Source organism: Leucopleurus acutus (assembly GCF_964270905.1).
Source record: "Leucopleurus acutus genome assembly, chromosome: 16".
Taxonomy (NCBI): Eukaryota; Metazoa; Chordata; class Mammalia; order Artiodactyla; family Delphinidae; genus Leucopleurus; species Leucopleurus acutus.
The window spans coordinates 72,997,260-73,068,445 of NC_139158.1; the positions used below are offsets into that span (position 1 = coordinate 72,997,260).

Below are 71,186 nucleotides of genomic sequence, written 5' to 3' on the forward strand. Positions count from 1 at the left end.
GGTGTGGGGATGTAGTGGGCATGCATTCACTCTTCCTGCTTGTACCCTTAAGTGAGATCCTGTTGGAGTCTTTTGCTTGTAACCAATAGCGCTGATTTAGTTTATCTCTTGGAACTGAAGGGAGTGCCGAAAAGAACCCAGCTTGGAAAGAATGGTAAAGGCAGAACCAAGGTCTTCTCGGGCCAGCTCTGAATGAGCTCCATGCATTTTCAGGTTTCGTCATTCCCTGCTCCAGATTAAAATTCCAAGGAGAGCATCTGATTGGCCACTCCTGGTCTGGGAGTAAGTCAAGAATTCTGATTGATGAGCCCTTCAACCCCCCCTTGTTCTGGGTGGAGAAAGAGTCATCCCCCAAATCAAAAATCAGGCTACTGTTATCAGTAAAAGGACAAACGGATGCTAGGTGACAAAGCAGCAGAATAGCCCGTACACGCAGAGAGAGAGAGAGAGAGAGAGAGAGAGGGGTTTCCATGGAGAGAAGGGAGTTTGAATGGGTCAAAATTCCAAGTGAACAAAGCCCTATTGTATGGTAAAAGACACTGTGTTTTTCCTAAGGCTTTCTCAGATCTTCAATGTTCCCTTGATTACGATCACCTTAGAGTGGGCATGTCTGCAGCTGACTCATATCACCTCCCATTACAAAACTTTCCTTCTTTCCTTTCTCTCTCCTTTCCTCCTTTTCTTCATGATAAACATGATTTTACACTTAGGAAATCATGTTCAAGATTTTTGACGCATCACCTATGCTAATCTCAGATAGATGTGTGTGTGTAGCATTTAAATAACCGGGACCACATGACTTGCTTTGGCAAGGTCTTCAGTCTGCTTTTCTGCCTTGTTTCCTCCAGTGAGTCACTTTGCCTAGATGTACTTCAGTTTCTTCATCTGTAAAAATGGGAAAAATAACACCTAATGCATAAGATCGTTAAATAATAACAAGTTACCTTTTATTGAACACTTACTGTGAGCCCACGCCAGAGGTCACAATTTTAAACACCTTCCGAGTCAGATGAGCAATGAGGATGGAAGTACTTGGAGTGGGCGTGGGGACAGGGGAGACAATAGGTTATGGTGGGGATTATGGAAACTGGAGAGATCGCTCCCCTTTATAACAAGAGAGCAGCTCTACTTAGCGTAGTTCATGGTTTTCAAAGTGTGGTCCCTTGAGCGGCCATTAGCATCCCTGGAAAGCTATAAATGCAGATTCTCACGTTTCGCCCCAGTCCCACTGAATAAAAGCTCTGGGGGTGGGATTCTCGAAATCTGTGTTTTAGCAAGCCCTCTAAGTGATTTGATGCTGTCTGAGATATGAGACTCACTTCTCTAGTTGAACTTTGCCATGGGAGTTTGCATGACTGTGTTACCAAATTATTTACTTTCTCCAACAGACGCTAGAAATTTACTTTTATGTGAAATCCCCCAATCTTAAATCTTGGCAAGTATTTCAAAATTTTTAAATGTACTATGTGGGCTAACATTACAATATTTTAGCCTGATTTCCAACCTCTGGTTTATGCTCTTCCTTTTAATCCTTAAAATAAGCTTACAAAACAGTTATCATGGTACCACTTTTAAGGAAGAAGACGTAGGTCTGAAAAGTGAGGTGTTGCTCCAGGTCCCAGAGATAGGAAGTAGCCAACCCCTGACCCGGATCTGAATGTATTTGGTTTTAAGGGTTCTGTTCTTTTTATTTTTTATGCAGAAGCAAAAATATATGAATGTACCTAGCACAGAGCCTAGCATCACACAAAGCTAACAGGCTTTTTGCTTGCCTCTGGCCACTGACCTAATAAACTTTCTTCTCCAACCTTCAGCCCTACCCTATCCTTCTGACTCAGACTAATTCACATTCCTGTAAGATAGAGTCAGCCTGCAGGGGGGCCCAAGATTGCTGGGGAGGGGCAAGGCCAAGCAGTTTCCTGGCCTGGGGAGCTGGCTAGGTGCCAGGAGAAGGCTGTGGAGAGCAGTGCCTGAGGCTGAAGGTCCAGTAGGCAGCTGGGTCCACAGGCTAAGACCACTTGCTCATCAAAGTGTCCTCTGCTGCCCTAGACTGAGTTCCAGGAGCCGCCCTGGGCTGTGCCCCTACCTGGCTCCTGCGTCATGGCTGTGGACTGTTCCCTGTGCTCAGAGTAAACAGCCCTGGCCCCTCCCAGCCAGCACCTGTCTCCAGTCCCCAGGCTGAACATGGGAATTGGGGAGGCATTCTCCCCTCTTTCCCCTGGGACCCATCTGTGGGGACAGTGGCTGGATGTGCTTCTGTCACCAGCTCCGACTCACCTGTCATCCCAATGGTCACTGCCCCCGCCCCCTTGTGCCCTCCAGCAGCAAAGACCTCCTGGGGCTTAAGGACCTCAGAGTTTGGGTCAGGAAGGATGTTTGAAGACTCTTCTTGTTGGGTAACTGTGTTTTGGCCTTTAGCAGCCTGCACGTTAAAGCTTGGTGTGTACCCAGCAGTCTCCTTACTAGCAGGAGACACCAGTTTTGAAGTACTCACAGCCATTGAGCTACGACCTGTTATGCGCCAGAGCTGGGGTTCCAGTGTCAGTCAGTGTGTATCTAGCCCTGAAGGAGGGCACAGCTGTTCCATTCACGAACATGCCATTTGTGTTCTCATGGGATTTTTATATTATCAGCATCTTTGGAGGTGGCAACGTGGCAGCTCAGAACAGGGAAGTGATTCACTCAAGGTCCCTCAGCTGGCAGGTGCTGGAGGTGGGTGGGAGTCAAACCCAGACCCCGTCACCCAAAGCCAGTGCCGAAGGCTCCTTTAATTCCTTTCTCTACACCAGCTGTGTGCCCTAGGTGTGTCACGAAGAACGTACATTTATGACGGAACGGAAGAAATAAGGGCTTGGACGGATGGGGACTTGGGATCAAACCTTGTCTCTACAGCTTCTCACGGGACCTTGGGTGGGAGCGTACCCCCTCTGCACATCCAGTCCATCTGTCAGGCACAGCTGATGGCAACAATATCTGTCTGTTCACAGGTGTCTGGGAAGATCCATGACTCCATGAGACATTGGACACAGGGCTGCACACAGGGAGCCCTGAGAGAGTGTTGGTGTGGAAAAGAGAGGGGGGAAGAAACACGCATGAAATGGCTCTAGATGTTAATAGGTGTTTCACCTTCCTTGGCCTCAGTTTCTTGTGTCCAGTCGGTTCATTCATGAATAGTTTTTCCTGCAGCTCCTACTATGTGCTGTGTATCCCTACACAACAGCTCCACCACGAATCTCTAAAGAGCAATTTTCACTCTGATCTGCTGACCCCAAATCCACCCACTTCATCCGCAGGCTCCTCCCTGTGGGTCCTGCCCTTTCCCCCTCCTTTACCGACAGCGGGCATTACCAGGAGACCCCTGAGTCTCAGAATCGGAACCCCTGAGTCTAGCCCTTGGCCTCCTGCTGCCCTGCCCACGGGCCCCAGGAGGGAGGTGGGGAAGCAGGAGCGGACAAGCGTCCAGCTGCAGCTGGTCGAGCTGCACCCGGTTCCTGGTTCCCACTGGGACCAGAGTGATACCTGATCCTGGGGATTGTGAAATGACAGGAGGTGGCAGCCTGCCCCAGGTGCCTGTTGAGTCCTCCACTCAAGCCAGCTGGGCCCCGCCAACACCTCACGCCTCCAGGCACACGGTTAAACCTCCCCATCCGGAGGTGCCTCACTCCTGCACCATGCCTGCCTGCCGCTACCTCGGTCACCTAGTTGCCACCCTCCTCCTTGGCCTGCTGCTGCCCCTCCCCCTCCTCTGGCCCCAGGTGAGTGGGGCGGGGAGAGGCCTGTTCCAAGAAGGGGCCGAACCAGGAGCGCCAGGAGGGAGCCAGCAGAGGCTTAGCCTCTCTGGGGACAGAGAAATGAAGATTCCTGGCGTGGAAATGGGGAGACCAATGAAGACTAAAATGTGGTGCCTAAAGGGGGTGACCCTTGGACTGTCAGGTGTGAGGTCCAATGTGCTGGAGGTGGGGAGACCACTGAAAGCTGAAATTTGGGGAGAGACTCTGTGCTGAGGCTGGAGACACAGTGGTAGGAGAGGAACTCTGCCCAAGCTCCAAAGCTCAGCTGTGCGGTGTGGGTATCCATGCAGCGGTCCCCTAGGGACTGAGGGCTCTGAAGCCAAGGGTTAGTTCACTCCAGCCCTCCCAAGTGTTGGGGACCCCTGCCTAGAGGTGGGGCTCTCTGAAGGCCGTAGGGGGTGCCAGGGCCAGAGACTGAGATTTCTGGGGAGAAATTGAGATTTCTCAATTCCTCCCGGGAGATTGAGATTTGGGGCCGTCAGACAGGAGGCGGGCATCCTCTGAGAGCGGGACTGAGTCCCCCACTGCGCGTCTGCCTCCCAGGCACAGGAGCAGAGAAATCAGGTGTGTGCCCCGCGCTAGAGGTGGACCTGAACTGCACGCAGGAGTGCCTCTCGAATGGGGAATGCGCGGACAATCTCAAGTGCTGCTGGGCCGGCTGCGCCACCGTCTGCCAGATGCCCAATGGTAACCCCGGGGGACCCACGCGGGACGGGGGCTGGAGTGACTGCAGCTCCCGGTTCAGTAGCAGGGGTGCTCCCGACGCAGGAGCCCCTGGCCAGGTCAAGGCGGATGGAACCAGGTCCAGCCAGGGCTCTCCCTCCCACAGCCCCGAGACAAAGGCATCGCTGAAGCTCAGCAGGGGTAAAGAGAGGCATCCCCACTCCAGGCTGGATTCAATGATCTCGAGAAGGACCCACTTCCAGGACACACTGCGGGGACATTGTTCTCGGAGGTCAGGGGACCTCCCCAGCCAGCTGGAGCTGCAGGGCCGCCCTAGTGAGAGAGCTGGATCCCAAATCCTGGGGAGCACATCCTTATCAGCATTCTTCCTCTGGGGTCTCCCCCAGCCCTGGGGGTAAGACTTGGGGTGCCTGGCCTGGCAAGACTCCCTGGACTCCTCTGTCCAGATGGAAATAGACTTTATAGATTTAAGAGAGCATCTTAAAGATGTGGAGTGAACATCTGAGAGAGAAACGTTGCCCAAAGTCACGCCGCCATCCCTGGCTGCACAGGAGTCCAAGCCAGGAGGCGCAGCTTTTGCCTGAGTGGTTGAAGAAATCAGGATCCCTCCCTGAGCACCCCTTCCACTTCTCCATCTTTAAAACACTCTCTTCCACTCTAAGGATTGAGTGAGAGAAAGTATGTGAAGCTTGGGTGTCATGAAAAGTACCTGCTAGAGCTCAAGACTGCCCAGCAGGCCATGGGAGCTCCCATCGGAGCAGGAAGGGGCCTTAGACAGCGTGGAATTCAAGCTTCTCATTTTTCAGAGGGAAAAACTGAGGACTAGAAGCTGGCATATGACTGGGGGTCCCAAGGTATTATGATCACTGTTCTTTATCCAATACAGCCCCCGTGATGTTCCCGCCTTGTGATTTCTCTGAAGATGCCCCCAGGGGCCTGAAAGGTTTGAAACTAGAGACTCAGTCACTTGAGCAGGGAGGTGGAAGGTGGAGGAACGACAGGCCCCTCGGGGGCTCCTGGGTCTGGGGGCTCTAACCTGGACCAGAGGGAGGAGGACACTGGGAGAGAAAGACAGACACATGAGAGGGGAGGATGGAAGAAAGTGGAATCTCTGCTGTTAGGCGGGGGGTCTCTGCTGTCCCCTGGTCTCAGATGGACAGACTGAGGCAGGAAGAGGGGCGGGACCAGAGGGCCTCCTGAGCTAGAATCCTCGTTGTGCCGTCTGCTGGCTGTGGGTCCTGAGCTAGTCGCTTCACCTCTCCGAGCCTCTGCTTTCTCGCTGGCAAAATGGGATGAGAATCCCAGATGTGGTAGGGTCGACAGGAGGCTAAATGAAATCATACATGTGAAATGTCTCAGGAGAGAGCAGACCCTCCACACACAGCGGCTTGTTTTGTGGGTACCCCGCCCCTGAAGCCCTTCTGTCCGGGGGCAGCTCGGTATTGAGAGCTCCTGCCCGTCTCACGGGAAAGGGCGACTTTGTGCGAGGAAGACAGCCCCTCCCGCCCTCTGCAGCGCATCACCCAGCTGTGCGCCCGCTTGACACTAGGCTGGGCTTGCTCCTGGGGCTTCTGGGCACTGAGCCAGCGCCCTTCCCCTTGACGCTGGAAGTGGAGCGCAGGGGGTGTGTGTGTGTGTGTGTGTTAGTGGAAGAATGCGTGTCTGTGGATGAGTGATTGGGGTGGGGGGGCTTGGTGCTGCATGGCTGTCACTGGGAGTGAATATATGGGAGTGAGTGAAGAGACTGGGTGTGTAAGCCCTCACATGTGCACTATAGTTTCAGCTTACAAAGCAGTAGAGTGCATGGTGCACAGACTCTGAAGCCGGATCCCTGGGTTCAAATCCTGTCTCTACCTTGTGTGACTTTAGGCAAATTACTTACTCTCTTAATGCCTTGGTTTCCTCATCTGTTACATAGGAAATATTAACAATTCCTCTCCTTTTCTTTTAGGATTACTGTGAGAATTAGATGAGCTAATGTACATCAAATGCTATATGCCTGGCACATAGAAGAGGCTAAGTAAGTATTAACTGTTGTAATTATTACAACAAAGGACTTTGACTGTGCAGGGAGAAGGAATATATGTCTGTTGCCTCCACTGCTTCCACAGCAACCCCACGACATGGGCAGCGTGGATCTCATGTGGCATCTGAAGACACGGGGCTCTGGGACATTTCTGGCCCCAGGTCACAAATTAGGAAAAGGCAGAGCTGGGACTCAAACTGGGGTCCAATAATCTCAAAACTGTTGGTGGAGAGAGCAGAGGGGAGAGATTTGCAGGCAATCTTCTTTAAGGCAATCTTCTTACTCCCCTGCAATCCACTCAAGTAGGCAGCCCTTCTGTTTGTGAAACCAGGTGAAGGGTGGTGGGAGGTCATCCTCTGAAGCGTTCATCTCCCTGCTTCCCCTCTGCCCGTGCCCCTTACTCCTTTTTCTACCCAGAAAAGCAGGTTTCTTGCTCCAAGCTGGACATCGCCTGCCCCCAGCTCAGCCTCTGCCTGAACCATTGCCAGGTAAACAGCACGTGTCTGGCCAGTTGAGATGCTGCCACAATGTTTGTGGGAAGGTGTCCTGTGTCACACCCGTCTTCTGAGGTTGCTGGGGGTGGGGGGAAGCACACTGATACCCAGATGTGATGACACCTGCAGGGGGTCGAAAAGGAGAACCTGAGCTAACACACTGCTGTTTATGTATCTGCCCATTGATTTACTTTCATCCACTCAACGACTATTCACTGAGTCTCTATCACTTGCCATGCACTGCTCTAGGTGTTAAGATGCTCTGTGAGTGAACAAATCAGACAGAAAGTTCTCTCTAGGCAGTTTATGCACTACTGGACAATAAACAAAATAAATAAGCAAGTATATTCTGTGGATGTTAGAGGGAGATCAGGGTCCTGGACAAAAAAGAAAACAGAAAGGGCATAAGGAGTACTAGGGTGGAGGAAGGGGGCAGGGAATGGTGTTACAGTTTCTACCTGGGACCATGAGTGAGGGCACCACCAAGAAGGCAGCTTGTGAACAGAGTTGTGCAAATGCCAGGGGGAGACAAGAGGCCATCAGGGGAGAGTGTTACAGCCAGAGGGGGCAGCAGGTGCAAAGTGGGAGCATCTCTGGTAAGTTTCAGGAAAAGCCAGAAGGCTGGCTTTCTTTTGCTAGAATAATTGTGGACATGTCCACTGAATTCTGCCTGTCTTCTGAGGTTGCTATGAAATGGCCTAAATATTTTTCTCCCTTCGAGGTTACTTCTTTGTACCGGAATGCCTAAAACCTCCTTGCTTATCCTTGAGTTTCAGTAACTGAACAAGGATATTTTGGTATCATTCTGCATCATTGTTTCTTTTTTTTTTTCCCGGAACATGGAATGTTTATTCAATCTACAGATTTTTTAAAGGAAGTTTTCTTGTATTACGTCTTGAAATAAATTTTCTGTTCCAGTTGTTGAGTTTTCTATTTGCAACATCAATTATGTTAGATTATCTTCACTTGTCATCCAGTAGTTGTTAAAAGCGTGTCTACAGGAGAGATTTAATTTCCAGCTTTGCCTTTTGCTATCTGTGTGATCTCAGACAAGTTATTTAACTTCTGTGGATATAGTTTCTATTTGGAGATAACAATGGAAACTACCTGTGTTTGGAATCCCCAAGACCACACTCAGGTTTAATTTATAAAAAGACTCACAGGACACTAAGTTGTAATACTTAGGTTTACAGGAAATTGACACAGAGTCAAATCAACAAAGGGGAAAAATGCACGGGGTGAAGCTGGAAGGACACAGACACAAGCTTCCACATGTCTCTTCCCTGTCCAGTCGCAAAGAATCTGCTTGCTTCCCTCAGCCCAATGCGTCCGAGCAGTTGCCAACCAGGGAAGCTCGCTCCTGCCTGGGAGTCAGGTTTTGACTGTGGTCAGTCACATGGGCGTATACTGCCTGCACGGCTGACCTCAGTTAGGGAAGCCCCAGACCCCAGAGGGAAAGCAGGCATTTCCCTTGTTTAAAATGATTAAAGAAGACAATTTAGGTGATACTGACTTTATTTCACACTTCATGAAGTGGGAAGTCTCCATCCCCGAGGGTCCAAAGAACTGTAGGTCATTTACAAGAACACAGAATTAAGTTTCAACGTGCTGACATGGCACCCCAGACATCTCGGGTCTAGATATTTATTTCAACACAGGCCTGAGATCAGATCCAGATGTTCCTACTGGGAGTTGGGTGTCATGTTGATGATCACAAGAGGAGCCCTGAGTCTTTGAGTATTTACCACCCAGGGGCACAGAGCTGAGCATTCTCTATTCATCAGTCTCAAATGCGTTCACAGCATCCCAAAGAAATGGGGTTGATTTTATAAACAATCCCGTTTTACAGGTGAGGGCGCCAAGGCCCAGGAACACTAAGTAATTTGCCAAACCCAGGTCCTCCTACTGTTGTTGGGGAGGAAACCTGTCTTTGCTTCCCTTCTAGGTTCCTTGGCTTGTTTGGTAAGACAAACTAGACATAAGACAGATGAACAGGAGAAAACCAAATTTCATAGGTAGAGCATCCCCAAAGACATGGGACCCAGAGACAGGCAGTTGAGGCTTATATGCCATCCTGAGTGAAGGAGAAGGAAGTGAGGATTGGGGCTCCAAGGGGAGGAAGATAAATTCCAGGAAGATGAGAAAAGCAGATATCTGCTTAACAAATGTTTGCCATGCTGGGCAGGTAGATAAGTGTTACTGATATTAAAAGTTATCTGGGATTAGCTCTCTTCCTGATACAGGCCCTCTATCTAAATCCTTTAGGCAGTTAAGGGAATAGTAATCGTCTCTTCCTGAGTCTTTTGGGCCTTGCATGTCTTCAGCTCAAAATAACCAACACGCCATGTGGTATATTTTGAAGGGGAGCACGTAATCCGTTCCTCCTCATGGTGAAACATGCAGTTATAATGCCATAGGGTCTGACAACCCAGGTAAGTTTTTCTCCAGCATAAGATAGGAATCGAGGTTTTCCTCTCCCAAGGGTGTTTGCCACTGGTTTGAGGGTCCTGGCAATTCACTCACATCCAGACCCTAGGGTCTCGGTAGTAACTGGGCAGGGGCAACATGGTCATTCCGAGCCTACAAACTTGTGCACATGGTGTGGTGTGCTGCCAGCATGTGGAAATCTAATCTATCACTTCATCAGCGGATGGGGAGAGACTCACGTTTGTTTCTGCAAAAGAAGTCCAGTGACTTGTACTTGTCACAGGCCACCAGTGTGTGATCATTGCAAAGAATTAAGGTGAAGGCAGAGAATTAGGAAGAGGCGCAGGTTAGTGGGAGAGAACGCGGGGCTTCCTGAGATTCAGCTCTTCCCGACCTTGGCTTCCCTGCTCTACTTCCCAAGGTGCGTGGGAAAGGCAGCTTTTCTCTGCGCCTGCTACCCTTCTCCTCCACCCCGGTGAGTCTCCTCCAGGCTTGCTATCAAATTGTGGTCCCGTGGACCATCTTATAGGAGGGGAAACTGGGGCTGGGGACACACCTGTAATGGTGAGCCTGTTAGGAATGCAGCTTCTCAGGCGTCACCCAGACCTGGGGGATCAGAATGTGTATTTACTTCCACAAGACCCACAGGCAGAGTCAAGTCTGAGAAGCGCTGTTACTGGGCATTTGGCCCCAGCAGGCAGAAGCAGGACCAGGGGAGGTGGGGAGATTGCACAATAAACAGGACCCAGCCCAGCTCCACCCCTTCCTCACTCCCCTCCTCAATGCCTGTCCCACCCCTCAACTGGGATATGAAAAGCTCTGTCAGCCCCCAGCTTTCCTCAGAAGACCTCCTGCAAGGCCACGAACATGAGCCGGCTCTGCCTCTCCATCGCCCTCCTCGTCCTCCTGGGCACCCTGGTGGCCGGCACGCCAGGGGGTGAAACCAGCAACCAGGTCCAAGGTAAGTCCCGACCCACCTCTCCTCTACAGGCTGGGGGGAGGGGGGAGTGAGGGGAGTCCGTGGAAGGGGCTGGGGAGCAGGGGTGGGCTTGGTGCCGCCAGTCTTCTCTGGATTTCTCCTGGGAAGTTGGGCAGCTTAAACTCCAGGGACATTTCATGACTGTAAAAAAGAAATCATTACACTTTCAGCTTTAAAACAAATTATCCTGCCTAACTCTACAAGACCGGGGACCCCATCTCTGAGACTCTCTATTCCTGATCTCTGCTGTGTCCCTGAACCTCACTGTAGTGTAATAAAAAGGTCAATATTTGATCTTTCTCCTGGTTCCAACCCCAGGCCTCCTGAAACCCTTGGAATTTACTGTCTTTTGTATGGTAATGAAAGTGACCTCAGATAGCTTCAGGATGGGGCTGGACTCCAGAAAAATCCCATTTGGTGATTAGAGAGTTAGAACCCTCAACCCCCAGCAACTCTGGGGAAAGGGGAGGGTACTGAGGGAGAGTTCAGCCACCAGTGGCCAATGATTCAATCAAATTGCTTACCTATTGAAACCTCAATAAAAAAAAACCCTACACTTTGGGAATCGGAGAGCTTCCAGGGTGGTGAACATTCGAGGTGATGTGAGGGGGGACTGTCCTGAGAGGGCATGGAGGCTCTGCACCCCTCAATCCCCCTTTGCCCTATGTATCTCCTCCATTCAACTGTCCCTGAGTTTTATCCTTTCTATCAATAATAACCCAGAAGTGTCAGTAAAGGACTTTCCTGAGTTCTGTGAGTCATTCTAGTACGTTATTGAAAGTTGAAAGTGGGGTCCCAGAGCCCCCAGATTTATAGCCAATTGGTCAGAAGTATGTGTGACCCAGGGACATGTAGCTGTCATTTGAAGCGGTGGCTATCTGATGGCATTGAGCCTTCAACCGCTGGGGTCGCCGTTAACTCCGCGGATTTAGTGTCTGAAGTGAGTTGACTTGGGGGCCACCCAGTTGGCTTTGGAGAATTAGTAGGTGTTGGTAGAGACACTACATATTTGGTGTCAGGGAAGAAATCCAGACTCATACATCCCTGGGCTTTGGTGGCTGGGATGAGGCTCAGGTACAGGGGAGTAAAAGTGGGGGGCAGTGCTCCCAGAAATTCTTACCTGTTATCTATATTTTAAGAGTTCCCTGCAGATGTCAGGTGCTTCATCAAATGGGTTGTAACAGGATCATATACTGCCCTGACCTTACTACTCACCTGCTCTGGGACCTGAGGTCAGTCACTTTTCTGCAATTTCCCCACCTGTACAAGAGATAACTACCAAACAAGTTCTTACAAGGGATTATCCATCATGAATATAGAGTCTTTTCACATTTCATGCCCAATAATGTCCTTTTTCCACCAAGATGTCTTAGTCTGAAAAGATTTGTCTACCTATCTCCTTCCTTCAAGAAAAAATATTTAGGGGTCAATAATGACATTATTTCTCCATTATTATTGCAAGAAATGCAACACTTCTGTGACTTTGCTCTTGGGGTCAAGGCTGTGCTTCTCCCAGGCTGTTAGAATATTAGTAAAAACTCAAGGCCCTTCCCCTTATGTCTGACTATTATTTTATTATCCTCTCAGGATACAGAACATTAGAGCTAGATTCATAATTATCCAGGCGTGCTGCTATCGAATGCACATTTGTGTGCCCGACGCACAGTGAGGCCAAACAAACCGAAACGTGTGAGTTTGAAGCAGAGAAAGGTTTATTGCAGGGCCATGCAAGGAGACTAGGCTGGCTCATGCCTTAAAAACCCCAAACTCCCCCATGGTTTTCAGGGAGGGAGAAGTTTTTATAGGCAAAATTTGGGATGAGAGCTGCAGGGTGTGTGACTTCCTTCTGATTGGTTGGTGGTGAGGTAACAGGGCAGTGTTCCAGGAATCTTGTGCTCAGCCAGAAGTTACCATCCTCCACCTGGGTGGGGGACTTAGTTCCTGCAGAAGAACTCAAAGATATTGATAAGTATATTCCTTCTGGAGGAACCTGGACACTATTGTTTCTTGACTGCTTCTCCTTGGTTTCTGCATTCCCTCACATCCCTGATTAGCAACTGTTTGAATCTGCTGTTTGGTATTCTGGAAGGTCCAGGAGGCTGACGCCTTTTTCCTGCAAATAAGAAATGGAGGTGGAGGGCAACACAGAAAGGCTTTTGTGCCCAGAACCCCACAGGGTCCTGCTCAGTTTCAGTGCCCCCTCATCAAATAGACATTTAACTAACAAGAATCTAATTATATTCATTCTACTCAGTGTCGGTGCGCTTGGCATGAGCATGAAATGGGAGATTCATTCATCTGACAAATATTTATCAAGCCCCTACAAGCCACTGTTCTTGGTATGGGGACGCAGCTGTGAATAAAACATAGCACAAGAACCAGTGCCCTCTAGAAGGAAGACAGACAATTGAGCAGGTGGAAATAGTATACCAGGTCATGGCAAGTGTCTTGAAGGTAGAGAGTGATGGGGATACAGGAGGCTGTGCTCTTTCTGTAGAGGGTCAGTGAAACCCTCTGTGATAAGGAGGCGCTGAGCAGAGGCTGCAGAAAAACGTGCCTGGTGTGTTTGAGCCACAGTCCGGACCAGGGTGGCTGGAGATAAGTGGGTGAAGGGGAGGGGAGTGGAAGGGGATGAGGCAGAGAGGCCATGGGGGCAGGTCCTGGGCAGCTTTGTAGGACTTTATAAGAATCAGAATTTGACTCTGAGAGAGATGGGGCGCCACTGAGGGACTGGTCACGGGAGCAATGGGTTAGGACTCAAATTTTAACAGGATCCGTGGGGCTGCAGTGCGGAGAGTGGCCTCTAGGGGGCGAAGGGCAGAGACAGAGGCCCATGGGCAGGCTGCTGCTGTGGTCCAGGTGAGCCATGATGGAGTGTGTACCTATGTTGTTCCCTGGGTTGATCTCAGTTCTCTTGAATAACATGAATGAGTTGCTCTGTAGAGGATAATTCTGTTCCTTGATTAAACAATTAATTATCTTTCCTTTGCTGTTTCCTGATACATAAATGCAGTAGTATGTGTTCATTATCTAAAACTTAGACAATAAAGAAAAACATAAAAAAGGAAATCAAGATTTCCAAATCCTGCAACCCAAAGGTTACGGATACATCCTTCTACTCTGAGGTCCTCATGTACAGGAACGAATTGACTTGCTCATCCAGAGATGAGGAGGGAACAGTGCAGCCCCGTGTCCTCTGGAAGCACAGCCTTCCCTTTCCTCACCTCCTCAGCCTCCAGAGAGGACGTGCTCCACCTCCGTGGCAGGGCTGGGACTAGGGCAAGGTGAGAGGCACTCACCTCCAGCGCAGAATTTAAAGGGAGGCTAAAAAACTTATAATGCAGATAAATCATAATTGATTGCAATAGTGTAAAATATCAAAAGTTAATGCAAAAATCCACCGTGCACTCAATGTGAATGTTTTAAATAAAGACAGGATGTGACCCTGCACTTGCCTGACCTGCCTGTTTGCTTCACTCTAATCCTGGCCCTGCTCGGCTGAGACCAAGAGCTTTACATTGAGACCTGAATACGCCTCATTCCTGATTGCAAGTTCAAGTGAAAATATTATCTTCTATCAGATGTAATTTTCTGCTTCAAAGAGGAAACTCTTCTTTTAAATAGAGACTTGCCATTCCTTATGTTTAAGAAAGCAACTTTCTAATCGATGCCAAGGTTTTTCTCATAAATGAGAGCTTTCCCTCTGCTCTCTGGACATTTATGTGATTAGCCTGTGTTCCGCAGGATTTTCTTTTTGGTTAATTGAGGGATAGAGAAGTCTGTGGCTGAATAGACACATTGAATGATGCAGAGAACTTGAGTTCCTATCTTAAATGTTTCATCAAGATATTTTACAAAAAAAAAAAAAAAAAAAAGGGCTTCCCTGGTGGCGCAGTGGTTGAGAGTCCGCCTGCCGATTCAGGGGACACGGGTTCGTGCCCCGGTCCGGGAAGATCCCACGTGCCGCGGAGCGGCCGGGCCCGTGAGCCATGGCCGCTGAGCCTGCACGTCCGGAGCCTGTGCTCCGCAACGGGAGAGGCCACAGCAGTGAGAGGCCCGCGTACCGCAAGAAAAAAAAAAAAAAAAAAAAGATATTTTACATGTTGACAACTTATGTCTAAAATATATAATTATTTTTCCAGTTTCTGACCAATACACATTTTAAAACATTACACAGAATAAATGTGTTCTTGATATACTACAGGTCTAAAAGGAAGCCATTTGCTTAATCTGAGGCTCCAGAAAGAAGCATCGTATGTCCCAATGTTGGAAAACCTGACTGTGTGGATGTCCAGGGTGGTCCCTGGGGACTCGTCTGTTGTGCATTGGTGTGGGTGGGTTGAAGGGCTCTAATGGGCAATTGTGTCCAGAGGTGATTTTTAGCTTGGACACTGCCCTGGAACATTAAATTAAAATTGAATGAGTGCATCTAACAATTACTCTAATAACTAATATTAATTGAGTATTGATCGATTGCCAGTTACTTGACGGACATCATCTGTAATCCTCTCAACAAGTCCCTAAGGTTGAGATTATTATGCTCATTTCTATGATTAGGATGCTGTGGCTCAGAGTGGTTACTTGTCTTCCCTAAGGTCACACAGCCAAAGAGTGGATCCTCTAAGACCTTAAAGAATATAGTCCAGGGATTTGCACTAGATGTTCCTTGAGACTTGGGGGTACTGGGGTAGGAAGGGGTGAGAGAATGGCTGGGGGCAGGTAGTGAGAGCGCTGAGGATGGGGCTCCAACCCAACACCCAGGTTTCTTTCAGTAAGTTTTTCTTTGAAAAAAGGGATCTGTTGCTAAAAGAGGGATTGACACTCATATCTTCGCGGCGGGAGTTTTAAGCTTTGCAAAACTAATATGTCACTGGATGGAGGGCTTCTTTTACTCCACAATAGGCTGCAACCATTTTCTGATGTCAATACATATTCTTCTACACTATAAATGTACTCATTATAAAAATTGTGGTAGGGCTTCCCTGGTGGCACAGTGGTTGAGAGTCCGCCTGCCGATGCAGGGGACACGGGTTCGTGCCCCGGTCCGGGAAGATCCCACATGCCGCGGAGTGGCTGGGCCCGTGAGCCATGGCCGCTGAGCCTGTGCGTCCGGAGCCTGTGCTCCGCAACGGGAGAGGCCACAACAGTGAGAGGCCCGCGTACCACAAAAAAAAAAAAAAAAAAAATTGTGGTATATTTTATTTTAAATATTTCTTCTTTCGTAATTGCAAAAGGAATATATGCTCATAAGAACTTGAGAGGAGGGCTTCCCTGGTGGCGCAGTGGTTGAGAGTCCGCCTGCCGATGCAGGGGACGCGGGTTCGTGCCCCGGTCTGGGAGGATCCCACATGCCGCGGAGCGGCTGGGCCCGTGAGCCATGGCCGCTGAGCCTGTGCGTCCGGAGCCTCTGCTCCACAACGGGAGAGGCCACAACAGTGAGAGGCCCGCGTACAGCGCAAAAAAAAAAAAAAAAAAGAACTTGAGAGGATATAAAGATGTGTAAGGAAAGTTTTAAGCCTCCTCTTCTTGCTATCTGTTTGTTTTTCCAAACCACCAAGCAATTCTCGAATTCTCAGGAAACACTGACTGTCTTTCCTACCATCATACCAGTTCTAAGGCCAGGAACCTGGAAATAGTGTCAGATTCCACAGGTTAAGGACTGTGTCCCACAGGTCTCCTTCCATCTTCAGATGCCAGTTACAAGTCCAGCTTGTCACTCATGCTTCTGACCAACAACTACATATCAGAGGTTCCCACAAACGCCGTGGAGTTAAATTAATTTGCTTGAGCAACACAGACTCAGGGAAACGTTTTACTTACAAGATTAACAGTTTAACATAAAAGGATGTAGCTCAGGACAACCATATGGAAAGGCTGCATAAGGCAAGGTAAGGGGAAAGGGCACGGAGCTTCCATGCTGTCTCTCATCAGTACACACTCCCCAAATCTCCTCCTGTTCGCCAACCAGGAAACTCTCCAAATTCAACGCTTTTGCGTTTTATGGGAGGCTTCATTACATAGTCATGACTGATTAAATCATTAACCATTGGTGACTGAATAACTTCCACCCACTCTCTTCTCCCTGGAGGTAGGAGCTTTGGGATGTCGGTTAAAGTTCAACCATCTGATCAGGCACTTGTTTCCCCTGGCAACCAGTCGCCATCCTTGGGTTACCTAGGGGCTTTCCAAAAGTCACCCTCTTCACATAACTGAATACACCTTTATTACTCTCCTCACTTAGGAAATTCCAAGTGTTTTAGAAGTTCTGTGCCAGGATGGAACAAAGACCAAATATATATTTCTAATTATAAATCACCATATCACACCCCTCAAAATTCTAGTATTCCCGCCCCCATGAGATAGCCAAAGTAAATACACTGTATATTTTTCTATGCCTTTCTCCATTACAGCATGATTCTTTTTTTTTTTTTTTTTTTTTTTTTTTTTTTTTTTTTTGGTGGTACGCGGACCTCTCACTGCTGTGGCCTCTCCCGTTGCGGAGCACAGGCTCCGGACGCGCATGCTCAGCGGCCATGACTCACAGACCCAGCCGCACCACGGCATGTGGGATTTTCCCGGACCGGGGCACGAACCCGTGTCCCCTGCATCGGCAGGCGGACTCTCAACCACTGCGCCACCAGGGAAGCCCTACAGCATGATTCTTTCACACTTTTTTTAATAGTGGAAAATTTCAACCATACTCAAAAGTACAGAAGGTTATATAGTAAACCCGACGTACACATTGTTCACTTTCAGCAATTACCAACATATGGAGAATATTGTTTAGGTATGTCCTTTTTTTCCCCAGAGTTTTTTAAAGCTAATCTAAGGCATCATGCCAGTCATTCCATAAATACTTCATGAAGGGTGTATGGTTTTCTACGTCATCACCATGTCATCCTCACACCTAACAACAGTAATAATAATGCCTCAGAAGGCAGACCATTAAATGGAAGCTTCACATTTCAAGCTCTGCTAATGCCCCAACCCCAGCCCCATCATTCTATTTCAAGACACTGTTGGTTTCAGTTGCCGACCCTGTAGACCGAGCTGTGATCACCATTCTCATAACTGACCCAGAGCCCGTCCCAGTCCCTGCAGCCCTGTGCCCTGCCTTCTGCCTGGAGCCTCCCTACACGGGTCCCTGCAGGGCCCTGTTCATCAGATACTTCTACAACGCCAAGTCTGGGCTCTGCGAGACCTTTGCTTACGGTGGGTGCAGAAGGAAGCAGAACAACTTCCTGGATAAGGAGGACTGCATCAGCACCTGTGGTGGCCGCAACAGGGCCCGGGGTAAGACAGGGGGCAGGGCAGGATGGGAGGGGAAGGTCTGGGGAAAGAGGTGGAGCTCAGGGGGCCACACGCCATTCACAGCTGCACAGTGTCTTTTCCCCCTCACTGCTGCCCAAGAGAAGTGGCTGCAGTGTCCTGTGAAACCACAGACTGAGCACATCCTCCACGGGCCAGCTTGGCGGACGGTCACAACTGGAATCGCCCTCTAGATAATCGAAGCCACTCATCTCCTCTCCTTTTTCAAATGGGAACACTGAGGCAGCCACCCTCCACAGTGGGTCTGCAGTGCTCCTGAGTGCCCCACCTAGGCTTGGCAAACTGGTTTTGTTCTCGTTGGTCATCCTAGTGTCAGGAGTACTGTGCTTTCTCATTTCTGCGATGGTCAAGGCTCTGTCAGGGTGTAGACTATCAAGGTCAGGGGCTTCAGTGATGGCAATCAACAAGTTCCTTTCTTCTTGCAGAGAGCCGGGCAGCTGGGCTCCGCTGAGACGGTGAAGTCCTAGGAGGCCCCACACAGCGCTGGGCTCTGCCTTCTGAAAGAACTGAGCCTCTTCCTCTGCTTCCTTCTCAGACCTACCCTCCTCAGCAGAACCCTGCCTCTTTCCTCACCTTCATCCCACTCTCCACCATCACTGCACTCCTTGGAGGGGGCAGCGATGGAAGTTCTGACATCCAGTTCCGAGCGTCAGTGGTGGTAGAGGACTTTTCAATAAAGAAACCCCTTTTCCCCACAGTGATGTTGAATATTTATCTGTCTGTGGCTTAAATCTTATATTTAATAAATTCTTTTCCTAATTAAACTAACTGGAGTGGATTCTGTTGTTTGCAAGTAAGGACCTTCACCACTAGGGTCCATGGAAATGGTGGTCCTTCTCATTATTCTGCAGAGCAGCCAGCACCTCCCCTTTTCCTGTCCTCAGACTGGGCCCTACCAGGTATAGGAAGCAAACCCATTACAGCACCATCTACCTCTTAATAGTCACCCCAAGCTACACAAAAACCTGGGTGACAGACACCTCAACATGAAAGCTTTCGTTCTTCACTTCTTGGACCAGGTCAAATTTGGGGACAGGTTGTTCTCCTGGACTCTCAGAAGGAGAAAGGAAGGAGCATGAGACTCAACTGTCTACTTGCCCAAGGAACCTCCTTCCCTGAGGTCCTGTGGTAGGGTGGGGATTGCTACTTCAGTTAAAGAAAAGCATCTACCCATTTAGTGAGTGCTTGCCATGTGCCAGGCTCTGTGCTTAGCGTATTTCTGGCATTATTTCATTTAATCTTCTGAGAATCCTTTGAAGATGAAATGGAGGTATGGAGATGTGAGTTGGTTTCCTGGAGTTACTGTAACAAAACACCATGAACTGAGTGGTTTATTTATTTACTTTTATTCTCTTCCACTTCTGGAGGCTAGAAGTCTGAGATCAGGGTGTCAGCAGGAACATGCTCCCTCTGAACGGTCTGGAGAATGATCTATTCCAGGCCATTCCCCCAGCTCCTGGAAGGCCTGGCTTGTGGCAGCATAAGTCCAGGCTTCACATGGCATTCTCCATGTCTGTGACCTACTTTGCCCTTTTTATCAGGACACCAGTCATATTGGATGGGGGCCCGCCCTAATGAACTCCCTAATGAACTCTTAACTTATCACCACACTAAAGATCCTATTTCCAAGTAAGCTCACAGCCTGAGTTCCTGGGGCTAGGACGACAACATTTCTTTTTTGGGTGGGGGACACAGCTGAACCCATCACAGTGAATAAATGGCAGGACCCTAACCATGACAGCCTAGCAGACTGCCCCAAAGCTTTTGTCCTTTGCAGGGAGGAAGATAGTTAAGAGCCCAATTCCCCAGCCAGTCTGTAAGATCCAGAGCCTGGATCTGCCTTAGTTTGCAGTTCCTAAGAAGCAGAGGGAAAGTAGTTTGTTGGGTAAGATGGGGGCGGGTAAGAGAGGCAGGAAAGGCAGGCAACTAAAATGGAGTGAGCAAGCCGATTGGCACTGTCAGTGATGAGCTCCCGTGGGGGATGGGCCAGATGGGGTCAACACCTTCCTTGTGGTTGCCTCCCCCAAGAGATACAAGAGCACCAACGTACCAACTCCCTGTCACTCATTGGCTGGGGACTTCTGGCTTCCTCTGTGCACAGGCTTCTCATGTGCCTCCAAGAAATCCCTCAGGCAAAGAGCTGCAGATACTGGCAGCTGGAAGTCAGCAGCAACACTGAGAGTGGCAGTGGACGGTGGTCGGGTGGGCGCACATCTGCCACACTCTGTGGCTTTGAACAAGTTACTTAACCTCTCTGCGCCTGTCTTCTTCCTACGTGGGGTTGTTGTGAGGATAAATGAATTAGGACATGCTGAGCCCTTAGACCAGAGAGCCTGGCATGTAATTAGTGCAATTTAAACACTTGCTAGGATAATTACTGACTGAATTATGCTGTCCTCCACTGGAGGAGTGACTCCAACCTCACCTAGAAGAATTAATGCTGGAAGGCATGTGGGACAGAAACTGATCCAAAGGGCTTATTTCATAGGTGAGGAATTTAGGGCCTAAGAAAGGGAAGTATCTTGCCCAGTGTCACCCAGCTAACAGCTATGAGACATTACAAGAGACTAAACCGCGGCAACATCACTCATTCCTTCGTTCATTCGTCACTCTAACATGTACTGATATTTACTGTCTGTTTTGTGATAGGAACCAGGGAAACAGTAATGACCAAATCTCTGTGAGTAGCTTCCGAATCTATGTGATTACTCACACCCACATCAGTAAATATTCTGAGTGTTCAAATCCCATCTCTATATTATAATTATATGCACCCTGTTGCACTAGTATGTACACTTGAAGTTTTCAACAATATAGATTTTTTTTTTTTTTTTTGGCCACACCACATGGTACGTGGAATCTTAGTTCCCTAACCCGGGATCGAACCAATGCCCCCGGAAGTGGAAGTGCGGAGCGCTAACCACTGGACCATCAGGGAAGTCCCAATAATATAAATTTTAATAAAGGGTAGGCTAGAGAGAAATAAGCAGAAATTTGTAGATGTTTTCTCCTGTCCCCCAGTGCACCCCACTTAGAGTATCTCTGGACCAGGACAGTCTTGACCTGCAAAGAGCTCCCTGCCCAGCCTAGAAGGCAGACATAGAGTTTCAGAAACATGCATGCTGTGGAGGCCAAGGTGGAGGCCCTGGCTGTCACCTGTGAGGTCAAGATCAGCCTCCCAGAAGAGGCAAGGTTTGAGCTGAGTTTGGAAGTGTGAATTGGATTCTATCAGGTAGAGAGAAGAGGAGAAACATGAACTTTGGGGTAAGACAAAGAGGCAGAGATGAGAACAAAGATTCTACTTTCATCCATTTCCCAGACTGGAGTCTGTACTGGTTTCCAAGTTGCTGTTGAGCATCACGAGGAGACCCCAAAGTGTTCGTCAAAGTCCACTCAACACTGAACATAGATGGACCTGGGAGTCCCCTCGCTAGAGAGCAGAGGAAGAGGAGACACCCAGGAGACATGAGGGAAGCACCTCATTTGCATGAGAGCCCTTGTCCTAAAGCTCGAGTTTCCTGGTCCCGTCTGAGAGTCCCAGCTCCTGAGGGGAGTGAGACAGCTGCCTTTATCGTCCCTAAGAAACAGACCCATCAGAGGTGAGTGACATAGTGAGTGGATGTTGGAATGAAGGAGGGATTGGTGGTGGAAGCAAAATTGGGGAAGGCTGGCTTCCCTGGTGGCGCAGTGGTTGAGAGTCCGCCTGCCGATGCAGGGGACACGGGTTCGTGCCCCGGTCCGGGAAGATCCCACATGCCGTGAGCCATGGCAGCTGAGCCTGCGCGTCCAGAGCCTGTGCTCCGCAACGGGAGAGGCCACAGCAGTGAGAGGCCCACGTACCGCAAAAAAAAAAAAAATGGGGAAGGCCTCTGAGTAATTAAATGCTAGAACATTTAGCTGGTAAATACTCAGCCAGCCTCAGCTTTTATACCTCCTCCTACGGAGCGCTCACCTCCTGGGGCAGCACATGCCAGCTGGCAGCGTTCATCAATAGAAACTCTTTTGTCCCATTGAACGAATGACTCCCCCTCCCATCTGGCCCTGACATCCACACTGGTCCTGACTCTGCTCCCAAGAAACCTACTGACCTATTCTGCTGTCTTTGTCCCGAGACAGTCCTGCAGATATTGGGAGATGGCTGTCAGGGAAGTAACCCCCCCCCCACCTCTCCCACAAAGTGTCTTTTAGCTTCTTTTGCAACATTTGCCAAGTCCCCTCTAGCAGCTTTCAGATTCTCAGGCCTCAAAGTTGTGGAAATCCTTTTGGTTCAGCTCCCTACAGTTGATGCAGAGGCTGATAGGATGGTACCCACCCTCAGGAGGTGCCCCTTTACTGGGTTGGAGGAGAGAAGTTGGTGTAAGAATAAGAGGATGGTCAGTAGGGTTAAGTCACCCTCCTCTCTTGCTTCCCCCAGTAAGTCAAGAGCAGTGATAATCAGATAATATGAAAATATGAACAAGTGAATGAGGGTGGCTGAGAGGAGGGGGTAGGATGTATGTGGGACAGGAATCCAAGGCTTATGGAGGTATTTCCCAGGATGCACCCCACTTCAAGTTCATTATTAGACCTTCTCAGCTGCAAGGCATTGTGGGAATGACTTGTTCAGAATCCACTGGGTCCCCAGTCAAAAGGAGGTCCCAGCTGTCCCAGGTAGAGCCACTTTGACAACGTTTTCATGCCCCTGCCTCTAGGAAGATGTGGGCTGGATGGGCCTTTGAAGAGCAGAGCCTAACTGCCTCACTACAGATGAGGAAATGGAGGCATAGAGACCCTAAACAGCAGAGGTAGTTAAAATAAGAAGGCAGAACTGATTCTGTTACTTACTACCTGATGGTCTTGGGACAATTTCTCAACATCTCTGAGTTTTACTTTCTTTAAATAAATAAATAAATATATATATATATATATATATTTTTTTTTTTTTAAGAAGATGTTGGGGGTAGGAGTTTATTAATTAATTAATTTATTTTTGCTGTGTTGCGTCTTCGTTTCTGTGCGAGGGCTTTCTTTAGTTGTGGCAAGCGGGGGCCACTCTTCATCGCGGTGCACGGGCCTCTCACTATCACGGGCTCTCTTTTTGCGGAGCACAGGCTCCAGACGCGCAGGCTCAGTAGTTGTGGCTCACGGGCCTAGTTGCTCTGCGGCATGTGGGATCCTCCCAGACCAGGGCTCGAACCCGTGTCCCCTGCATTGGCAGGCAGATTCTCAACCACTGCGCCACCAGGGAAGCCCAACTTTCTTTAAATATAAGATAAGGATAATGCTTATACTTGTTAATGCTTCCAACCACAGACCACTGGAAACACTTCCGTTCCTAGCTAAACCAGTTGGGTTTATTACTCACTGCAGCAAGGGAGAACTCCCCCACCTTGGGAGCTCTGATAAGGGTAATAGAAATACTATTAAAAGATAAGTTGTTTAATTATAATTAATAAATATTAATTAATTGCAGTGTAATGGAAAAGTACTTGGTTCTAAATAGAAGTGATTGGCTTCAGTAACTCTGAATGTTGCTGTGTGACCTTGGGCAAATCCCTTCAGCTCTCTGAACCACAGTTTCCTTCTTTGCAAAATAGGGTGATGGTATCTGCCTTAAGAAATTCACTCCTCTGGGTATTTTTAAGAGCTACGTTGATTATGATGCTGAACTGCTTTGAATACCACAGACCAAAGTGAATTGTATAGAAATATATAGAGTTTTAGTTGTCTTGGCTCCTGACTGCTTTTTAAATATGCTGTCAGCTGCATTAAAGAAAGGAAGAAAAAACATTTTTTTTGGTAGTGTCAATCCCTTGAAGTCCTCCCTCAGGAATCTCCCCCATTGTCCAAGGAACATCAAAGACCTCTTCCAAATTCGTCCCATTCTTTCTCCCACTGAATCTAAATCCCTCTTGCTTCAGGGACAGGCCTCACCCAGATCCAGGCTCATGCCCACCCCACCCAGCCCTTTAAATGACCCTCTGGTCTCTCAGAAATGTAGGGGGAACTTGGGGGCTTCTGCTGGTTGTCCTTGGGATTAAAGCCCCGAGGAACCAGACATTAGGGACCACTCTTTAAGGAAGGCACCGTCTGCCCCCAGTGGCCTCTTCCTGAACCCCAACAAACCCTCCCCGCTCTTTTGGTACCTGGTTTTTTGTTTGTTTTTTTTGTTTTGTTTTGTTTTTTTTGCGGTACGTGGGCCTCTCACTGTTGTGGCCTCTCCCGGTGCGGAGCACAGGCTCCGGACGCGCAGGCTCAGCGGCCATGGCTCACGGGCCCAGCCGCTCCGCGGCATGTGGGATCTTCCCGGACCGGGGCACGAACCCGTGTACCCTGCATCGGCAGGTGGACTCTCAACCACTGCGCCACCAGGGAAGCCCTGGTACCTGTTTTTTTTTAATTTATTTATTTAGTGGTTTATTTAGGCCATGCAGGGCGGCATGTGGGATCTTAGTTCCCCGACCAGGGATCGAATCCACATCCCCTGCACTGGAAGCACGGGATGTTAACCTCTGGACCACCCCGGAAGTCCCAGTAGCTGGTTTTTAAAAGACTCAGTGTGTGTATGCATGTTTGTGTGTGTGTGTGTACACAAAGTGGGTTAATAAATCATCAGTTAATATGAATAATTACTAGAAAATATTTACTGAGCTACTAGAGTACACAGGACAGACACAGTCTCTGCTCTCTTATAGTCTATTTTCTAGCAGGAAATTATGTGAGATATTGAACAAGTGATTACTAAGGAATGTGATGCACAGGGCGTGAAGGGAGGGTTAGCAGGGGGCTGGACAAGTGTGGAGGTGGTGGGAGTTGCATGGAGGGATGCCCTGAGGAAGTGAACTTTCAGCTGAGGCCTGAGGGATGAGCAAGAGGCCTGAGAGGAAGGTGGGGAAAGTTATCAGCACATGGAAAACAAGAGAGGAACGAGGAGGAGAAGGTGTGTGAGAATGTGTGGGAGGACGGGACGACATGGCACTGGGTGTAGACTTGAAGGACCAGGCCTGAGGAGCCCTGTGAGACAAGCTAAGAGTTTGGGGCTTTACCCGAGGCCACAGGAAGGACCTGGACATCTTAGGAAACCCTGGTAGAGGATGGAGAGGAGGGGCGGGGCCGAGGCAGTGGGGTCGTGACAAGTGTCCAGAGGGCACACGGGAGGGGCCTGGACTCAGCAGACAGCAGAGGCTGCAGAGGAGGCAGTGAGGAGGAACGACCAACAGGCTTTGCTACGAGATTGCTCCCGGGGGCGAGGAAAGGGAAGAAGCACGGACAGCAGGCAGCTTCCTGGGAGAAGGGAGGCGAAGCAAGTCCTTGCGGGAAGGGCAAAGAGTTGCGTTTGGTCATCACTGAGTCCATGGTGCCTGCAGAACATTTATGAGAAGATGTTGAGTAGACATTGACTTATCCAGGCACAGGTTAAGGAAACGCTGATTAGGGATAGAATATGTGGTGATCGAAAGCTCACACCAGACTCCATGGCTTCAAACTCTGGCTCTGCCAACTTCCTAGCCATGTGGCCAAGTCATCTCACTTCTGTCATGGTCTGAGTTCTCTGTACAATGGGAGTCGTAGTAACGGCACCTACCTCTTCGGTCAGTAGTAAGGACCAAGGGGGTGACTCCATGTAAAGACTTTAGAATAGTGCCTGCACCCAGGAAGGACTGAATAACCATGTCCTATGTGAGTGCCTGCCGTGTGTGTGTGCCAGGCACTGTCCTAGGCTTTGGGTCACAGCGGTGAACACACAGCTCCCCGCTCTGTGGAAACTGACATTGTAGATGGTGGATACACACTCAGTGATGATGAACAAGACACGTTTCACATAGAAATCACTGCTGGGCAGAAAATCATGCAGAGTCCAGGGCGAAGCAAAGCAGGGCTACTTAAGGCAGGTGGTTGTGAATGGAAGGAGGGAAGGAGCCATGTGAGTGGCCAGGGGATGCAGAAAGAAGAGTGAGTGCAAAGGCACCAGGGTAGGAACAAGCTCGATGAGGTGGGGAACAGAAAGGCCTGTGCGGTAGGAGAAAGTATGAGGGAAGTAGGCAGGGATATGCTCACAGGCCATTGTAGAGCATCTAGATTGTGATTCCATGTGCAGTGGGAATCCTCTAGAGGACTTGGAGCAGGGGAATATCATGATCTGATTTAATTTTTTTTTTTTTTTTTTTTTTGCTGTATGCGGGCCCCTCACTGCTGTGGCCTCTCCCGTTGCGGAGCACAGGCTCCGGACGCGCAGGCTCAGCTGCCATGGCTCACGGGCCCAGCCGCTCCGCAGCACGTGGGATCCTCCCGGACCGGGGCACGAACCCGCGTCCCCTGCATCGGCAGGCGGACTCTCAACCACTGCGCCACCAGGGAAGCCCCCTGATTTAATTTTTAAAAGGCCACTGGCCAACAGGAGAGAATGCAACACACTAAGAATGGAGAGAGGTCCATGCTGGAGATGGATATCTGAGATTATGCACCTAATGGAAAATGGTATAAGAAGAGTGGATGATGTAACCAGGGAGCGTGCAGAATAACAAAAATAGGGAGAATACAGCTCTGTTCTTGCCTCCCCATGTGACCCTGGAGGTGGGTCGACCCTGGAGGTGGGTCGACTCTGGAGGTGGGTCCATTTACAAGGGAGGCTGGTGCCTGGTCCTGTGTAATAATGCAGATGAATAACAACCACTGTAAAAATCTGGTTTACAAGGATGCTCCTTCCTTACACAATTCTACGAAGCATTCCACACTAGCTCTTGGAGTACATACTGGCTGTGCGTGCACTCTGCCCCTGCCTGTCCTGTGCTGTGCTCCCTGGACTCGGGATGCCAATTCAGCCTCCGTTTTCTGCTCTATAAAGTGGGCATGATGAAATCTACCCTGCCCACCTCTCATGACTATATGGAGGATGAGATTAGATAAACCCTGCGAAGGGATGTTGAAGGGAGAAAGAGGGAGGTTCTTTCTTTCCTTCATTTCTCTTTTTTTTCTTCCTTTCAACTACTTCACATCACAGATTATATGTTTCTTTTAACTCTGTGTTTGGCATGTGCTCTTTATTTACTCATTATCAGATTTCATTGGAATCATTTGTCAGAGCCTGTGCCCCGCAACGGGAGAGGCCACAGCTGTGAGAGGTCCGCGTACCGCAAAAAAAATTATCTTAGTTCATGTTTGACCTTATGAGGCTAGAAGTACTATTTCATGTTATAAATGAAGAAACTGAAGCTTGGAAGGGTTAAATGACTTTGCCAAGGTCACAGAGCTGGGAAATGATATATCTGGGATTAACCTCTTCTCCAAGGTCACATAACCAATACTGGCAGGAGTGGGATTTGAACCCAAGACTCTCTGACTTCAAAGACTGTCCTCTAAAAGAGGTTTGAAAGTTGTGTCCTCTAAGGCCCTGGTGATTCAAGAGGTGGGACTCAAAGTACTCAAATAGGAAAGCTCTGCTATTCATAGTTTTTATAGTTAGATGATGCAGAAGAAAATTTTTTGTATAGAGAATTTGATTTGCATTTATGCCATGAGGACCTTACCTGTGAGTTAGAGGAGGATGAGGGCTGAGAAAAGGCCATTGGATTTGGAAATGGGGAATTTGATGGTGACCCTGGTAAAGGCATCAGATCTCTCTGGTTGTGAGCAACAGAAACTGAGTCTGGCTATTGGAGGCAGAGAAGGAATTTGTGACAACAGTGTGGGCATGTAGTGGTCACCCATTCTCCCTTCCTTTGTTTGTTTGTTTCTGGTTTATTTTTATTTCTTCCTTAGAGATAACGGAGACTTCCATCCCATGGGGAGGGAACACATGAAGATGAAGGGGAATGAGAAGACAGGGAGTATGGGAAGGAATGGAACCCCTGGTGGAAGAGTCCACCTCTGAAAAGAAGGGATTCTCCTCTTCACAGGGTTCCCTCAGAAATATACTCACTGACAAGGATGGAATTTGGAAGAAATTTCCATGGAAGGGACTGAAGGAGATCAGGTCATTGGCTAAGGTAGAAGCCAAGCGTGGTTCTGGAGATTTCCATAGAATGGAAACGATTCTGAAAAACCACGGGGGAAAGATGGGCTAAAGTTGAGAATGAAAAAACAAAGAGATATGCAAGAGCTTTGAGGCTTATCTTATTTAATGAGAGGAGCACATATGCCAATTTTGAACCAGACTTAAAATTAGATCAATATGCTATATAAATGCTTTAGTTATATAAACCTAATACTAGTTGTTGAAGGCATCTTCTTTCATTGGTAGCAGCAAGGGAAGCTATAAATCTTCATTAAAGTGATGTGTTGGGCTTCCCTGGTGGTGCAGTGGTTGAGAGTCCGCCTGCTGATGCAGGGGACACGGGTTCGTGCCCCAGTCCGGGAAGATCCCACATGCCACAGAGCGGCTGGGCCCGTGAGCCATGGCCGCTGAGCCTGCGCGTCCGGAGCCTGTGCTCCACAACGGGAGAGGCCACAACAGTGAGAGGCCTGCGTACCACAAAATAAATAAATAAATAAATAAAAAGTGATGTGTTAATTAAGTTCTCCTTAAAATTCTTGCTTGGATGAGGGATGCAGAAAGAAGAGTGTCTGTCTCAGCAAGTGATCATAAAGGGTCCTTCTGGGACTTCCCTGGTGGTCCAATGGCTAAGAATCCACCTTCCAATGCAGGGGACGTGGGTTCAATCCCTGGTTGGGGAACTAAGATCCCACATGCCGTGGGGCAACTAAGCCCATGTGCCGCAACTACTGAGCACGTGGGCCACAACTAGAGAGCCCATGCACCACAACTACAGAGCCCATGCGCTCTGGGGCCCGCACGCCACAACTAGAGAGAAGCCCGTGTGCCTCAACGAGGAGCCCGCATGCCACAACTAAGGCCTGACACAGCCAAAAATAAAATAAAATAAAGGGTCCTTCCATTTGTCTAGTGCTTTTCAGTTTAGAAAATGTATTCACTCATATAACCTCACATGCTAAAAGGATAGGAAGGGATAACAAATCTTGAATATAAATCACACTGGAAAAATATTTCCAAAGAAGGAGAAGAATCTCTTCATACTGAGACTGAAAATGAGCCGCCATTTCCAGAAAAGGTGTGTAGGAAAGCATTCTCCCTTCCTAACTGTACCCTTCAGTTACATCCCACTGGAATCTTTTGTTGGCAACCTATAGCGCTGATTTAGTTTAGCTCACGAAACTGAAGGTAATGCTAAAAGAACCATGCTTGGAAAGGATGGTAAACAAGACAGAACCAAGGTCTTCTCAGGCCACTTTTGAATGAGTGCCATACATTTTCAGAACTTTTGTCATTCATTGGTCAAGATTAAAATTCCAGGGAGAGCATCTGATTGGCCAATCCTGGTCTGGGGGTAGGGCAGGAACTCTGACTGGCAGTCCCCTCCAACCCCACCTGTCATGGGTGGAGGAAGAGTCATTTCCCAAATCAAAATCAGGCTACTGTTATCAGAAAAAGGACAAAAGAATGCTAGCTGACAAAACAACAAAATAGCCAATACACGCAGAGAGAGAGGTTTCCTTGGAGTGAAGGAAGTTTGAATGGGTCCAACAGTCCAAGAGGACAAAGCCCCATTGTACGGTTAGAGACACCCTGTTCGTTCCTGGGAATTTCTAAAATCTTCAATGTTCACTTGCTTACAGTCATCTAAGAGCGGGCAGCTGCAGTCAGCTGCAGCTGACTCATATCACTTCCTGTTTCAACCTTTTCTTCTTTCCTTTCTTCCTTGATAAATATGATTTTACACTCATGAAGTCACGTTCAAATTTCTGATGCATCATCTATGCTAACCTCAGATACAGTTCTGTGTGTATGTGTGTGTATGTGTGTAACACTGAAATAACTGCAGCCACACAACTAAAAGGCTTTGCAAGCGTCTTCCTTCTGATTTACTGCTGTTTCTGTCAGCAAGTCACTTTCCCTTAGCTGCGCTTCAGTTTCCTCATCTGTAAAATGAGAATAATACCTAATTATTAAGTTTGTTATAAGATCGTTAAATAAAAACAAGTTACCTTTTACTGAACACCTACTGTGAGCCCACCCGAGAGGTCACAATTTTAAATTCCTTCCCGGCCAGGCAAGTGATGTGGATGAAGGTATTTGGAGTGGGAGTGGGGACAGGGGAGACAATGGTGGGGACGGTGGGGATTATGGAAACTGGAGAGATCGCTCCTCTCATAACAAGAGAGCAGCTCTACTTAGCTTATTCATGGTTTTCAAAGTGTGGTCCCTCGAGCACCACCATCAGCGGCCCCAGAAACCTGTTAGCTGCCGATTCTCACGTTCCTCCCCTCTCCTACTGAATCAAAACTCTGGAGCTAGAGCTCTCAAAACTGCTTGAACGAGTCGTCTAAGTGATTCAATGCTTGCTCAGGTTTGAGGCCCACTGTTCTCGTAGACGGTTGCCATGGAATGTTGCAAGACTGTGTTCCCAGATCGTTTCCTTTCTCTGAAAGATGCTAGAATTTTACTTGCATGTGAAATCCCCCACTCTTAAATTTAGCAACTAATTCAAACTTTTAAAATGTACTGTGTGGGCTAACAATACAATATTCTAGCCAGGTTTGCAACCTCTGGTTTATGCTTTTCCCTTTAAACCTTAAACTAACCCTACAAAACACTTTTCATGATACTCCTCTCGCCCCTTTTCCTGGCCTCGCCGCGCAGCTTGTAGGATCATAGTTCCCTGACCAGGGATTGAACCTGGGCCCTCAGCAGTGAAAGCATGGAGTCCTAACAACTGGACCGCCAGGGAATTGCCTCATGATACCCCTTTTAAGGAAGAAGAAGATGTAGGTCCAAAAAGGGAGGTGCTGTTATAAGTCACATAGCCAGGAAGTAGCCAACCCCTGATGTGGGTCTGAATGCATTTGGTTTTAAAGCCTCTGCCCTTTTTACATTTTATGTAGAAGCAAACTATATGAATATACCTAGCACACAGGTTAGCATCGCAAAAGCTAAACATCATTGGCCTATGAAACTTTATCCTCCATCCGTGCGCCCCGCCCCATCCTCGTGTCCTCAGACTAATCCCCATTTCTGTCAGAGAGAGTCAATCCCCAGGAGAGCCCAAGAGGGCTGGGGAGGGGTAAGGCCGAGTAGCTTCCTGGCCTGGGGAGCTGGCTAGGTGCCAGGAGAAAGCTGTCAGCAGCAGTGCCTGAGGCTGAAGGTCCAGTAGGCAGCTGGGTCCACAGGCTAAGACCATTTGCTCTTCTGCTGCCCTAGACTGAGTTCCAGGAGCCGCCCTGGGCTGTGCCCCTACCTGGCTCCTGCGTCATGGCTGTGGACTGTTCCCTGTGCTCAGAGTAAACAGCCCTGGCCCCTCCCAGCCAGCACCTGTCTCCAGTCCCCAGGCTGAACATGGGAATTGGGGAGGCATTCTCCCCTCTTTCCCCTGGGACCCATCTGTGGGGACAGTGACTGGATGTGCTTCTGTCACCAGCTCCGACTCACCTGTCATCCCAATGGTCACTGCCCCCGCCCCCTTGTGCCCTCCAGCGGCAAAGACCTCCTGGGGCTTAAGGACCTCAGAGTTTGGGTCAGGAAGGATGTTTGAAGGCACCTCTTGCTGGGTAAGTGTGTTTTGGCCTTTAGCAGCCTGCACGTTAAAGCTTGGTGTGTACCCAGCAGTCTCCTTACTAGCAGGAGACACCATCTTTGGAGGGGACAACGCGGCAGCTCAGAACAGGGAAGTGATTCACTCAAGGTCCCTCAGCTGGCAGGTGCTGGAGGTGGGTGGGAGTCAAACCCAGACCCCGTCACCCAAAGCCAGTGCCGAAGGCTCCTTTAATTCCTTTCTCTACACCAGCTGTGTGCCCTAGGTGTGTCACGAAGAACGTACATTTATGACGGAACGGAAGAAATAAGGGCTTGGAGGGATGGGGACTTGGGATCAAACCTTGTCTCTACAGCTTCTCACGGGACCTTGGGTGGGAGCGTACCCCCTCTGCACATCCAGTCCATCTGTCAGGCACAGCTGATGGCAACAATATCTGTCTGTTCACAGGTGTCTGGGAAGATCCATGACTCCGTGAGACATTGGACACAGAGCTGCACACAGGGAGCCCTGAGAGAGTGTTGGTGTGGAAAAGAGAGGGGGGGAGAAACACGCATGAAATGGCTCTAGATGTTAATAGGTGTTTCACCTTCCTTGGCCTCAGTTTCTTGTGTCCAGTCGGTTCATTCATGAATAATTTTTCCTGCAGCTCCTACTATGTGCTGTGTATCCCTACACAACAGCTCCACCACGAATCTCTAAAGAGCAATTTTCACTCTGATCTGCTGACCCCAAATCCACCCACTTCATCCGCAGGCTCCTCCCTGTGGGTACTGCCCTTTCCCCCTCCTTTACCGACAGCGGGCATTACCAGGAGACCCCTGAGTCTCAGAATGGGAACCCCTGAATCTAGCCCTTGGCCTCCTGCTGCCCTGCCCACGGGCCCCAGGAGGGAGGTGGGGAAGCAGGAGCGGACAAGCGTCCAGCTGCAGCTGGTCGAGCTGCACCCGGTTCCCGGTTCCCACTGGGACCAGAGTGACACCTGATCCTGGGGGATTGTGAAACGGCAAGAGGTTGCAGCCGGCCCGCCTGCCTTGTCCGCTGAGCCCTCTACCCGCACGGCTTCGGCCCCGCCCCTACCCCACGCCCCCCAGGAAAGCGGTTAAATCCCCCCTTCCGGGCAGCGCCTCACTCCCGCCCCGGCGAGCACCATGCCTACCTGCCGCCTCGGTCTGCTCGTCGCCGCCCTCCTCCTTGGCCTGCTGCTGGGCCTCCCCCCGGTCACAGGTGAGTGGGGCGGGGAGAGGCCTGGCGCCCAAAGGGGCCGAACCAGGAGAGCCGGGAAGGAGCCCGGCAGAAGCTTAGCCTCTCTGGGGACAGAGAAATGAGGATTCCCGGGGTGGAAGTGGGGAGTCCCATGAAGACCAAAATGCGGGGATCCCTGGTGCCTAAAAGTGGTGACCCTTGGAGCTTTAGATGTGGGGTCCAATGTGCTGGAGGTGGGGAGACACTGAAGGCTGACATATGCGCGGGGGGAGACGGGGAGACTCTTTGCTGACAATGGAGACTCATTGGCCAGAGGCGGGGACCCTCTGCCTGGACGTGGGAAGCTCCTAGACGCTTAGTTGTGCGGGGGTCCCCTAAGAATTGAGGGCTCAGAAGCCAAGAGTTTGGTCACTCCTGTCGTCCCAGGTATCAGGGACCCCGGCCCTGGAGGTGGGGCTCTCTCAAGGCTGTAGTGGGGTGTGGGGAGCAGGGACTGAGACTCAGAATTCCCGGGAGATTGAGATTTGGGGCCGTCAGACAGGAGGCGGGCATCCTCTGAGAGCGGGACTGAGTCCCCCACTGCGCGTCCGCCTCCCAGGCACAGGAGCAGAGAAATCAGGCGTGTGCCCCGCGCTAGAGGTGGACCTGAACTGCACGCAGGAGTGCCTCTCGGATGGGGAATGCGCGGACAATCTCAAGTGCTGCCGGGCCGGCTGCGCCACCGTCTGCCAGATGCCCAATGGTAACCCCGGGGGACCCACGCGGGACGGGGCGGGGCAGCGGGGGTTGGGAGGGGGAGGGAGTGCCCAGTTCTGTTCCGGGATCCGGGGCGCGACCGACCCAGTGGTCCCCGACCAGGTCGAGGCGGATGGAGCCAGATCAGCCCGTGCTCTCCTTCCCATGGCTCCGGTGAAACCTAGGCGTCGCTGAAGTGCAGCCAGGGGGAAGGGAGGTCCCCCACTCCTGGCCGGATTCATTGCTCTGGGGCATGACGGACTTCCGGGACGCACCGCGGGGACGTTGTTCCGGAACATTGTTCTCTGAGATCAGGGGACGTGGTTCGGATTTTCCTCCTGTCTGGGTTCAGCCGCGGGGCAGCCTACGGCTGCCCAATGGGCTGGACCCCAAGGTCTGGGGCGCTCCTCCCCATTAGCGCCCCTACCCTGGGGCCTCCCCAACCCAGGAGGAAGGACTTGGGACGCCTGCTGGCAGGACTCCCCGAATCCCTCTGTCCAGATGGAGACTTTCCAGGTTTAGGAGAGCACCCAGCCCATCTTAAAGATGTGGATGTGAGCTACAAAAGAGAGCAAGGTTCTTGTCCAAGGTCACATTGCCATCTCTGGCTGGGCAGGAGTCATAACGCAGGGGGTTCCTTTCTGCCTGAGTGGTTTGAAGAATGTCAGGACCCCTCCCAGAGCACCCCTCCCACTTCTTCATCTTTAAAACTCTCTTCCACTCTAAGGGTTGAGTGAGAGAGAGAAAGTGTGTGAAGCTGGCCTGTCATAAAAAGCACTTGCTGGAGCTGAAGACTGTCCAGTAGGCCATGGGGGCTCCTATCAGAGCAGGAAGCTGTGGAATCCAAGCTTCTCATTTTTCAGAGGGAAAGACTGAGGACTAGACCAGGGATATGACTTGGATCCCAGGGTGCTGGGATCACTTGTCTTTATCCAGAAAAAAAACCTCTGTGATGCCCCCACCTTGTGATTTCTCTGAAGATGCCCACAGGGGCTGGGAAGGTTTGTAATTGGAGATTCAGTCACTCATGAGCAGGGAGGTTGGAGGTGGAGGGAGGACAGGCCCATCAGGGGGCTTCTGGGTCTGGGGACCTCTAACCTGGACCAGAGGGAGGGGGACCGGAGGAGAGGAGGACACTGGGAGAGAAAGACAGACACATGAGAGGGGAGGATGGAAGAAAGTGGAATCTCTGCTGTTAGGCGGGGGGTCTCTGCTGTTCCCTGGTCTCAGATGGACAGACTGAGGCAGGAAGAGGGGCGGGACCAGAGGGCCTCCTGAGCTAGAATCCTCGTTGTGCCGTCTGCTGGCTGTGGGTCCTGAGCTAGTCGCTTCACCTCTCCGAGCCTCTGCTTTCTCGCTGGCAAAATGGGATGAGAATCCCAGATGTGGTAGGGTCGACAGGAGGCTAAATGAAATCATACATGTGAAATGTCTCAGGAGAGAGCAGACCCTCCACACACAGCGGCTTGTTTTGTGGGTACCCCGCCCCTGAAGCCCTTCTGTCCGGGGGCAGCTCGGTATTGAGAGCTCCTGCCCGTCTCACGGGAAAGGGCGACTTTGTGCGAGGAAGACAGCCCCTCCCGCCCTCTGCAGCGCATCACCCAGCTGTGCGCCCGCTTGACACTAGGCTGGGCTTGCTCCTGGGGCTTCTGGGCACTGAGCCAGCGCCCTTCCCCTTGACGCTGGAAGTGGAGCGCAGGGTGTGTGTGTGTGCGCGCGCGCGCGCGCGTGTGTGTGTGCGCGCGTGGACATTGGAAGGTTAGGCTCAGGTCTTGGTTTTACTTCTGATCAGCAGTGTGCTGTTGGGTGATGCCTTCACATCTCTGGGTCTAATTTTCCTCCTTTGTAGTAGGAGCAGGGTAGAAATATCCCCTACAGAAGAGAGAGTTGATGTGGAGGTTTAAAGGACAAATTGAATTTACACTAAGGGCTTTGTAATCAGCACGTATCTGTGGTGTTATCTGTTTGTGTGTGTGTTAGTGGAAGAATGCTTTTCTGGGTGTGGATGAGTGAGGTATGGGGGCCTTGGTGCTAGATGGTGGTAACTGGGAGTGAATAGATGGGAGTGAGTGAAGAGATTGTGGGAGTGTAACCCCTCACACGTGCACTGCACTTTACAGCTGACAAAGCAGCAGAGTGCATGGTGCACAGACCTGAAGCCAGATTCCCGGGTTCAGATCCTGTCTCTACCCTGCATGACCTTAGGCAAATTACTTAACTTCTTGGTACCTCAGTTTCCTCATCTGCAACGTAAGGAAATAGTAACAGTTCCTCGCACCCTGTTTTAGGATTATCGTGAGGATTAGCTGAGTTAATATACGTCAAATGCTTAGGATAATGCCTGGCACATAGAAGCAGCTAAGTGTTAACTGCTGTCCTTACTCATTATTATTCTTATTACAAGGACTTTGTGCAGGGAGAAGGAATACATGTCTATTGCCTCCACTGCTTCCACAACGGCCCCGCGACATGGGCAGCACGGATCTCATGTGACACCTGAAGACACGGGGCTCTGGGAGATTTCTGGCCCCAGGTCACAGAGTTAGGAAAAGGCAGATCTGGGACTCAAACTAGGGCCCTATGATCCCAAAACACTCAGGGAGAGAGGAGAAGGCAGGGAGGTTGCAGGTGCTCTCCCAAGGTCCCCTGAGATCCACTCCAGCCCCTAAGATCCACTTAGGCAGGCAGCTCTCTTGTTTGTGAATCCAGGTGGGTGGTTGTGCTGTGGAGACGTGTTCAGCTCCCTGCTTCCTCTCTGCCCACCCCCCACCCCTTTTTCCACCCAGAAAAGAAGGGTTCCTGCCCTCAGGTGGACATCGCCTTCCCCCAGCTCGGCCTCTGCATGGACCAGTGCCAGGTGGACAGCCAGTGTCCTGGTCTGTTGAAATGCTGCCACAATGGTTGCGGGAAGGTGTCCTGTGTCACACCTGTCTTCTGAGGTAGGTGGCCTGGGGGGAGGGGTGCACTGATGCCCAGATGTGATGACACCTGCAGGAGGCTGAAAAGGAGAACATGAGCTAACACACTGCTGTTCCCTTCTCTGTCCTTTGATTTACTTTCATTCACTCAACAGATTCACTGAGCGTCTTTCACGTGCCAAGCACTGCTCTAGGTGCTGGGGATGCTCCGTGTGTGAACAAATCGGACACAAATTTCTTTCTGATGGTTTTATATGCTAGTGAATGATAAACAAAATAAATATGCAAGTATACTCTGTGAAATGTTAGCGGGAAATAAGTGGCCTGGAGAAAAAGAAAAAAGAGTGGGGATAAGGAGTGGGGATGGGGGGCGGCAGGGAGCAGTACTGCAATTTTTTCATGGGACCTCCCGGAAGGCAGCATATGAACAGACTTGATGGAAATGATGGAGGGGGCCGCGAGCATATCAGGGAGGATGTTACAGGCCGAGGGGGCAGCAGGTGTAACGCAGTAGCCTCCCTGGTGAGTTTCAGAAAAAGCCAGAAGGCTGGAGTCTGCTGATCAAGGAGAGAGCAATAGAGGAGAGGGTCCGAGAGGTAGGTGGTAAGCGGAGGGACCTGACAGACCATGTAAGGACTTTGGTCTTGACCCATGGTCTTGACCCAGAGATGTCGGGTCCTTGGGAATGGACACGCTCTGACTTAGATTTGCAAAGATTGCTGAGGGTGTTGTGTGGAGGCCCTAGGGGACAGTGGCAGAAGCAGGGAGACCAGCGAGGAGGCTCCTGCAAGAGGCCAGGTGTGAGATGATGGACCAGGTGACGTAAGTGTCTGCATTTGGGACCTATGTGAAGGTAGATGGGACAATATTTGCTGATGAATTGGGCTGTGAGAAGATTTACTCCTTTTCCCCTTAACACCCACGTAAATAAGTCAGTGGCTGGAGGAGCAGCTGTGTCCTGGGAGGCGGGCGGTGGCTGGATGGGTTGGGGAAGTAGGAAGCTCTTTGCATAGGCCAGTGCGAGGCAGAAGAATTGATCTTTACTCTTGCCAAAAAGCTTGGCTTTTCAGGACAGAGCTGGTAGAGATCAGTTAATTTCAGTTCAGTTTCTCAAATGCCCCTTTCAGGTGTGTTGAGCACTTACTCTGTGGCAGGCAGGGCTACATTCAGCCACCTCGAGGGGCTCTGACGCTGGAAGGAAAAGATTGTGCAGCCTCTCTTTCCCCACATATAATTAAAAATAAAACAATATTAAGTCATAAAGCAAGTGTAAGAAAAAAAAGAGAAGCAAAACCAAAGAACATGCATCGTCAGGCCATTGCAGGATCCAGCACTGTGCCGCCAGCTCTGTGCCAGGTTCTGGGACGGAAGGTGACCACCGCCCTTCCTCACCGAGCTTGCAGCCCAGTGGCTGAGGCAGACAGATGGACAGACGCCCCCAGTGCCTGTCGTCGGTGTTGCAATGGAGGGAGGGGCTGGGTGTGATGGGGACATAGAAGAGGAAAGCCTCACCCAGGTGGGGGTGGGGAAAGGAGGGAGCAGGCTTCCCAGAAGGGACCCTGAGCCAATCCTGAAGGATGAACGAAAGGTCGGTAGTCTGGTGAAGTACAGCAGCGGGGAGGCTGTTTCAGACAGAGGGAACCGGACAAGCAAGAACCTGGAAGGGCCCTTTGGTTGAAATCTCATTGTTGATCGTGCAATAATTTTGATAAGCTCTCAGCCAAGGGACTGGCAGGTCAGTGATGGAACCTATTGCCCAGATGTGAAGACGGAGACCCAGAGAGAGGGGAGGACGTGCTCAAGGCCCCAAGGTTGTTAATTCAGTGCCTGAGAGAGAACCACGGTCTCCCCAGGGACCAGAGCTCTCCGCCTCTTGCCTCCATCAGTGTCAGCTGCATGGGCTGGCTTTGCAGTCAGGAAGACCTGGGTTCAGATTTCAGCTCTGACACTTAACTAGCCTTTTTCACCTCCCTGAACTGCAAATATTTTGCTTATAAAATGGGATAAATAAAATAATAAGATCTTTTTGATCAGCTAACCCAGCTTAGCCAAAGGAATAGGGGCATGATGGAACTTCCTAGTGGTGGAAGGATTCTTAGGGACATAAATGACAGTGGCCCCTCAGGAAGGTCATGTCACAATGGTCAGTGGGGACCATGGTATACCCAGGTGTGTCCGGGGATGGTCAGAAGCAGAAGAGATGAGTCTAGGACTTTCCGAAAAGTGCAGGCAGAGCCCCAGGGCCTCAAGACGGTGAGGCTTTCCTGGGGGCGGGGGTAGGGAGCTAAGGGGGGATGTGGTGGGGTAGGGGGAGCTTTGGCCCAGAATTTAAGCTGCAGGCATTCTTGTCCAGTATCATGGATACTGTTGTTGACGGTATTATTGTGATTTTCTTCCTCCACCTCCAGCCACCAGCCTGAGGACTGGGGGAGTGGAAGTGTCTGCCTGGCCCTGTCTGGCTCCAGCCAAGCTGCCCTCCTCCCTTCCTGGCCTCTGTGCTCCCCTCCTAAGCGGCCACAGCTGCTTCTTTTCCAACCAATAAAGTGACCACTTCCAGCACCGATGGGGCTGTGGCCTCTGTTATTATTCTGGCTCATTCGTCCCACGACTCTGGGTGGAGGTGTGGGCATGGGAGTGCAGGGTGCAACGAGATCATCCAGGCGCAATGTCTGAGATCAGCTCTGACACGATGAGCATAAACTCAGGGCTCCTCTGTGTGCGCTGGCGCTTCCCTGGGTGAATCCGCCCACCAGCCCTGTGTAGTTGTTGGTTATTCTCCCAGGGTTTTGGAAGAGAGAACTGGGGCTCAGAGAGATGCTGGAATCCTTCCAAAGTCACTGGGATTCGTTGCTGGGGGTTCTGACAACAGCAGCAGCATGTACTGTGTGCCGGACACAGGGCTGGGAGATTCACTTGTGAGATCTTCTGGATCCCCAAAACAACCCTCAAATTAGTTGATGACAGTCCTGTGTTACAGACTGGGACTCCACCAAGTTACTTGCTTGGGGCCACACAGAAAGAAGGTGGCAAAGCCAGGGTCCTTCGTTGTAGCTGCTTTTAAAAAATCAAACCGTTATTTTACATAAATAATATTCACATGGATCAATATTCAAAAGGTAAAAATACACAGTGAAACATCTCTCACCCTTGACCCTCTTCCTGCACCTGCAGCCACTCAGTTGTTTTCTACAGAGGAAACGAATGCCATCAGTTTCTTCTTCCCAAGAGAGAGCTCCAGCTCACTCCCTCTATCCTTTCTTCTCTCTGTAGCCCCTCTCTTTATTCCCCCCTTCTCTCCCTTCTTTCTATGCCTACTTTTTCTCTCCCTCTCCTTCTCACCTCCCCTCTTCCTCTCTATTCCTCTTCTATCATCTATCTCTCCAGGGACATGTAGATATAAAATTCTCATCTAGGGCTTCCCTGGTGGTGCAGTGGTTGAGAGTCCGGCTGCCGATGCAGGGGACACGAGTTCGTGCCCCGGTCTGGGAGGATCCCACATGCCGCAGAGCGGCTGGGCCCGTGAGCCATGGCCGCTGAGCCTGCGCGTCGGAGCCTGTGCTCTGCAGCGCGGGGCAGGGGGCGGGCCGCAGCAGTGACAGGCCCGCATACCGCGGGGGGGGGGGGGGGGGGAATTCTCATCTATCCCACCTTTTTACAGAATGGTAGTACACTATACACATTGTGTTGTACTTGGCTTTTTTCACTTCGTGTATCTTGAAGATCACTCGCAGCATAAAACGTTTCTTCGTTCATTTCTCTGGCCGTATAGTATTCCATTGTTGGGATGTACGAAGTTTATTTAACCACACTTACACTGGTGACTATTTAGGTTGCTTTCAACCTTTTACAGGCTTAGATTTGAACCTGAGTCATCTGATGACACCAGAGTCCCATGCTGACTCTACTGCAGTGATTTTTCACGTTAATCCCTGAGGTGGGGTGGGGAGGGGATGCCTAGCCTTTTGGGGTGAGGAGGGGGTAAAGCAACGAAGTCATGGCAGAGACTCAGCCCCCAGGACATGGTTTATGTCCTTCCCTGCTCCTCCACCCACCGTGGAACGTGAGAGGTCAAGGCAGCTTGAGTGCGTTTGTGTGGAGACAGAAAGCTGGGGGGGCTTGGTGTTTGGCCAGCCTTATCTTTCTCATCCTCCTGTGGGTCTCTGCCCCAGGCCATGAGCCAGCAAAGAAGCTGGCTGTCCATCCATCCCCCTGGAGGTACATGGGAACGCGTCTCCTGTATGAGAATGGGGGTGCTCACTGCATAAGGCTGCCTTTGGAGGTAGGTGGGTGGCAGTATCGCTTTTCTCCTAGCTTTCCCTTTTCCAAACTCTATCCCTGTCCAGGCTCCAGTCTCCCCAACCCTTCTAAGCAAAAACAAAGTGATAGGCTGGGTAGAGTCGTTAGGGACTCAATGTGTGGGTACCACCCCTTCCACTTTCTCCTTGCTTTCCCCGGCTCTGCCTTCTGAAAGAGAGCCCTGGGCAGGGCCTTGTTTAACTCAGGGATGGCAGAGGTATGCCTTTGTATGCACGCCATTATTTCTTCCATCGGCACCATGCCACAAATCGCTCTTCTCCTTTCCAGGAGCCTGTGTGTGGACGGCATCCTGATGGGCTATGTGTTCTGTAGCCAGACCACAGCCATGCTAGTCTGAGCTAGAAGGACGGCTCCCAGGGCCAGAAACTTGGTAAACTGCTGCCTTTCCGGAGCTCAGGGCAGGGTCTCTTCCTGCGCTTACTTTCTCCCATCTCTGGCAACACACTGCTTCGCTGTTGCCTCTAAGCCCCATCTCCAGTCCAGACGGCTGTGTACGGTAAAACCCTGTAGAAACAAACATCTGTTCTTCAGCAAGGTGCAGGTTGGTGATTGGAGACATAATAGGAAGTTAGTTACACATGAGGGAGCCGGAGCTTGAAAAATGAAGTTCTAAAGCCAGACCAGTAGAGGACAGCCCTGCCCGAGGAACAGCGTAAGCAGAGGTATTCTTCATTCAGGAAACCGTTTTTTGAGCACTTACTATGTGTTCTGTTCTAGGTGGTGGGGATTTGACATCAAGGAGGTGAGGGGTGTGTGTGTGTGTGCACGCGCACGTGTGGGGTGAGGGAAACAGTCACTAAATGAATGAACCAACACAGGTTTAACATGTCAGGTGGTAGAAAGATTATGGCGAACTATAAAGTTGGGTAAGAGGACTAGTGGGTCCAGGGGATGGGGTAAGAGGTAGGGGGGTGTTGCTTCGCAGAGGGTATTCAGGGAAGGTCTTTCCTAAGGTGTCATTCAAGTCATGAGCTGAGTGAAGGACATGAGCCACACGGAACCCATGGGAAGAGCTGTCCAGACCAAGGAAGCTTCTAGGGCTAAGGACCTGAGTTCAGATGCTTGAGGATCATGGCTGGCGTGCTGAGGGCTCAGGAGGATGAAGGGAGATGCAGTCAGAGAAGTAGTGCGGGCTCAGATCATGGAGGGCCCTGTGGTCACTACAGGACTTCGCCTTTTATTCTGAGGAATTTAGGAGCCATAGGAGGGGTTTGAGCAGAGCGATGATGTCATCTGACCTATGTTTGGAAAAGATCCTTCTGGCTGTTATACGAAGAATAGACTCTGGGGGCAATGTGAAGCAGGGAGAGCAGTTAGGCTGCCCAACAGGACACAGGAGAAATGACTTTTTTTGGCCTCTTCATCTACTAATCTGTATGAGACCCCCAAACTGCCAGCCCTAATGCCCCGGGAGCTAGGGCTGCACCAGCTATGAGGGCTCCTGTGACTGCTCTGTGGTTCCATTTGTCCTGTCCATTGATGCAGCTTCCAAAAACTAACTCGTGAAATAATCATATTGCAAACACAACAAACACTCCCCTTCTTGCCCCATGATCACGTTTACCCAGTTGATCATTCTACTACAAGTTGATGGCAAAACTGTGAGGGTGAGGAAAACAGAGTGATGGCTGACAACTCGTTAGCTCTCCATTCAGCGCTGCAATCTGTTGGTGAGGGTCTGGTTTGTTTAGCCCTTAAAGATGGTACTTGGTGGGAGCTGCAGCGCCCCCCTGAGCCACAGAACAGCATAGCATTAGTAGGCCCTGCCTGCAGAGCATAGAGGTCCTAGACCCAGAAGTCTCTGCATACCCCCCACGGCTGGGATATCAACCCCAAAGAAGCCCAGGGCCCAGCCAAACCAGGTTTATTGGGGTGAGTTCATTACATAAAAAGATGGGACCCTCTAGAGCTACCAAAACCCCATTATTTGCAGCCCTCAATCCTGGACAGCCCTCTGGGGATATTTCACCAGATGAACGATCCAAAGCCTGTGGTTTATATTATGGGCTAGGGTTAGGCTTAGGACTATGGTTAGACTCTTGGCACTACCAGGGGAACAGACAATGGAAGGCAGCCGACCTTTGCGATCACTCTGAAAACAACAGCCCCTCACTGATGGAAGGTTGGTACCTCACTCCACAGGCAGAGCTCCAAGTGGCCTGGATGGTGCCCACAGGACCCCCTTTAACCAACCTCCAGGTAGCAATATACACAGACTCTGGGGCAGATGCCTGGGCGGGCTGAGTGATTTGGAGCGTAGAATTTTCTAGATTGGCTCACTCATGATCTCTGTTGTAGGGCCAGAGACTCTGGTTTGAAATAGCATTAACCTCTCAACATATTAATGCACAAATTAGGCACGTTCATGCTTATCACAAGGACAGTTCTCCATTGGTCTCATCCGGTTCAGCTGTGGTACACTTGTAAGGTTTCCCTGTTATCTCTTTTCCATTTGCCTGTGGGACACCATATCCCACTCTCCTAGTAGCTCTGATGTGGTTGCAGTGATTTCTCCTTGACTTTTTCCTTTTTTATGCTTGATTTATTCTTTCAACTTTTTTTTTTTTTTTTTTTTTTTTTTTTTTTAGCTGTACGCAGGCCTCTCACTGTTGTGGCCTCTCCCGTTGCGGAGCACAGGCTCCGGACGCACAGGCTCAGCGGCCATGGCTCACGGGCCCAGCCGCTCCGTGGCATGTGGGATCTTCCCAGACCGGGGCTCGAACCCGTGTCCCCTGCATCGGCAGGTGGACTCTCAACCACTGCGCCACCAGGGAAGCCCCAACTTTTAATTTTGACATGACTTCAGACTTAAAGAAAAGTTGCAAGAATAGTGCCAAGATTTCCTGCATCCTCTTTACCCATATTCATCAAATGCTTACATTTTACATTTACTTTCATCTTTCTTTCTCTCTCTCTCTCTCCACACACACACACCACATATTATGTTTTTCTAAAGCATGTGAAAGTGTGTTGCAGACATCCTAAGTACTTCAGTGAAGTTCCTGAAATAAAGGCATTCTCTTAAATAACCACAGCACAATAATCAAATTCAGTAAATTAACATTGACACTGTGCTATTATCTAATCTACAGACAGGACCAGCTACCTAATTTATGAGGCACAGGGCTAAATGAAAATGTGGGTGCCACGTGGCTGCCATAGCCTTCCCTGAAATGCCATAGGGAGTGCACATGTAATGAAACGGAGCAGGACCCTGTAGGGGCTCTTGGGCATGGAAGCCTCTCTGTGTCCCCCGTTCCTTGTTCGTAGGGGACAGACTCCAGCCTCCATGACCTTCCCTGAGACCCAAAGGGCAGGTTCAAACAGTTGCTAATCAGGGAAGGGAGGGGATGCAGAGACAAGGGAGGAGCAGCCCAGAAACAGTAGCGCAGGACTTCGCTGGTGGCGCAGTGGTTAAGAATCTACCTGCCAATGCAGGGGACACAGGTTCGAGCCCTGGTTCGGGAAGATCCCACATGCCTCGAAGCAACTAAACCTGTGCGCCACAATTACTGAGCCTGCGCTCTAGAGCCCGCGAGGCACAACTACTGAGCCCGAGTGCCACAACTACTGAAGCCCACTCGCCTAGAACCCGTGCTCTGCAACGAAGAGTAGCCCCCACTCACCACAACTAGAGAAAGCCCGCGCACAGCAATGAAGACCCAGCGCAGCCAAGAATAGATAGATAGATAGATAGATAGATAGATAAATAAAATTTAAAACAGAAAACAAAAAAACCTGAAAAATATTGGTTGGCTAAAAAGTTCGTTCGGGTTTTCTGTAATCAGACATAATAACCCGAACGAACTTTTTCGCCAACCCAATAAATCCTGGGTCCCTCCTTTCCTCCGTGGTGTAATTTCTACAAAATTAATCAACAGGTACTTGTGGAGTATTTACTTTGTACACATCGCTTTTCTTGGCTCGAGGTAGAAATGTGTAAGGCAAGATCCCAACTTTCAAGGGCCCACAAAATATGACCATGAAAAGGTAGAAGCAGGCAGGCCCAGAATATCTCTGTGTAGTCCATATGGAGATGTCAGGGGGTTTTATAGGATGGAGAGGTAAGCTAAGACTGGGCTGCTCAGTAGAGCTGAACTTTAATGATTGCAAACTGATTAAGAATATGGGTCCTAGAGTTACACTTTGATTCAAACACCAGCTTCACTCCTTGCCGGTTTGCTATTTGGGGCCAGTAATTTATCTTCCTGACTTTCAACTTCCTCATTTGTAAGATACAGATATTAATAGAATCTTCCTCTTTAGGCTGTTGGAAATATTAAATGAGATCATGTATGTAAAGCACGTAACTTGGTTCCTGGCGTATCATAAGTGTTCCCTAAGTGGCAATTATGAGAATTTTAATAGAAGGTATTATGTATTGAAAGCTTTTCAAATGCATGTCCTCTTTGACCTAGAGGTTCCACTTCTGATCATCTATCCTCACTAAACAGTCAGAAATGCTCACGCTGATGTACTTGCAACATTACTTATTATATTGAGAGAGCATAAATAATCTCAACATTGAATCAGAGAAGACCTGTTTAAATAAATTATGATCCAGCGATACCCAGAAAGCTCTACCCCTTTTAGAATTACGTTGCAGAATATTTAACAATATAGGAAAATCTTCACCCAATACGTTAACTGTAAAAGCAGGTTATAAATCTGTATTAATGTCTGCTCCTACGTTGCTCACTTCCATCATTCCCAGAAAGTTTTCTAAAGGCTTGAGGAGCTTGCTCATTTGGAAGATTCTCCTCCAGCATATATGGATTAAGAAACTCAAGGCGCTCTCAACACTATGTCAACAGTGGTATTTCCTGTGCTTCTGTAGCTTATCTGGCACCGAATGGCCTTCTGGTAGTTTCTTCTTCCTGGTAGTTTCTGTTTATCTTTTCGCCTAAGCAACTTTTGTAACACAACATTTCTCAGAATCCAGATTTGGTGATGTAAGACCTCTTGGGTATTTGTACTCATAGGGACCAGGCACTATGAGCTTTCAGCTTTCACCTGTGAACAAATATCAGGGAAGAAGGAGGGAGAGGAAGGAAACCCAAGAACCGAGCCTTTAAGCAGTCACTGCTGTGTGACTCTGGCCGAGCTCCTCCCTGGGGCAGTCAGACTGCTAAGGTGGCCCAGTGATCCCCACTTCCTAGGATTCATGTCCTTGTGTAGTCCCTTCCTTGAGTGTGGACTGGACCTAGTGACTTGTCCCTACTGAGCAGTGATGTAACGAAAAGTGATGGGGCGTCACTTCCAAGATTAAGACTGTGACTTCTATCTTGCCAGCACTCGTCCTGGTTCTTGCCACTGCTTGCTCTGATGAAGCCCATTGTCATGTGGTGAGCTGCCCCCTGGAGAGGCCCACTTGTCAAGGAACTGAAGGTGGCCCCAGGCCAATAGCCTTTGAGGAACTAAATCCTGCCAACAACCAAGTGAGTGAGCTTGGAAGTGGATCCTTCCCCAGTCGAACCTCAGATGACAATGCAGCTTCAGCCGGTTGACAACACCTAGATTGCATCCTTGTAAATGACCCTGATTTTGGTTACTTTTCTACCTATATCCTCTTGTGTTTCTATGAGTTTCTTTAAGATGATTGTTTTGAAATCTTTGGCAGGCAGATTGTAGATCTCCATTTCCTTGGAGCCGGTTACTGGAGCTTCATTTGTTCTTTCGGTCGTGCCATGTTTCTCTGATTCTCTGTGATTCGTGTGGCCCTGTGTTGGTGTCTGTGCGTTTGAAGGAGCAAACTCCTCTTCCAGTCTTGAAAGACTTGTTTTGGCATGTAAGAACTTTCTACAACTTCCCCAGCCTACTAGGACTACCACCAGAATCACAGTTGTGCTGGATTGGAACCGGTTTTGAGGCTGTTGCTGGGTCTGCCATGGGGTCTGTGATTGACATGCTTGTTATCAGGGGCTCAGGTGGGCATGGATTCCATCTGGTCCCTGGGTGGGTGGGACTGCCTCTACTACCTTGTTCAGTAGGGAGGTGCTGGGACAGGGCTCAGTGAGCCTATTACCAGGTGCGAGATAGGTGTGGCTCCCACCAGGTCCCTGGGAGGACCGCTGCCTGGTCACAGGATGAGTCCCTGGGTGGGCGAGACTGGCCCTGGACAGTGGCCGAGAGGGACTGGAACGAAGCCCCAGGGCTATTTCAGTTTCAACAGCCAAGATTGAGGTTTGTAGCCCTGGTTCCACAGGCACGGATGAGTGTGTCTCCTGCCAGGTCCCTAGCTGGGCTGCGCTGCTCCCTGACGGTGGCTGGAAGGGCTGGAGTGAAGTCTAGGGCCCTTTCTGTATCTCCCACGGTACAGATGTGTCTCCCGCCAGGTCCCTGTGCCGGCAAGACGGCTCAAAATCTGTGGCTGGAAGGGGCAGGAACTCAGTCTAAGGCCTTTCAGGATCTCCGGGGGCACAGATGGGAGGGCCTTCTGCTGGGTCCCTGTGCCAGCGGGACTGTCTGGGGCCTGTGGGTGGGATGAGCTAGACCCCGTTTCAGGGCACTTTCAGAATCTACAGTCTGAGCGAGTTTGGTGGGCTTACGTCCAGGGGCTCCTGGGCAGCGGCTGAGAGGGGCTGGAGGCTGTTCACAAGCCATTTCAGCACTCACTGACTTCTCCATGCCTGATAACCTGATGCCTGGGGGAGCATGACGTATGGTCATGCATATGCGTCCCCGGGCACATGGTGCTGGGGAGAGGACCAAGCTAAATGGGGCTGTAGCCAAGTCCTCAGGGGCATGGAGCTGTTTCTGGGTCTATAGTTGGGACCATGATAGGTGAGTCAACCACCTGGGTGCGGGCCTGCCTTCTCAAATGGTTCTCCTGGGTCTTGGACTGCACTGGATTTCACAGTCTCCTAGCTGGATCTCAAAGCTGCCGCAAAGGCATTTTTGCCCATGGATGGATGCCAGATGATGAGGCAGAGGGACATCTTATTCAGCCACCTTTCTGATGGCACTCAGGATGTTATTTTTCAAAGGTGTTTAAAAACCATGCTTACGTTTAACCTTGTGTTATTGTACAATGATGAAAAATTGGAAGCACGCATTCAACAACAGATGGTTGGCTAAGTAAATTACAGTGCTTTGTAAATAGTTTAGAATATTATATAGCCATTAACAATGACACTGAAGAATATTCACTGATCTGGGAAAATGTTTAAATGTTTATAATAAAATGCTACATAAAAATCCTGATAGAAAATACTATACAATTTACACACACACACACACACACATACATAGAGAGAGAGGGAGGGAGAAAGTAAATGAAGGCATATGCAGAGGAATGTTATTTTGAGATGATAATTGAATCTTATCCCTATGGATAAAATTTAATTGAATTTTTACCCGCAAAGGTCTACTTCCTTGTTCAATGTGGGCCCTTCCAATACCATGCCCCAAGTTTTCAAATTCACCCTCCCTCCTCCAAAACCTTTATCCTCCAATTCACTAAGCAGTAATTCATACTAAGTGTGAATGACTCTTAATTCCCCCAGTATATTTGTATGTATGTACGTATTTTAAAAATAAAGTCTTGAGATTTTAAACATCTTGGTGATAGTTGTAGAATTTCGGGCACAGAGATGGGTGATTTAAAGAACAAGGCCGGGAGAATAAATTTGAAGTGGAGGAATGCATCTCTTGTTCACAAAAATAACTTCTATTGCCCTAGGGCAACTCTGACTCCAGGGAGGGCTGTGTTCTTACTAGAAAATCAGGTGTTCTTGCAGGCTTTCTCACACGCTGCTTTCCTCAAAAAGTTGTTGCCATTGCCATTACAACCTCCATAATAAAAAACCTCACATTCATAAGTTCTCCAGTTGTAAAATCAGCACAGGATGGAGCCTCGACAAAGGCCATTCTCCAAACGAAGTTTGCATACATTTGCGGAGACAGCTTTGCCTAAAGAGACAAAGTGGTTTGAGAGAGGCCCCATCACCTTCCGCTTGTTAGTCCCATATGCTAGGGGGCTGGGATGGCCCTGACCACAAATGCGACGCTGTCCATAATATTAGCTGAGCTGTGTATTTCTTCCCATCCAGCCCACCTGGCCCACCCAGCCAGGGCCTCCTCCATCTGCACAGAAGTTGAGATTTTCACTCCTGGGAGTAACCTGATGTGGTGAAAACCCGAGACTTGAGACTCCAATTCAAGTGGATACAAATCCTAGCCCTGCCACATACTACTGTGTGATGTTGTATCAACTTAACTTCTCCAAATTCCCATCTTTTCATATGTAAAATTAGGGAGCTGAACTCCACCATCTCTGAGCACAATTCCAGATCTGACTGTCTAGGATTTGATGAGTAAGGTCTCTCAGGCTTCCATCCCCCGTCTCACTGTCATTCTGGAGTAGATATCCGATAGTGAGAGGAGAACTGACTTCAATCTGAGAGCAGGGGTGAAACTTGACTCCATCATTTTCTAGCTGTGGGAGCCTGGACAAATCACCTATATCTTTGGCACTCAGTTTCCTTCACTGTAAATGGGCGTGTAATATGCACATTTTAGGCTTACTGAAGGGTGAGAGGTAACCAATGAAAAGCCTGATAAATAGAAAAGCATCAATAAACAGGAGCTGCTCTCAATCACTCTTTCCCTTCCTTCACCAAGAAGACTGAGAACAGGGATCTCATCATACTCGTTTCCGCAGTCTAAATACCTAACACAGGCCTGGCTCTGAGTTCTCAGTAAATATTTGTTAATGGGGAGAAAAAATGCCACGAGATCCTCTGAGGCAGGATTACAAGTTTCTTGAACTCTCCTTTTATGTTCCTGTTATGTGAATAGCTTTATCCTTGCAATTACTCTTCAAAGCAGATATTAGGACTTCCAACTTTACATGAAGAAACTAAGGTCAGAGAAGTGAAATGCCTTTCCTAATGTCATGCTAGAAGGTGTTGGGTCAAGACTTTCTTTGGGCTGCTGGGCCCCTGGCCCTATTCCCAGGCTATTTTTGGAGCTCCCATGTTCCATACCAACCTTGTCTTAATTCTGATCGAAGTTCTTGGCAGAAGGTGAAGGTGAAGAGCAGGAGAAGTGAGGGAGAGACCCAGAGCTGCATGGTGCCACCCAGCAAGTGGCCCAGCCTGGGGCTGGCATTTTAGGGAGAAATGGGACCAAGGAGGAGGAGCCTGATCCCACATCCAGCTCTTTCGTCCCTAACTTCTGCTGTTCATGAGGCTGATCCACCCTTGGAACAGAATGTCCATCCAAAGCACAGCTCTGTCTTTCTCCTTTGGCCTTATCTGATCTGAATTTATCAAAGGCCACTTTACTACACTTCATGGTGTGAGCCCGTTAAACAATAATAAAACAGCAGCTACCATTTGTTGAGTGCCTCTACCTTTCCAAGCACCATTTAAAATACTCTTCATTCATTAGCTCACTTGAATCCACACAGGAGCCCTGCAAGGCTTAGAACCCCCATTTTGTAAGTGAGGAGAGTTTAAGCTACCTTGACCATTATCACATGGATAGTGAATTTCAGAACCAGGACTGGGACCCTTGTCTGTTCAGCTCCAATAAACTTGTATCACTCATTCATTCAACAAACACTTACCGAGTTCCCACAGCATGCCAGGCATAGTCTTAGATGCTGCCTCCCCGGCATCTGGGGGCTCCCAAAGAATTGTGGGAACAACACACACATTACTGTGTAGAAGGAGGACCCAACTTTTTTTGGTTTAGAGAATCATTCTGTCTAGAGAATCACCCCCAATCACCAGGGTCCAGCACGTTCCCCACCGACCTGCTTTCTCGGATCCTCCAGAGATCCGATCTTTTGGAAGACAAAGCCAGTCTGCTTTGGTGGGAGTTAGTGAGCCTCAGGTTCAAAGTCTGAGGTTGTACTTTTGAGTCCAGGTGTTCCTGATGTGGGCAAGTCATTTAACCTCTCTGAGCCTCAGTTTTCTCATCTATAAATTGAGATTAATTATGCTAGTTTAGCATATTTCCCAGAGCTGGTGCAAGTGTTCAATGAATAAACAAATGCTCCACACATTGGAAATGTGCAACAGGCATATGCCACTTGCAGGGGTGTGTGTGTGTGTGTGTGTGTGTGTGTGTGTGTGTGTGTGTGTGTGTGTGTGTGTGTGGCATGATGCCTTTTTGGAAACAGGAGTGTTAACTGGACCAGCACCACATTTGGTCTCTACACAAATGTGTTGCCCATCTTTGCACATTAGTGGTAGCTCTTCCTTCTTTTTAAATTCCCTGCAGCCACGATCCTCATTCCTTGGCCACTGCTTCTCCCAACTATAGTTCACACAATGGTTGGTCAACCCTCTCATCACCTGCAGATTTTCACTTTATTTCCTTGAAGGCTCCTCCAAAGCCTGCATTTCCAGATCCCTGTGGGTACATCTCCTTTTGCACTTTGGTGGGTCTGCCAGCATTATTCCTGGTATTCTTTCCTCAGCTCTCTTAGGAGGTCAAATCAGTTCATCAGAAACCAGAATAAGAGCAGAAGGAGGCTCCCAGGAAGCACAGACTGACATTTGCCTTTCAGGCAGAAGAAAGGCAGGATTGCCTATGGGTGCCCTTGGCTGAGAGCTTGCTACAGTGCTCCCTCTTCTAGAGTGAGAACTGGCCTTTTAATACGTAATTCAGAAAAGCAGTTTTCGGGAACTCCCTGGTGGTCCAGTGGTTAGGACTCTGTGCGTTCACTGCCACGGGCCCGGGTTTGATCCCTGGTCAGGAACACAAGCAGCACGGCCCGGCCCAAAAAAAAAAAAACCCAAAAAAACAGAAAAGCAGTTTTCATCTGGGTGGGAGCAATTTTGGCCCCCTAGGGACAGTGTCTAGAGACATTTTTGAGTGACACAACTTAGGAGTGGGGGGACACCTACTGGTAGAGGCCAGGGATGTTGTTAAACATTCTGCAATGCACAGGACATCCTCACCAGAAAGAATTATCTGCCCTCAAATGTCAATAGTGCCAAGGTTAGGAAACCCTGCATAAGAGTTATGAATACAGGCCGGGCGCGCGGGCCTGGTGGTGCCGCCGCTGTCTCTGCCCTACGCCGCCGCGCCGCGCCGCCCGCTGCCTACGGCCGGCAGTGCGCGCAGGGCCTGGAGGCTGCGGGCGCCGGGGGCTACCAGTGCAGCGTGCGCGCCAGGAGCCTGTACACCGGGGCCGAGCGGCCAGCGCACATGGGCGTCCCCCACCACCCGCGCTGGACGAGGCCCTCTCGGACCACCCGAGCGGACTCACATCGCCCCTGGGCGCCCTCAACCTCGCCGCGGCCAGGAGGGCGCGCTCGCCGCCGCCGGCCATCACCACCAGCATCACGGCCACCACCACCCGCAGGCGCCGCCGCCCCCGCCGGCTCCCCAGCCCCAGCCGGCGCCGCGGCCCAGGCGGCGTCCTGGTATCTGAACCACAGCGGGGACCTGAACCAGCTCTCCGGCCACACGTTCGCAGCCCAGCAGCAGACTTTCCCTAACGTCAGGTAGGTGTTCAACTCCCACCGGCTGGGGATTGAGAACTCGACGCTCGGCAAACCCCAGGTGAGCAGCAACGCGAGCTGTCCGCTGCCCTGCAGATCTACGCCTTCTCTCTACCGCCACGCAGCTCCATATTCCTATGACTGCACGAAATAGTCAGCTGCCCCGGCCCTCCTCTGCCCTGGCCCGCTCCGGCTTCGCTTAGCAGACGCGCCCCTCTCAAACAGGCTGCAGAGACGCAAAAAGAACCCAAACTTGCCCACCGCTTTTTCCGCAGACCCGGCAGCAGAGAGAGCGCGCGCGCCAGCCTCAGCCCTCCGCGAAGCTGCAGGTGACTTTAATTCGCCGCCCCGTTTCTGAGATCCCAAGAGGCCCCAGTACAGGGACGCGGCCCAACGAAATGAATAATGATTTTAAAATCCCCCTCCCCTTCCAGGATGGCTGTGCTCACAGCTCCACTCAGGGTTTCAAAAATTATAACGTATGGACCAAATCCCGTAGCGACCCAGTAATGACTCTCTGTAGAGACCCCCATAGACCTCTGGGGGTCTCTATAGATTATGTATGCGCTGTGTGTAATTTTAAATTTCTCTAACCGTGCTGTACAAATGTGTGGATTTGTAATCAGGCTATTTTTTTGTTGTTTTTCAGAGCCATTAATACAATATTTAAAGTTGAGTTCACTGGATCATTTCTCATCTTGCCCGACCATTTCTAACTGCCAAAGTGAAAATTCAAGAAACCCATGTGGGGTTTCCCCCAATACAATTATGAGATATAATTCTTTTACCAGTTGTAGGTCTTTTGCAAAACAAGAAAATAATTTATTTTTTGTTGTTGGTGGTGGATAGTAGATTCCTCCCCCAGCATTCCTAAAAGAAAAAAAAAAAACCCACTAAAAATTTAACTTGACCTGTGTTTGTCTTATGTGGTCTTAATTGTTGTACTTGCCTTAAAATAAACCCATGTTGTTTTTCTGCCCCCCACAAAAAAAAGAGTTATGAATATAAACACTTTTTAATTATAAAAATATTTCCAACATTGGCAGCATGATACGAACTCCACAAAGTGAGAGCGGTGCTTAATGAGGTGTGCCTGCACTTACTTGGCTGAACAAGCCTTGTGCGAGGCACTGGCCTTTCCCAAGCAGGCACTCTGTACCAGGTTGCCCTGGGAGATCTCTGGCTGTGACTCAGTAACTTGGCCCTTCCTCGGGTGATTTGGGCATCATGCTTACCGTAATTCCAGAAGATGGAGGGCTAGTGTAAGATTTATTAAAAACACATTAGAGAAGCTAGCAGGAAGCTCTTGCTAGTTATCTAGTACTTATACTCATCAAAGGAGTCTTACTAATCTTCAATTTAAAAAAAATTTAAAAATTAATTGATTACTTCTGATGACATAGTAAATGCTTATATTAACTTCTTATCATTTCATTGATTTATTGATTTATTTTGAATAAATATTTGGTAGTATCTGTCTCTAATATAAAAAAGGAGTCTTACGAACTCTATGCCAACTGTGTGTATGTGTGTGTGTATGTGCGTGTGTAAATAATTAATTAAATTACTTTTGACTGAGACCTGATGATTTTGGGTAGTGTAGGGACAGGGGAAGTAAATAAGGGTGGAATTTTGAAAAAGTAAAGTCTCCCCATTCAGATTATAACCTCCATATTATGTTTATCTTTTCTAGAAAGTGGAAGGAAACTAACATCACTTGAGTACCAGCTACATGTCAGGGAATTTTCTGCCTTGACTCATTACATTCTTACGAAAAGTCCTTGGGATAGATATTGTTATCATCCCAACATAATAAACAAAACAGAAACGGGGACTTAGAGAGAAGACTCGCTTGTACATATAACAAATACGTTTACCAAAAACACACATATACCAGGAGAGTTTATTTCTATTTTCACCTTATGTTCAAAATAAATGACCAGAGGGGGAAAACAAGTGATCACTTTTAAGAGCAGAGTCAATTTATGTCTTCAGAAAGACAAGTGGAATTTTTAGCAGAGGATAATTTTTAGTATTTTTGGCCAAAGAGCTTGAATATAAATAGGGTCTTCAGAGAAGTGGAGAAAATATCTCTGGAACTCAGGAATATCAGAATTGATAAATATGCAGGTAAATATAAAAGTGCAGGGGGCTTCCCTGGTGGCTCAGTGGTTGAGAATCCACCTGCCAATGCAGGGGACAGGGGTTCGAGCCCTGGTCCGGGAAGATCCCACATGCCATGGAGCAACTAAGCCCGTGCGTCACAACTACAGAGCCTGTGCTCTAGAGCCCGTGAGCCACAACTACTGAGCCCACGTGCCACAACTACTGAAGCCTGCGTGCCTAGAGCCTGTGCTCCACAACGAGAGAAGCCACTGCAATGAGAAGCCCGCGCGCAGTAACGAAGACCCAACACAAATAAAAGTAAATTTTAAAAAAAAAGTGTGTATGTGCTCTTCTCTTAATTTCTTTAAAAAGGATAAGATTGTTTAAGGCGATAGTTATAACACTGTATTGTTAGGTTTAAAACATACATAAATGTAAGATATATTGCAAAAGCACAAAAGATGGGAGCAGGGAATGGAGCTATACTGGTACAAAATTGCTATATTTTACCGGAATTAGGTCAATAGATACACATCCAATTCTATCTCCCACCCCAAGCCAAGGATCTCTAAGACCTCTCTGCCACCCCAAACACAACTCTATGAGTTCCTTTCTTCCTCTACCAGACTCCATTTCCAGAAAGAATAAAGCCCAGAAGTGAACAGGCATTGAGTTCATGGAGAATTGATGGTCTCTCTGGGGTATGAAAAGTGATGGAGGGGAGTGTCCTCTCTGAGGGGCAGAGATCCTTGGCAGAGTAGTGGTAGAATGATACAGTATAATGGTTTAGCAAAGGCTTGGGTCGGAGAAACGCAAGTTAAATCCCAGTCTGGCCAATTATGAACTAAATAAACTTGGGCATGTCTCATAACTTCCCTGGGTCATGGTTTCCTCATCTGTGAAAAAGGCAAAACAATAAAATCTGAGCCATAGAGTTTTTGTGAAGATCACACAAGATGATTTATGTAATGTGCACAGCATACTGCCTGGTATGTAAGAGACGTTTCATAAACAGAAAAGATTAGTATTAGAACAAACAGTGCAAAATGCAGGCCTTGCTTCATGATGTCAGCTACTCGGATGCAAACCTTATAGGGTTACAGCTCCCAGCGAAAGCGTCAGCCTGGAGCTGCGGCAATTTCTCATGTCTCATGGAGAATTTCAGCTCATGTTTCCCACAGCATGTTGTAAGTATCAGGGTTGGACCTGGACTTTCCCAGACAAGTTTTCCCCAGTTTTCTTCCTCCAGCCTCTCTAGGGACTCAAATATTCCCACAAGGTCTTTTGTCATTGATGGCCCCCTCCTGCACAGTTCCCCTCCTGGGGCTATGTCCTCACTCCCTGGGGCAGGGTGTGGTCCAGGGTGAGTTCTGCAACACAGAACAGCATGAGGAGGCAGGGTCATGGCCCAAGGGCGAGCACAGGACACTCAGATCTGAGCTTTTGCCAGGGAAAAGTGTCTGCCAGCCTCCCGGTTGACAGCGCCCCAGGCAAGGAGTCAAGCTGAGCCCTTCACACTGTGTGGCCTTGGTCAGCTCACTCTACATCTCTGAGACGATCAGCTTCCTCACGGAAAAGATGAAGAGGACATCCATACCTCGGGTTTTGTGAGGATTACATGAGGTCACGTGGAATGGAAGAACTTGGTCATCGCAAAGATTCTGCAAAAGGTAGAAGTTGCCAGCAACTCACTCTTTCTGGGTTCCAGATTTTTCCTCTTTAGAAAAAGGGGGATTATCTTTATTATTTTACCAATGTTACAAGAAAGGTGAGCAAAACGGACTCTTCTGTAACTCTGCCACCAAAAGGAAGCTACTCTTCATATCTTGGTAGAATTTGTTTCAGAGTGGGGAGAAATTAGGAGCTTAGGGTCTTCTAACAGTCCTTCTGAAGTCACCAGAGTTTCCAAGTTAGAACCGTGGTATTTCAGCTTAGAAACCCTGTACAAAGGAGTTCAAAAACTAGTAGCTAGCAGAGGCCAGTAGAGGTGCTGAAGGGCATGAGGACCACTTTCACCCTTGCTCAGGCCCTGATGAGCCGACCATACTAACTTCCTCTGCACCTTATAATAATTAACTGCCCAGGTCACACACTGGCCAGCAGTCAATGCATCAGCATTGTGACCTAATCCAGGGCCTGTGCAGCATTCACTGTGAGATCTGTTAGATCCACGTGTCGCAGTGTTTGCTCTCCCCAATCCTGCAGCCTGTCCTCTGCAGAATGGTTCCCCTCAACTCACCATTCCTGCTCTGGAGACCCTGGTGTTGGCTGGGAAGACCAGGTGAGGTAGGAGATGGCAGTGCCAATGAGGGCCTGAAAAAAATACTCATCTTATGCCCAGCAAGTGCAGTGTTGAGCTTCCTGTGGCGACCGGGCATGGAGGACAGAATAGCTCAAGCAGATCTGATCACAATCTTCCAGGAAACTTGGGCTCTGGTGGGAGTAGTCAAGGGCTTCCAACTTTGTCAGTGAGAACTAACATTTTTAGCCAAGTGGTGCTTCATCTCATGGGGTCCTCACAGCAAACATAATACCCAGTTTACAGACAAGGGAACCGAGAATCATAGAGTTAAAGTAATATGCTCAGCGCTAGCCAACTGGTCAGTGGTGGAGCTGCATTACAAACCCAAGGCTTGGGATGCCTTAGTCCCAAAGGATTGTTTCCTGGGGTGGCTTAGTTCACTTCTGCTGAGTAGATTCTCACACTTCCTGTTTCCACTGAATGTTTTCACTGATGCTTTTCCTCCTGCTTTCAACTCGGGCCTCATGACTCCTCATTCCCTTTCACGCTTAGAAACCTGCCTCACTAAACTTGGTCTTTCTCCAAGGCCCCAGGCACCCTCTCCCTCTGTCCTCTAACTCAAGCTCTTATCTCTGCCTGGAATGTTTTTCTCCCACTTTTCAACAAACTCCCACTCATGCTTCAAGTTTCATATTAAATAAAAATCTCCATGGAAGCTTCACCCCAGACAGAATGGTTCTCCTTTTCTTGTCACAGAACCTTATCTTGGCCCTACTTTAAACTTTATCACATTATACTGTAACTGTTTAACTTAGTATTTTCTCAACCTAGAGTATGAGTCCCATATAAGTAGGAACTGTGTCTGACTCCTTTGCCACCGTACCCTAAAACCCAAAACCATGCCTGGCATATAGTGAGGACATCATTCTGACTTTTCAAATGGGCTGAGAAGCAGGCTGGCAAGGGGTAGCCTAATCCTAACACTTCATGAATTTTTCTCGCAAAGAAAATCTTCACTGGCTAGTCCAGAAGCCCTCAGATACCAGCTGTCTACTTCAATTTTGTCTGCTGGACTCAGGTGTTTTACAAATTATTTTTCTTAAAGGCGAATTTATATTTGATTTGGAAAATAGAATAGGAGGGAAAACAAACAAAAAAGAAGCGTGGGAATATCCCATTCAGAGGGAGGACTAGGATAGACTAAGGGCTATAGGGCTATAGGGGTCCTGGCTGCTCTGGGACTCAGTCTGGCTCTGCCCTTGCTGACCTGGAGATGCTGAGTATTTCCGAGTCCTCAAGGCTCCAACCTCTTCATCTGTAAATGGAGCTGAATAATACCTACCCCAGGCGTGTCATGAGACAAAATGAAATGGCACAGGCAAAGCACGTACCACAGTGCCTGGCAGAGAGTCTAAGGAAAATGTTACTATTATTACTTGTGTCTTCCCAAACCTTCATTTATCCAAAATTATTGTTTTATAAAGGAATCAACATGTACATTCCACCTTAAACTCTATGTTTTTAAACTTTTCCTCTAGGTTCCATATAAATTAGCTCCCAAAGAAGACAAGTATCGTGTCTCCGATCTCTGAAATATCTTCTCAGATGGAACAAGGCATATTTGTGGAAAGTACTCCATCCCTGAAAGATCGTGGGATTAAATCAAATGATAAAAGCTCAGCTAATTTAACAATGATCTCGATTTCTCTACTAAACCTCCAGCAGCTATGGAAGATGTTGCTTCCCTCTGCAAATCCCATGTAAATTTACCAACTTGGAAATTTGTGGTCACCTACTCCCATGATTCCACTTTGCCCCAATCACACCCCCTCCAAATGAAGTTTTCCCAAGATAAATGTATCACCATTCCATGTCCCACACCTTTCTTCTAATCTGACACCCTTCTAATCTGGCTGATCCCTGGTAACCCCTGGCCCAGAGCTGGAAACATTGTTCAGAAAACTCTACAGCCTCCTTTATCACCATGAGTTGACCAGATGTGGTTCAAGTTGATCTAATGAGCCAGGCCTCTCACATTAAGGTTGGCCCATTCAAACTACAGCTGTCACCGTCTTAATCATCTAATCTTGATCTGTCTGTTACCACAGGCACTGGTCACAGGAGTCTATTTAAGTGTAAATTTATATTAATTACAATTCAATAAAATAAAATATTCTATCAACTCCTCAGTCTCACTAATCACATTGCAAGTGTTTGATAATCTCATGTGACTTGTGGCTAATATATTAAACAATGCAGACATAGAACATTTCCATCACTGCAGAAAAAGTTCTATTGGAAGGCATTGCTTTGAGCTTTATAAAGCTGATGTCTAAATAATAATTGCTAATTAAAAATCATGACATCGGATGAATGGGTAAAGAAGATGTAGCACATATATACAATGGAATATTACTCAGCCATAAAAAGAAACGAAAGTGAGTTATTTGTAGCGAGGTGGATGAACCTAGAGACTGTCATACAGAGTGAAGTAAGTCAGAAAGAGAAAAACAAATACCGTATGCTAACACATATATATGGAACCTAAAAAAAAAAATGGTTCTGAAGAACCTAGGGGCAGGACAGGAATAAAGACGCAGACATAGAGAATGGACTTGAGGACACGGGGAGGGGGAAGGGTAAGCTGGGACGAAGTGAGAGAGTGGCATGGACATATATACACTTCCAAATGTAAATAGATAGCTAGTGGGAAGCAGCCGCATAGCACAGGGAGATCAGCTCGGTGCTTTGTGTCCACCTAGAGGGGTGGGGTAAGGAGGGTAGAAGGGAGATTCAAGAGGGAGGAGATATGGGGATATATGTATATGTAAAGCTGATTCACTTTGTTATACAGCAGAAACTAACATTATTGGAGCAATTATACTCCAATAAAGATGTTAAAAAAAATCATGATGTCAGAATTTTACAAGGGTTGAATATTATAGAAGTTGTTTTTACATTTAGTGTATTGGTATTTAGTTCCAATTATTCATAAAGGAATAAAATTCGAAGATGTGTATTAATTGTTGAAGCATGTATTTGAACTTTTTACTCAGGGCATAAGAGTGTGATATGAAAAGAGCCTGAGGCAGGAATAGGTAGTGAAGGGACTTGGGAAATGGAGCTCTCCTATTTCATAGGCACCCACAATATGGATTTCCAACTGAAGGAACTGGAGATGATACAGGAATGGACCCATGTTTTTGGAGGCTTAAGTGGGTGTTGGACTGGAGGACCCATAGGCATCACACGAGGTGAAGATCATTACTAAAAGATGTGCTGATGAAATAATGATGTGGTCAAAGATGTTCATCAATATTACTTATGAATATAAAATATTTGAATCAGATTTAATACTCAAAAGGAGGAGACTACTTATGTAACTTATAGTAGACCAATGGTGCAAAATGAATGTATTTATGATAGGCTATGGAGTGGGACTTCTTCTGTTGTCTCATAGATTTTAGCTGAGATTTCATAGCTAAAGACAATCATCGATATTCCAAACTCATTCTATGAAGCCAGCCTCACCCTGATACCAAAATTTGACAAAGATAAAGAAAATTATAGGTTATTTTAAAAAAGAAAGAAAGAAAATCACAGGCCAATATTACTGAAGAACATAGATGCAAAAAATCCCCAACAAAATATTAGCAAAGAGAAGTCAACAATACATTAAAACAATCGTGTATCATAATCAGATGAGATTTATCCCAGGGATGCAAAGGTGGTTCAATATCCACATCAGGTACTTCCCTGGTGGCGCAGTGGTTAAGAATCCGCCTGCCAGTGCAGGGGACACGGGTTCAATCCCTGGTCCAGGAAGATCCCACATGCCGCAGAGCAACTAAGCCCAGGGGCCACAACTACTGAGCCTGAGCTCTAGAGCCTGCGAGCCACAACTATTGAGCCCGCGTGCCACAACTACTGAAACCCGTGCGCCTAGAGCCTGTGCTCCACAACTAGAGAAGCCACCACAGTGAGAAACCCACGCACCACAACAAAGAGTAGCTCCCGCTCGCCACAACTAGAGAAAGCCCGTGTGCCACAACAAAGACCCAACATAGCCAAAAAAAAAAGAGTAAAGGGAATGTGGGCTGGGGAAGGGACAGAGTGGGAAGTTAGGGTTAGTCGATGCAAATTATTATATAGAGAATGGATATACAACAAGGTCCTACTGTATAGCACAGGGAACTATACTCAATATCCTGTGATAAACCATAATGGGAAAGAATACAAATAAGAATGTACATACATATGTGTATGTATAACTGAATCATTTTGCTGTACAGCAGAAATTAACACAACATTGTAAATCAGCTATACTTCAATTAAAAAAAAAAAAGAGTAAAGGGAATGTGGTGAAGCCAAAGGAGGGGTCAGAGGCTTAGCTCTGGTTGGAATCTTGGACTCTTCTAATGGGAATTTTACTATGTCCTTTTGTATCCTGTCAGCACATCCTGATTGGAACAAAATTCCCCCTTTAATTCAACCAGAACTAAGTGAATATCTGCCTGTGAACAAAGAATTACTTCAGTCAAAGATCCTACACGGGAGGTTGACTACTGTACAGGATGCTATATATAAAGGTATGGAATGACTCTGAAGATTTTGAAGAAGGTGTATTGATTCAAGATAGAAATAAGTATAGTAGGGTATCAGTAGGGCTGAGTTGCTTAAGAAACCTTTAATGCAGTAATCAGTAAGGGAACCTGTCCTGGAAGGTGGATGCCCAAGAAAGGAGCTGATTGCTGAAACTTTTACAAGTTGCTGAAACATTAGACAAATCCGGAGAATCTTTTGGTGCAGTGGTGGAGAGAGCTGTTTAACCTGAAGTCAGAAAGTAGTATTAGGCTCATAAATAAAATCTCTTGCATCTGCAAGGGAGCAGAAAGTAGTCAGAGTGAGACTGGAAGGAAATTCTGTTAGGAGTTTATGAATTAGATCCCTTCCCAATTAGCCTTGTGACTCAGCCTGGGACGTTTCCAAATGAGAATTGATGGAAAAAGGTCAGACGCCTTGGGCCACAGTCCTAAGGGAGAAATACATAAGGTGTATACAGTAATGAGTACAGTGGTGAGATAAAGTAAGATCCTTAGAGCATGACTAGGAGAGTGAGATATTCACAATAAATCAAGGAGCTTTTTCTGAAGCTTAAATGATAAAAACTCCCTGGGTCCACAGGTGCCTGCTTGGAATTCCCTCATTCACCGTAGTCATGTAATATATGGTGGCCACAAGGGATGAATTACTTGGGTAAACAGTAAATTAAGGATATAAGGATGAACGCCTGTGTTTGGATATCCCAGAAGTTACAAGGACACCAACACAACTCAAGCAGCCTTCATAGGAAGATATATGAAGAGAGACATGGAATTTTAATCATTGATTCTTCCAAAATTTTGGAAGAATTTTCTGTGTGCCAAAAATTTGAAAATTTTCTAGTGCCAAACAGTTGGCACTAGATGTCCCAATTGCATCGAGTGCATCACTCATGTCAAGTGCATCGCTCATGGAAGTCCCTCCCCCCATCCATCTTACCGTTTGGCTTCGTCATTCATAGCTCTTATAACCTAGCAGCTGAGAGCTGGGACTGCAATCAGCTTCTTCCTAAAGAAACCATAAGTGTGGATTTCAAATACTGTGACAACACAACAAGAAGAGTATATTTCATGGGCTGAGAGTGTAATTTGCTTTCTCATAAAATTTACTTGTGCCTTTGGGCCACGTCATAACTGGTCTAATGTAGACTCCTTCCTTATTTAAATAGACTTCTAATGGGTTTACTAGGTACTCCAAACTTTTCTCAAGCATCGTTCTTTTAAAAGTTTTATCCAGGCAAAGCAGGGAGTTAATGACCCTCGCTGATTTTCCACCCCATAACATTTTCACCCAGTGTCTTAGACCTCACACACTGAAATGGCACATTTCATCTTCTCTCCCTGAAGACCTGCAGTTCCGAACATTCACTCCCATGCTTGCACGTGAGCGTACAGCAACTTCGGGAACCCAATATTTAAATAATGGTGCCATCAGGTAGCCCTTCTTCCGAACACATAGGGGAAAAGACAAGGCATTCAGCACTCTGGAATATATTTATTCCTTCATCATAGCCTAGGGCCTCTCCCACCAGCCCTGCCACTATTCAGCCTTGTCCTAATAAGGACAATGGAGCTGGTGATCAGGGCAAGCAAAGATGTTGACCTTGCTGGAACCATGGAACCAGATACCTTTTACTCCAGCCTTTGGCTCTGATCTGTCTCCATGCTGTGGAGAATGTACTCCAGCCAACACAAGATACTTAGCCTCTCTACCCACTGACTATTAAATCAGATTCCAAGTCTTTTATACAGTTTAATTATGAAAGCCTTAAAAAAAAAAAGGAATTATGCCGCATTTGGCTTCCTCTAACAATATATGACCTAGCATAGCAGAGAAACTAATTGTATATTGATTACGTTCTCAACACAGGACTGGATCATAATGACACTCTAGAACTCAAGTATGCAAAAGCATTTAAAGGTTATCAGAAATTTTAAAACATGAGTTTAACATTTTTCAAAAATAATGTTCCACCTAGATCCATATCAAGGTTGCTTACATTTGTTGCCGTATAGAATATATACTATTAATCACATGGAAATGTGGAGTCATAATATATATAACAGAATTGATATAGTCTATGCATTACAAGCTATAATGTTTTAATCCTTTCTCACTCATAATGTCCAAGTACAAAATAATAATTTATCCCCTCAGCAAAAAGAAAATATCCTGGCACCAATAAGATAACAGAATTAAGATTTGCCCAGGACTTCCCTGGTGGTCCGGTGGTTAAGACTCCACGCTTCCAGTGCAGCGGGCACGGGTTCGATCCCTGATCAGGGAAATAAGATTCCACGTGCTGCGTGGCAAGGCCAAAGAATTTAAAAAAAAAATTTGCCCAATATGAACCAAAATCCCTGAACATTAAAAGCCTAGATTCTCTGACTCTTACCCAAATACTCACAGCTCCCCATTCTCCCATTCATGAGTTGTTCCTGCCCACACTTAGAGGAAAGAAAGGACACCATGACTGAAAGTCCAATATGCAGAGGGAAAGTTCTGCAAAGAACAATTGGGGTGCTGTTACCAGATGGAGGATAGTGGACAAACCCAAAAATATTCACTACATTCTACCCCTTGACTCTTTAACTCATATGCACTGTTTTCCATTCATAAACTTTTTAAGTCTTATGATTAAAATAGCCAAAAGCATTTAACACAACCCAAAAAGAGACCATCGGAAGTCCCGTTCACTACCTCAACTACCTTCAGAGCTAGGGTTTTACAGGTAAAGTCCCTTCTCTTTTAGCACTACCTGAATCCTGCCCGGAAGTTCTGCAACCAGTGTATCAAATGGCAAGTTTCAACATCAACCAACATACCTTAAATAAAACAGTAAGTAAAATGGAAAAGAGGGAATTTCATGTAATTCTATAATACAAGCCAGGAAAACTAGGTAGCATATTTGTGCTGTATCTTATAAGGCCGTATGTTTAAAAACATTCCTCCTTTTTTAACATTTAAACATTCAAACAATGTTTAAAAACATTCCTCCTTCAAATATTGTACATTCCATATTGCCCCACCTTTGGCCAGAACCTCTGTTTAACTGGGCTCTTTACGCATTGGGTAACGCAAAGTAACATTCTAGACAGAAGAAATACGAGCTCATGGTGGGACTTCCTGGGCAGTTTTTAGTCTTTCCACCTTTCAGGCTCTCATGCTTTCTAACTTCCATGAACCTTTACCACGTCAGATGATGTACAATACGTGCTCTAGGGCTTCAGAGTCCCTTCGGTGAAGCGTTAACCATATCCCCCCTGATAGGCTCATTCACTTTAGATAAAAATAAACCCTCCTTTTCCTGCTTTACCAGGTGAAAGAGAATTCCAATTGAGCCCATAAATGTGGGTTAAGGAAGCTGTGACACCACAGAAAAAAGAGGCTTAGCCGGAAATGAAATATAACTGCAATGAAATTGCCTGGTCCGATACAAAGTCCTTCCCTCTAATGGAATGCTACTGGGTACATGAGTGTCTCAAGCTTTCTCAAGAACTTTCAATTGTTAGTTTTCTACTAGACAGAACAGAAAATGCGATGGAAAAAAATAAAGGAAGTTTAATGACCCTCATTGTTTTGTGCCTCACACCTCTTTCATCTAAAATTTTGTGCTGTATGCTTTCCACTGAAATGGAACATCTCACTTTCTTCCCCCAGAGACATGCAGTGCAGGACTTTCACTGCACGTGATAACAGAGATACTTCATGCAAAACACCAAGGTTTCCAGCATCCTGGGGGATATTTATTCAATTCATTATAGCCTAGACCCTCTCCCATTCAGTTTTCCTTCTCCTTATTGGGAGCTGGGCTAGTTAGTAAGTTAAACAAAAATGTTGACACTGTTGGAACCATGGAGCAAGGCACCTCCAGACTCCTGGCCCAACAGTGAGGAATAGACATCAAGAGTTTAGCTTCTACTAGGTAGATCTTAAATATTCTCACAACACACACACACACACACACACACACACACACACACACACAAATGGTAATTATATGAGGTGACGGATATGTTACTTTGCTATCACTTCACAGTGTATACGTATATCAAAACATCATGTTGCACACCTTAAATATAATTTTTATTTATCAACTGTACTTCAATAAAGCTGGGGGGTGGGTAGGCCTGACTAGTCACCTCATGTTTCTACATTTCAAGCTTTTTATCTTCTGTTAAACTTTACTGCTTAAAACAGTGGTATTATGCAATTCGGTGTTTGCTTCACTTACCCTATTGTGATACATTAACCCTATTTTCTTCTGATATGGTCAACTGAATAAAATTGAGGATCCAGAAATAAATTCTTACATTTTTGATCAATTGATTTCCAACAAAGGGGCCAAGATAATTCAATGGGGAGCTCAGTTTTTTCAACACGTGGTGCTGGGACGATAGAATATACACACGCAAAAGAGTAAAATTGGACCTCTACCTCACATCATATACAATAACTAACACAAAATGGATCAAAGACCTAAATGTAAGAGCCAAAACTATAAAACTCTTAGAAGAAAACACACAGAGGCAAATCTTTGTCACCTTGGGTTAGGCAATGGTTTGTTAGAATGACACTAAAAGTACAAGTGACAAAAGAAAAAACAGATACATTGGTCTTCATCAAATTTTTAAAAATTGTGCTTTAAAGGGCACTATCAAGAAAGTGGAGGGAATTCCCTAGAGGTCCAGTGGTTACAATTCCACGCTTCCACTGCAGGGGGCACGGGTTAGATGCCTGGTTGGGGAACTAAGATCCCGCAAGCCCTGCAGTCAGCCAAAAAAAAAAAAGTTTTATTCTTAATTGCCAAAAAATGGAAATAAACCAGATGTCCATCAGTTGATGAATGGGTAAACAAAATGTGCTATATTCATACAATGGAATATTATTTAGCAATAAAAAGGAATGAAGTACTGACACATGCTACAACATGGATGAACCTTAAAAATATTATGTTAAGATGGGGCACAGAGATGCTTCTGGAAGAAATATCACAATGACTGCCCAAGGAGAACCCCAAGTTCAGTTCAAACTTATACTGGTTGGTGATGGTGTTACTGGAAAAACTATTTTCATGAAACATCCTTTGACTGGTAAATTTGAAAAGAAGTATGTAGCTACCTTGGGTGATGAGGTCCACCCCCTTGTGTTCCATACCAGCAGATGATCTATTAAGTTCAATGTATGGTCAGTTTGTCAGAAGAAATTTGGTGGACTGAGAGATGGCTATTATAACTAAGCCCAGTGTGCATTATAATGTTGGATGTAACATCAAGAGTTACTTAACAAGAATGTGCTTAACTGTAATGGAGACTGTAATGGAGATCTCGTAGGAGTATGTAAAACACCCCCACTGTGCTGTGTGGCAACAAAGTGGATATTAAGGACAGGAACGGTAAGATAAAATTGTCTTCCACTAAAAAAGAATCTTCAGGGACTTCCCTGGCGGTGCACTGGTTAAGAATCTGCCTGCCAATGCAGGGGACACGGGTTCGAGCCCTGGTCCAGGAAGATCCCACATGCCCCAGAGCAACTAAGCCCGTGCACCACAACTACTGAGCCTGCGCTCTAGAGCCCGCCAGCCACAACTACTGAGCCCACGTGCCGCAACTACTGAAGCCCACGCGCTTAGAGCCCGTGCTCCGCAGCAAGAGAAGCCACCACAATGAGAAGCCTGCACACCGCAACAAAGAGTAGCCCCCTGCTCGCTGCAGCTAGAGAAAGCCTGCACGCAGCAGCAAAGACCCAATGCAGCCAAATAAATAAATATTTTTTTAAGAAAAGAAATTTCAGTACTATGAAATTTCTGTCCTAAGTAAATTCAACTTTGAAAAGCCCTTCCTCTGGCTGGCTAGAAAATTAATTAGAGACCCTAACTTGGAGTTTGTGGCACGCCTACTCTTGCCCTACCAGACTGTCATGCACCTGGCTTTGGCTGTGTAACATAAGCATGACTGAGAGGTTGCTCAGACAACTGTTCACCCAAATGAGGATGACGACCTGTGAGAAAATGAGTCTGCAGAACAAGGTCAGAAGTCTAGTTTTACTGTGATGTCAGTGGTGCAGCATGTTTGCCACTTTATTATTATATAAGTTGAGCAGGATATGTGCTTAACCTTTGGGGTGCTGAAGGAGAAGAACAGGCTTCAGAGTGAATGTGGCAGTTTTAAAAATACCTTCTTTGGGGCTTCCCTGGTGGTGCAGTGGTTGAGAGTCTGCCTGCAGATGCAGGGGACACGGGTTCGTGCCCCGGTCCGGAAAGATCCCACATGCCGCCTCGCGGCTGGGCCTGTGAGCCATGGCCGCTGAGCGTGCGCGTCCGGAGCCTGTGCTCCGCAACGGGCGAGGCCACAGCAGTGAGAGGCCCTCGTACCGCAAAAAAACCCACAAACCTTCTTTTTTTTTTTTGGACCTGCATATTTAGCTGTTTTAGAATGCAGCTGTTTATTCCTTTAGTGTCTAATAGAAGATTGCTACTATCACATCACAATATTCAGTGGTGAAATCTTGTTACTGTCATTCCTCCCTTTCGTTTAGAATCAGAATAAAGTTTTATTTCAAATATCTTTTTTAAAAAAGAAAGAGAGAGAGAGAGAAAGGGAAAGGAAAGATTAAGTGAAAGGATCCAGACACAAAAGGCCCTAAATTGTATGATTCCATTTATGTGAAATATACAGACAAGGCAAATTTATAGCGACAGAAAGTAGATTAGTGGTTGCCAGGGGCTAGGGCAATGGGAGAATGGTGTATGAGTTTTCTCTCTGGGGTGGTGAAAATGTTCGGGAATTAAATAGTGGTGATGGTTGCACAATTTGTGACTGTGCTAAAAGCTATTAAATTTGTGAGTATGTAAATTATATCTCAATTTTTTAAAAACAGTGTGGCAGTTGTACAGGAATGAAAACAGTCATAGATAAATGAGATAGAAAATCCAGAAAGTGATCCAAGTATAATTGAGAAAATGATGAAGCAGCATTTCAAATCAAGGGAAATTTTATATATCCTTCAATAAATGATCAGACAATTTGCTGTTCATTTGATACGGTAGTCAAATTAGATCCCTACTCCACACATTTATACAAATTAAATATCAAATATATTAAGGTTGTAAATGTAAAAAAAATAAAATGATAAACTAATAGAAGAAAATATATGAAAACATTTTTCTAAATTTGGAGTGATAGAGGACTTTCCAAGACAGAAAACTCAGAAGCCCCTATGTTTGTTTGTGTGTTCATGTATTTATGAATGACAGATTTCATCATATAACTCTATGTATATAATTATATAAACATTAAAAGTACACAATTGAAGAAACCACAACAGGATGAGAGGGCAAATAATACCCCGGGAGAAAATACTTACAGCAAATTAAGACTCATAATTTATAAAGTACTCTCATAAATCAGTAAGAAAAAAGACCAAGATAAAAATAACCGAAGTGTAAGAAGAGGCAAGGCAATTCACAAACTCAAAATGTCAATAACCACGCTGAAATAATCTCATCCCCACTAGTAGCCAGGGAAATATAAGTTAATGGTCTGCCATTTTTCACCCTTTAAATTTACAGATAAATGAGCATTGGCAAAGCTGTGATGAACTGGGTAATATCTGCTGAATTTTATAATGTGTAATACATGTTTTTGACCCCGAAGCTCACCTCTAAAAATCTGTCATAGAAATAATTGTACATGAAGATCCATGTTCGAGAATATTCACTACAGCATTATTTGCAATTATCTATCAAAAACAATCTACTATGTTCATAGCAGCACTATTTACAATAGCCAAGACAGGGAACAACCTAAATGTCCATTGACAGATGAATGCATAAAGAAGATGTGGTGCGTATATACAATGCAATACTAACCAGCCATAAAAAAGAATGAAATAATGCCATTGGCAGCAACATGGATGGACCTAGAGATTGTCATACTAAGCGAAGTAAGTCAGAAAGAGAAAGACAGGACTTCCCTGGTGGTCCAGTAGGTAAGACTCCATGCTCCCAATGCAGGGGGCATGAGTTCAATCCCTGGTCAGGGGAAGATCCCGCATGCTGCGAGGCACGGTCAAAAAAAAAGAGAGAGAGAGAGACAAATAACATATGGTATCACTTATACGTGGAATCTATTAATAAAACAAGACAAATGAACATATCTACTAAATAGAAACAGACTCACAGGCATAGAGAACAGACCTGTGGTTGCAGGGGGAGGGGGGCCCGGGGGGGGGGGGAGGGAAGGACTGGGAATTTGGGATTAGCAGATGCAAACTTACATATAGGATGGGTAAACAACAAGGTCCTACCGTATAGCAGAGGGAACTATATTCAATATCCCGTGATAAACCATAATGGAAAAGAATATGAGGGAATTCCTTGGTGGTCCAGTGGTTAAGAATCCACCTTCCAATATAGGGGGCACGGGTTCGATCCCTGGTCAGGGAACTAAGATCCCGCAAGCCATGAGGTGTGGCCAAAAATAATAATAATAAATAAATAAAGGAAAATAATTTTAACTGGAAGAACTCTAAAAATGGAAAGATATAAGCTCCATATCAAATGGATCAATGCAGAACAGAAGAACCTTAACACTGAAACCAAGAACACTCTATATAAAGAAAAATTAATAGCAATCTTATCTGCAAGCCCAAGAAGTGTTGCAAAAAGATAGAGGCTTTGTCACCTAAAACACTTATTGGCTTCATTGAAATAAAATTGAAAATAAAAGCCTTTGAAACCACTTGGCAAAGATCATGGGAAACAGCAAAAGCCTTGTTAAATATAAAAAAAATTAATAAATAGTTAGGGAAACAGAATACTTTAACAATTAAAAATCACGTCTCTCTATGACATACTGTTGAATGACAAACGCCAATATCACAGAACCACAGGCACTTCCCCTGATTGCTACCCATATCAACACTTGTGACGGTTATCTATGGGCCAGGAAATCTTCCTCTTTGTTTGGATATCTCAACAATGATTATGCAGTTTTTTCAAAAGATAATAAACTGGAAAAGGAAGAGATGAAGGAAGGGGGAGGAGGAGGAGAAAAGGAATAACAAAAAAGACTCATGGCCCCAAGCATATAAACAGCTCTGAACTTATGGGAAAGCTGAAGGAGAAAAACAAGAGAATGGTAAAGGCTGGATGAACATTTCAGATTACTGAATTAGGATGGGATTTCCCTGGCAGTCCACTGGTTAAGACTCCATGCCCCCACTGCAGGGGGGCAGGGGGTTGATCCCTGGTCAGGGAACTAAAATCTGGCTTGCTGCATTGCACGGCCAAAAAAAAAGAAAAGAAAAGTTTATTGAATTGGGCTCACAGATCCTTGTAGCTGAGAGGAGCTTTTGATGCTGAAAACTTGGCCTCTGCGCACTGATGCCAAATGGAATCTTGGAAACAGAGTTTTGGGTGAAGTAGAAAAGAATAGCTTTATTGTTTTGCCAGGCAAAGGATAGGGGAGGGGAATTTGGTGAGGAGTGAGTTGCTGATAAGGATCAGGGTGTGTGCAGGGCCTGTTTAATCTGGCCTCAGGCGGTCTCCTGGTGAGCTTTTGTGGTTCTTCAGGTTATCAAACTATGACCTTCTCTCTGGAATGAAGAATGCCTCATCAAGTAGTTTATCTTCCATTTGTTGGGGGTTTTAATTCTGCAGAAGAGCTCAAAGATACTGTTATGTGTGTCCCTTGAGGCAGAACTGGGAACCTGCCCCAAGGCTGCGCTACTGTTTCTGGGCTGCTCCTCCCTTGTCTCTGCATCCCCTCCCTTCCCTGATGAGCAACTGTTCGAATCTGCCCTTTGGGACTCAGGGAAGGTCATGGAGGCTGAAGCCTATTACCAAGAAATGGGGGGACACAGAAGGGCTTCCGTGCCCACAAGCTCCACAGGGTCCTGCCCGGTTTCATTTTCACAAACTTCTAATTCAGAGATCCCCAAACCAGATCACCTACTAGAATCCCCTGAGGAGCACTTTTAAAACAACTACTAATAAATAAACAAGCAGCTTCTTTGGCCTGCCCTAGTTTTGACCTACTGAATCAAAATATCTGGGATGGGGGATCTCACTGGTGGCGCACTGGGTAAGAATCTGCCTGCCAATGCAGGGGACACGGGTTCGAGCCCTGGTCCGGGAAGATCCCACATGCCACGGAGCAACTAAGCCCGCGAACCACAACTGCTAAAGCCCCCTAGAGCCGGTGCTCCACGACAAGAAAAGCCACCGCAATGAGAAGACCGCGCACAGCAACAAAGACCCAACACGGCCATAAATAAATACATAAGTGTATATATATATATGGGATGGGATTTGGAAATCTGTACATTAAGAAGCCCACTTGAG

At 47.6% G+C, this 71,186-nt stretch overlaps 3 protein-coding genes across 3 annotated transcripts; all 3 read left to right on the forward strand.

Moving 5' to 3' along the window:
• Positions 1-3,671: 3,671 nt before the first annotated feature.
• Positions 3,672-7,016, forward strand: LOC309973561 (WAP four-disulfide core domain protein 2-like; the record flags this gene model as incomplete). The annotated part of the gene is made up of 3 exons (XM_082857847.1): positions 3,672-3,759; positions 4,335-4,655; positions 6,919-7,016. The coding sequence occupies 3 exons, from the start codon at positions 3,672-3,674 to the stop codon at positions 7,014-7,016; spliced, it is 507 nt and encodes a 168-aa protein (XP_082713973.1).
• Positions 7,017-10,289: 3,273 nt separating this feature from the next.
• LOC309973562 (serum basic protease inhibitor-like) lies at positions 10,290-18,264 on the forward strand (the record flags this gene model as incomplete). The annotated part of the gene is made up of 3 exons (XM_082857848.1): positions 10,290-10,383; positions 17,503-17,694; positions 18,156-18,264. 3 exons carry the CDS (start codon positions 10,290-10,292, stop codon positions 18,179-18,181), a joined length of 312 nt encoding a protein of 103 aa, XP_082713974.1. The 3' UTR covers positions 18,182-18,264.
• Positions 18,265-32,401: 14,137 nt separating this feature from the next.
• On the forward strand, positions 32,402-38,678 carry LOC309973110 (WAP four-disulfide core domain protein 2). Its single transcript, XM_082857081.1, has 4 exons — positions 32,402-32,483; positions 33,061-33,204; positions 35,984-36,136; positions 38,524-38,678. The coding sequence occupies exons 1-3, from the start codon at positions 32,408-32,410 to the stop codon at positions 36,133-36,135; spliced, it is 372 nt and encodes a 123-aa protein (XP_082713207.1). The 5' UTR covers positions 32,402-32,407; the 3' UTR covers position 36,136; positions 38,524-38,678.
• The last annotated feature ends 32,508 nt before the right edge of the window (positions 38,679-71,186 follow it).

What these genes read in the sequence shown, in the direction of transcription:
- LOC309973110 (XM_082857081.1), top strand. Translation starts at nt 32,408, where the DNA reads ATGCCTACCTGCCGCCTCGGTCTGCTCGTCGCCGCCCTCCTCCTTGGC. An exon ending in GGGCCTCCCCCCGGTCACAG is followed by an intron (nt 32,484 to 33,060) that starts GTGAGTGGGGCG and finishes TCCGCCTCCCAG; the next exon opens with GCACAGGAGCAGAGAAATCA. An exon ending in CGTCTGCCAGATGCCCAATG is followed by an intron (nt 33,205 to 35,983) that starts GTAACCCCGGGG and finishes TTTTCCACCCAG; the next exon opens with AAAAGAAGGGTTCCTGCCCT.